The following is a 55,180-nucleotide window of genomic DNA, read 5'->3' as shown; positions in this document are numbered from 1 at the left end:
GTGAGCAGTATCTCACAGTTTTACTTGTATGATTTGTCATTGGTGACACAGTTCCTGCTTAACCTTTTCATCTTCTTATCTGAAACTTGGAATGATGTATTAAAGGATCTCTACAAACTTAATTTATTTATCAAAATGTTTAGAAACTTTATAAAATTGATGATTGGGACATCATCAACAAGTCTTTCTTTAATGTTAATTTTTTTTTTCTAATAAGAAGTTTGGGTGAACGATTTGAGTTTCTTTCTATTATTTAAGGTGGTACCTAACACTACAGGGAGATAACTCTGTAAAATCAGCAGAATGATTTAATGACGTCATGTTGTTAAGGAAGTATTAAGCTTCTGAATGATCTAAATAAGTTTTTGTCAAACTGCTATATAACCAGTGTAATTTTTCTGATTAAACAGTTGGTTCAATTTTTTGGAAATTTTTATATTTTTGTCAAAAGTTCAAAGTCAATACTTTGTCAAAATTTTAAGAAAATTAAACGAGCCAAATTATTTTTAGTTCAGGTGTTAGGTACCACCTTAAAGTGTTTGCCTTATAAAAGTCAACCAGCAGTTATGCAAGTTTATGCAAATTCAATTGATGCGTTTGATAGGAGGAAATTATCTATATAAATATATTTTCTTTTTAAATATAGGAATTTCTTTTGATCTGTGGCAGCAAACAGAATGTTCATTACAAGAACCACCAAGTGGTGAGTATAGAATTAAGAAAGGAAATGGTAAATGTGTCAAAGCAACAACAACCCGACCATAGAGCAGACAACAGCCGAAGGCCACCAACAGGTCTTCAATGTAGCAAGAAATTCCCACAACCGGAGGCGTCCTTCAGCTGGCCCCTAAACAAATATATACTAGTTCTGTGATAATGAACCCCATACTAATTTCCAATTTAATAGAATGGATGAGAATATAAAGTTTGACACAAGTTGTTCAACAGCAGAGGCGGATTTAGGGGAGGGGGGCCCGGGCCCCCCTATTTGGGAAAAAAATTGTTTGCTTATATAGGGAATCACTGAAGCGTGACTGGAGCGGGCCCCCTCTTAGGTCAGTTAGTGGGCCCCCACTTATGAAAATTTCTGGATCTGCCACTGTACATTTATTTGAATGATTGTCTAGAGTTAAAAAAAAAAATACAAAACTATAGCAATATTACATCCTACATTGTTTAATTGTATTTTATACTTTAATTAATTGAGTGACTAATTGTATGTGTTTTACACCACTTTTAGCACTAAAGGCTTTTATGAATTGAAAAAGCCTTGGGGAGGACCAATCCTCCCAAAATGTGTACCCTCGAAAAGAAATGATTCCTTAGAAATATAGAATAAATGTATGGTCTGATGAAAAAGGAATTTTAATATGATTGTAAATGACAAATTCAATCAGTAAGATAGCAGTTAAAACATTTGATTTGCACTCCCAAGAGATTTTATTCTTTTTTTCATTTACTAGGTTGCAGTGTAAATTTAACTGGTACTGTGTCAGATGATTGCTCTTTTACCCCTGACTGTCAGGGAATTACATGTTGTATTCCACTCAAATTTATCAATGGACAACGGATGACCAGTGTTACATTTCACTTCATTTCTTGCAACAAATTAGAATACAGCATAGAAAGAAAAGTTTGGCAGAAAAGTGTTGAAGCAGGTTTGTTGAATAACTTAAACTTAATTAAATGAGCAGATTTTAGACTATTAAGACAATACCATTTGATTCAGATTTGTTATCCTCATATTGTGTTGGTCATACCAATAGATTGATCCTGTTTGCCACAGATAAAACTACTACCCTTACTGACCAAATTCAATCAAAATTTGTTCTTCATAATACTCAGCTTATTGACATAAATGTTTACCATCACAACATGTAAAATCAAAGTTGTACTATGAATTAGGCAAGGATGTTGGATTTCACATTTTCTTTCAGATAAAGTAGTGACAGAAAATATAGGTGACACTTTCCAGTATAACTACAGCTTATCATCAGGATTTGATCCTTCGTTATATGCAGTTACAGTAGATCTACAAGTTTGTTATCTGGCTGATGAATTTTGTAGCACCTTCAGATTATTGGATGCTACTAGTATTGGATGTTCATTAACAACAAGAAAAAAGAGGAGAAGTAAAAGATCTACTACAGAGTATGTGATAAAATATAGTGATAACTTACTTTTAAATTCTATCAAAAATTTAGTTAAACAAAATAAATATAAGAAGATGTGGTATGAGAGCCGGTGAGACAACTCTCCATCCAAGTCACAATTTATAAAAGTAAACCATTATAGTTCAAAGTATGATCAACATCGAGCCTTGGGTCAAACTGAACAGCATGCTATAAACTTAGAGGGCCCCACAAGTAACTAGTGTAAAACTATTCAAATAGGAAAAAAAAGCGGTCTAATCTATATAAAAATGTTTGTTTACCTATTATTTCCATGCAGAAATTATTGCCATTTTGTCCTTTTAGCTTAAATGTGATTTTAATTTTTGTGATATTGAGAAAAATCCTGTTTAATTCACATAAAAAATTTCAAAAGGTGAGTTTGAATTTAATTTATGAGAATATAACCCTGTTGCATTTTTCGCAATAAGAAAAACATCACAATAATTTCTGAATTTACAGTACACCAAACTTTTGATTTCATATATAATTAGATAATTATGCATACAAATGCCTCCTGACTATTACAGTTATTTTATCAGGTAGTCAATTTTACAACTAGAAGTAATACTGTTAAAAAATATGATGTATGAAAGGATTTATATGAATTTCTTTATATTTGGAAGAATTTTTTTTTATATAGATTCAGTATTAAATGATATATAATGTAAATGTATAATAATTTCATTTTATGTCACTAACTTTTCAGGCCTCAGGTTTCAGATTTCAAACAGGGTATGAGAATTCTAATGCAAAGGCAGGCTTCTTCAACCGAAATAAAAGAATATCTTGAAGAAGTAAAAAAATTTGAGGTATAAATAATTATCAATCAAAATATAAGACTGTGCTGTACATAAAAAAGATTACTTCAAACAGAAGTAATAGGGCCAATACCTTGTCCTAAATTTTGGATCTTAATATCACATTTTAAAGCTAATTATTGAATTTTGAAACATGAAATTTAATTAAATATTCTCAATGCTAAAGACTGCACAGATGCAGTACTATGACATAATTATATTTTAAGTCCAATTTTCAGTTTTATGCCTTTTAAATGTGGTACCTAACACTACAGGGATATAACTCTGTGAAAGTCAGCTAAACATTTTTATCCTTGTATCGTTACAAGATTGAAATTCATGGTTTACATATACCTGCAATATCCATGTACAATTTGCATCCATAAAAAGTAATGAAGCCACAGGCATAGAAGCAGAAAATGCAACACAGACAGAAGCAACACAAACTCTTTTAACAATTGTCTAGTTATATTACATGTAACAGGGCATTATCTATGATTTAGCCAAGACATGAAAATATGATTCTTTTGTTTCAAGTAGCAATAAAAGTGAGATTTGAAATAATGTTTATATATATGTTATAACTTGTCAGTTTGGCTGACCAAATGTGTCAAAATAAGCTTAAAAGCAGCACTAATGTATTATTCACCTGCAAGTCAATAATTCAACCTCAATTGAATTCATATGCATATGACCTTCATTTTAAACCCCTTAGCTGGAGATCTCATATACTAGGAGTGCGAAGCTATTTTAAAAAAGGAAAAGAATGTCAACATTGAAAGTAATGCCCCTTTAAGTAAAGTAACTACTTATAACGTTAAAGTTTTTTGTTGTCTTTTAGCTGAACCTGCTGCAAGAAAACCTCAAAGGAGCTGAGTTACCCGACACTGACACAAAAACAGGCATGAAGTCTGCTATGAAGGCTCTTGGATTGAACAATCCTGCTACTATTCCTTTAGACATTGACTCACAAGCAAATGAATCAGTTATAGGAGGTAGATTAACTTTATTCAATGCACATAAAACAAATATGCTGGCTTAAGTTTACTTGTATTAGTTTGAAAAGAAGAAGGATTATATGTCAAATGACACAGAAATTAATCACTATAGGTCACCGCACAGCCTTTAACAATGAGCAAAGCCCATGCTTTATAGTCAGCTATAAAAGGCCCCAAAGTGACAAATGTTAAACAATCCATACGGGAAAACTAACAGCATGATTTATTTACAAAATAATGAACCAAAAACAAATATGTTACACAGCAACTAACGAAAACCACTGAATTACAGACTCCTGACTTTGAACAGGCATATCGGGTATATAGAATGTGGATCCTAGATTTTCAAATATTTATCCTTTCTAGTAAATAAAATTTTCTATTTGGCAAGAGAATCATCTGTTTCTTGGAGGATTGATGCTTCTCATTTTCTTTTCATTCCATAATAAAAACTAATACTTGACGATTTATTATTACCATCTTTCAGGTGATGTCATTCAAACCATGTTAGGGACTACATCAGACATTCCAGGCAGGACTAAACAAACCTTTGTTGTTGGACATGGTTTGACAAATGAAGGAGTGAGGCTTCTTGGACAGAAGCTGGCTAACATGACAATTGGAGATATGGAAAATTTGTTAGATATAAAAAATGTTGATCCAATTGAAGTATTGAAGCTGATTGATCAGTTGAGAGATTTATTTAAAGCATTGGTAAGATTTATAGAAAATATCTAAATGTTTTTAAAGAGTCATGGTCAAATTGTTTAAAAAAGACAATATTTGTAATCAATGTATTTTTTTTTAAATTGATAACAATCGCCTATCATGAATTATTGAATAAAAAATTACTGTTTAAAATATTTTAAGCCCCTAAATAAAATTTTGACAATATTTTGATGTTTGAAGATTCTAAAATGGAGATTAAACACTTTTTGTATTTCACTGATATTGAAAGTATTTCATGTTTCAAATTTGGTATTTTTAGAAGTATTATGAATTTTCTTTCAGTTATCAGAATTTTTGACAGAAATAGTTGGTGGAGAATCAGACTTTTTTAAATCAGAAGATCTTACAATGTGGGGAGAAGTTCCATTACCTAGGCGTTCTAAAAAAGTGGAGTTTCCTCCTGGAGGTGCTGGGCAGATACCAATCGCTGGAATCATTGTTTTGAGATTTAGTATGTTTATTTGTTATTTTATATAAAAATAAGGGTGAAAAATTTCTTTTAGACAAATATAAAAAAAAAAAGAAGATGTGGTATGATTGCCATTGAGACAACTCTCCACAAGAGACCAAAATGACACAGAAATTAAGAACTATAGGTCACAATAGGTCTTTCAACAATGAGCAAAGGTCATACCACACAGTCAGCTTTTAAAGGCCTTAAAATGACAATGTAAAACAAAAACTAACTGCCTTATTTATGTACAAAAAATGAACGAAAAATAAATATGTAACATATAAACAAATGACAACCACTGAATTACAGGCTTCTGACTTGGGAAAGGTATGGGGACTGTATTGCCGCTAATTTGTCTGTCCATTATTAGTCCAACATATATTTAGTCACATTTTTCTAAGGTTGAACAGAACAGACTGTCTTCATATTTTGTCAGCAATGATAAGTTGTAACATGTGTGCACTTAATTTGATCTATCAGAAGTCATTTAATCAATGTTTAAAGAAACTGATTTTTTGTTAAATTATGAGTGAACTTATTTTTTTTTTTTATCTCAAATGTTCAAACTATTGATTTGAGCTATTTTACAAGAGTTAAAGGAGTTCCACAATTAGAATAATGCTTGATTTTGGATTTGGTGTGCACTATCTGTATTTTCAAAAATACATATACCAAATAAATTGTTCATAAATGTATCATTTGTATTCGATTGTAGGAGTTGGTGTTGGCATATATTATGGTGTGAAATTCAGAGTAGGCGTCAATGTATTGGGAATGAATGGAGTTGCTGAGATTGCACCATATACTGGGATATTGGTTTATGGAGAAGTAGGAATTGGTATAGCCATGTTGTATGCCAAACTAAGACTTGAGGGACATATTATGGATCTGAAATTTCCAACCAGAGGAGAGATCTCATTCAGTAAATTTCCACTAGATGTAGGGTAATAATCCTTATATATTTATTATAACTTAAATAATAGTGTAAGTGCTACCAGTTAGAGATCATTGCTTTTCATGTAGATGAGTTTTGTGTTCTTCCATCTGTCCATCCTATATCAGCCTCAAGTTTTGATTGAAGGTAATTATATATAATATACCATAAAGTGATCTTTTCAATTTGAAACTTATGTTCATTATGCTAGGAAATTTTACAGAAAAATATATCTAAAATATCAGGTTTCTAATGTGATAAACCTAACAATCAAATATTAATCTTAACTATAGTAAGTATTGAATTATCCTTATCATTTTTGCTATTTTTTTTCAACAGGAAAGTATAGACACCCCTTATCTGCAAATCTTCTTTGACCCTTTACAGAATTTCAGTTTAACTTCTAAAATCTAGTCACTGCTTAATACCAATGTGCTTTAATTTCAGAATTACTATGGACCTTGACATGACACCTATACGACTAAAGCTGAAAGTATTGATAACACTTGAGATACCCTTACTGTTCACATCTATAAAGATAACATTGTTCAAGGCAACCATTTGGCAGTATTCTTCTCCAACTATAAGACAAAATATCATAAGTAACTGGAAGAAAGAAAAAGATCTTACTGGCCCAGTTATAACAGAGTTTATTGATAAACCAGGCAAGAAAAGGGTAGGTTCATTGATATGAAAATTTATTTAGTTATAATTGATTTATCATGAAAATAAGGGGTTACATGTTTTTTCTTTGTTTTCTGGTTTTTTTTTAATGTGTTTGTAGTGATTTTGTGTCAAATAGAAATTAGAGTTGAATCCAAGTTTGACTGAATTCACAATTAATGTTCTTCATCAACAAAATATTTCAGGAGAAGCGTTCCACAGCAAATTGTTTGGTAAGACAAATTCCAAATCAGGATTATACAGAGCCTCAGTTTGAAATATCTATCCATGCTGGCGATGACAGAAGTGGTGTCAGGTTATACCTCAATGTGGGAACTGTACCTGGTGGTAGAGATGTATTAAACGCTAGAGAACTGGCAGGACCGGCTACAATATTGTCAGAAGTAATATATGTTTATACTTTAGTAAAATATAGAAGTAAATATAGCAATAAATATAGAAATAAATATAGAAATAAATGAAAATGAAACTCTATAGTTAGTTGTTATATAGCTACATTTTCAATTTATCTGGCAGTTAAATAAACATAAAAGTTTTGTGCATAGTTTATATGCCTATGTGTCATGATTATTTCTAAATGATAGTTTATATGCATATGTTTAATGATTTTTTTTAAATCAAAGTTATTATGTATGCCTCTGGTTATGATGTGCTTTTGAAAAGAAAAACATTTAAAATTGGTATACTGAAAGATTTCAAGTGTAGATTTTTATAGCTCACTATATGGTCTGGGTTTTGCTCGTTGTTGTACAGAGATCTGTTTTGGCATACATAATTCACTTCATTTGGTCTCTGGTAGATGCACTCTTATATTTACATCAAATACTAGTTTAGATTTTAAAATTTTAGTTAATAGTAGTTTGTAATTATATTTTTATGCCCAATTTATGGGCATTATGTTTTCTCTGTCTGTGTGTCCTTCTGTCTCTCCTGCTTCAGTTTTAAGGTTTTTGATCAAGGTAGTCTTTGATGAAGTTGGAATTCCAATCAATTGGAAACTCAGTACACATGTTCCCTATGATATGGTCTTTTTAATGTTATGCCAAATTTTAGTCTTGACCCAAATTTTAGTCCACTGAACATAGAAAAAGGTAGTGCGAGTGGGGCATCTGTGTACTATGCACACATTCTTGTTATATCAAATAATAACCATCATAGTTCAAAGTAAAAGTTATAGACTATAAAATTTGTTGTAACAATAGAATTTGTTTTCATAGAAACTAACAGCAACTGGTGTGCCACTGTATTTTACTGTAACGGCTGAAAACGACTCAGGTCAAAAGTCTACAGCGTCATGTTACCTATCAACATATGATATAACCCCACCTGGTGGAAGATTTGATGAAGATTACAAGTCCACCAGCAACCCATCAGTTATAAAAGCTTCAGTGACTGTATATGAGGATTCAGAGCTTGTAGAAACTAAAGTGGCAATGGGTTATGGAAAAGGGATATGGGGTGATCAGCTTGTTCCATGGAATGATGTTGAACTTGGCCAAAGCACCATAAATCATGTTACAGCAGGTAATTTATATAATAAATATGAAAAGTCTGGCCAATGATCATTCTAATGAGCCTATTAGGGCTTTCTTTGATGATACCGTGATATACTTTTTCGGAATATTTGAAAATTATATTTTTTGTGAGCATCAATTTGGAAATGTACTACTTGCCGTTATTTTGCACATTATACTTTGGTGTTTACTTTCAGAGTCTGATCCTCTTAATCGTAAGGTTTTAGAGATGTTTACTAGCCCACGCACAGGAAAACTAGTTGGGCCAAAAGCAGGCATGGACTCTTCCCATCACTCACCTGGAGATTGTGCCAGAGCATGTGCTGATTTACCTTCAACCAAATGTATGAGTTTTAATTTTGACTCTGCAGATGGAACATGTGAACTTGTTGAAGCCATCGAGGGATACCATTTTAAAAGATCGCGATCAGGATATTTTTCCCATTATGAAAGATTAGGTGTTGGGAAGACTAAACAGTTCAACTTTGACCTGATACAGTTATCACATAATAAGATTTTCTTTGTGAATTTCCTTGTTAGGAATCATCTAGGATATTCATCGATAATCAACACTCAAGGTGTCCTCGTTGATTTGACGACGCCAATCACAGGTAGTATAATTTTTCGTCTAATCTGCTGAGATATAGCCAGTAATATGTGTTTTACTAAAAAATATGAAACGTTGATTCTCCAATGGAGTGCTATATAAGTTGTTATAGCAAACAGAACAAAGTTTCCTAGGGTATAATGTTTGAGACCTGTATGTCTGTTAGTCCTGTTCTTGTCATTTTAACTCCTCTGAAACTGCTCTACAGAATTTCATGAACTGTGTAGAAAATAAGGATGTAGATGTGCATATCAGCAGGAAATTAAATTATATTTTTTTTCAAGGAGTTATGCCCCTGTGAACTTTAATATAGAATTTTGGCCTAAATATATTACCACAGCAGATTTTGTAGGAGTTGTGAGTCTTTTGAATTTTGTTCATTTCCATATCTATATGCTGTTTTTTTAAAGAAAAAACATGGTAGATCTTTTTATGGCCCCGCATTGAAGTTGTCAGTGCTATATAGTTTTACCCTTGTCCGTAATTCAGAAATTAAGAAATTCGTAATTCCACAACAAATCATTATACAGAGTTATTTTCTAAACGCCTTCAGATATTGGGCTGATTTTTGGAATGTGAGTTAACCATGATGAGTTACAAATTAAGTTTAATTTTCATTACCCTCCACTAATTTTTGCTGAAATTACGGGCTTTGGACTTTGATAAATTGTTGAAAATCAAAGTTATACAGACTTTTCTAAACTCTTTCAAATATTGGGAATTTTGGCATGTGGGCTAACCAAGATGAGTTACAGATCAAGTTCAAGTTTTGTTCCACTCAGCTTATTTTTGCCAACACTAAGGGTTTACAACTTTGAAAATTGAAAACCACAGTTATACAGACTTTAGTTCTATCCCTTACCAAAACGTGCTAACATGTTGCACATGAGGTTAAATTTTTAACATGCAAATTAGGTGAGCATTTTGTGAGCAAAAAAGTTGCACATATGAAACTAACCTAAATTGCATGTTAAAAACCTCACATGCAAATGCTCACATGAGCTTTTGTTTCAAATGTGCATTTTTATCAGATTGCTCATATAAGCAGCTGCTAACATCTTGCACACATGAAAATTAGTTCCAGATGATGATGATTAAATTGAATCTATAGATTAAAACAAAATGGCTACTTCAAAATAGGATAACTTTTTAAATTAAAATGAAGATCTTAAATAATTGAAAATAAAATGAAATAGAAATGATAACTTAAAAATAATTAACCACAGTCACACTGGTTTTTATCAGATTCCAACAATTCCATGAAGTTCAAATTGCACAAAATTTGGCTTAAATTGTTTTATCTCCACCTCCCTCCAAAATCATGCTTTGAGTTTGAATTTACAGGAAGTACATGACTGGGCATGTCATTTTGAAAAAGCTCATATGAGCAATTATCTATGTAAGTTTTAAATGGTTAGAAGAATGGACAAAATTTTCAAAGTACAAAACTAACATAAAACTAGCATAGATGATAAAAGCTCACCTGAGGTTTGAATTGCACATATGAGCATCATGTTAGATTTTTTTGTGCACATATAAACTACCAAACTGCACATGTGAGCAATCTGATTTGCATACAATTCTTACGTGCATCTCATGTGCTTCACATGTGAAACTCATGTGCTTCACATGTGAAACTCATGTGCTTTTGTTAGCAATTTCTGTACGGGATATGCCAGATTTTGAGTTGAAAAACACAGTTATACAGAGTTATTTTCTAAACGCTTTCAGATATTGGGCTGATTTTTGGTATGTGAGTTACTCATGATGAGTTACAGATCAAGTTTAAGTTTTGTTCCGCTCTGCTAATTTTTGCTAACATTAAGGGTTTACAACTTTGAAAATTGTTGAATATCACATTTATACAGACTTTTTTTTTATACGCCTTGATTTTGAGCTGATTTTTTATATGTGAGACAACCATCATGTTTGTGTCCACATGTTTTGTTGAAATTGCAGACTTTCAACTTTTTGAAACTGGGCCATTCGTGTTGCTTTGACACATCTAGTTTTATTTGATGTAAAGGTTTTTAACACATATATAATTAAACTTTGTTATGCACAATAATCTAACATTACAGGAGAAATCATAAATGCCAGTAGAGACACCCTTAAGCATGTTGACTGTCTGTCTCTCATCCCTGAAGAACATAGACCTGATTGGATTATTCGTTGTAAAGGGATTAGTCCTGATGTAAAAAATCACAGGTATGTTAAAACCAACTTTTCTGTATGTAACCCTTGGTTTAATAGCTTTCTTGTAAGATTAACATGTATATTTTGTTGAATTTGCATTACTATTTGAATATACTTTTTACCTATAATGGTTTACTTTTACAAACTGACTTGGATTGAGAGTTGTGTCTTTGGCACTCATACCACATCTTCTGATATCTATAGACTGTTAGTGCTTCAAGTCATATTAATATTTTATTGAACTTGTTGTTGTAGATTGATAGTAGATGGCCCAGGCTCCAAAGCAGTTTTCAATGGTATGGAGCCAATGAAAGACCTCCTGTTCACAAGATATAACACATACATTACTGGTATTTATTTCTGTGAAATTTAAGTTAAATCTATTGTATTATGTACATTTAGTAGATATTTAAGCTTGTAACATATGATCATTATGATGATAAATTTTTCAAATATATGTCAGTATAGGGTTGAGACATAAGTTTTGTAGTTCACTGAAAGTGAAAATGTGATTATTAGTTTAAAGAAAAGTAAAATAACTGTGCAAAAGTATAAAAACTCAAAGGAAAATTCAAAATAGAAAGTAAAATCAAAAGCTGAAACATGTAATGAATTGAAAACAACATATTTATTCCTTACTGAGTATAAGCATTTCCTTTTGTAGAAAATGTGGATTAAACCTGTTTGTATAGCTCACTTAACTTCTGACTTGTATGATAGAGGGCATGTAACCTATGACCTTGTATATACTTTTCTTTTCTAGCTAACTGGGATGGATTCATAGATAGAGAAAGTGGACTATTGGGTTATGCAGTATTTGTTGGTAAGAGTGTCTGTGACGATTTGATACATAAACATCATGATCCACACAAGCATCTCTTTGAGGTATCCCAGTGGACCCATACTGCTACAATTTATCCTATTCCTGCTCCATATCAAACACTACCAGGTAACATACTTAAAATAGAAAATGTTACATAGGAAACTTCAGTATGCACTTATTTTAAAACTTTTAAAGTACTCATTTATTGACTATTACTTGGCATTTTGGTGACTTGATTGTCTGTCCGTTCTTTTATCCATTTGTCAAGCTTTGGGTTAAAGCTTTTGGTCAAGGTAGTTATTGGTGAAGTTGAAGACCAACCAACTTGAAACTTAGTTATGATCTTTCTAACTTTAATGCCAAATTAGCATTTTGACACCAATTTCATGGTCCACATATAAAATGATAGTGCTTGTGGGACATCCATGTACTATGGACACCTTCTTGTTTTAATTTTGTTATACTGTAATTACAATTTCAACAAATTAGACACCTTTTCATACTGTAACTCAATTTGTTATTATTGCAGATGGCAAATACTACATATCTGTAAGAGCATTGAATAATGTGAAATATGGAGGTCCATTGGCTACAACTGTTTGTCATTCCACACCACTTACGGTTGACAACTCACCACCTTTAATCTTGGAAATTTATGATATAAGATACAATGAAAGTACCTTCACCATCACAGCAAAGCACAATTCTAGGTAAATATATAAAAAAAATTATTAGGAATTTACTTATTATGCTGTGTTAATAAAAACAGTTCAGAGAAGCATTTGGGCTCATATAAATGTAAGCAATTGCCATCTCTTGGGGGTGTGTTGTAGTTATAAACTTTTTGATACTCCTATCCTAGCAGAGGGGGCAATTAAATTTACCCTTATCCATCTGTACGTACTCTCTGTCTTCTGTACATCCCAAAATTGATTTCAGTTCTCTAACTTTCTTTTTCCTCAACCAAATGTTATGAAACTTGTACACAATGCTCATTGCCACAAAACACAGATTCAGTTTGAATTTTAGTGGCGTCACTTTTTCGATCTAGTTTAATGTCCCTTTACAAATGGAAAAATGCTGAATTTTTCCTTTCCTTTCTCTAACTTTAGTTAGACACATTGACACATTCCCCATTTAATTTCTTGAATGTCTATACCAATTTTATTTCTAACTTTTAAACATTTAATAGAGAGAAATTGTAAAAAGTAAAAACTAACAGAAAGGCAAGATCTGCATTTAATAGCATTTGAGTAAACTCATAGTTTTAAGCTGTTTAGGGATTTTTTTTTTTATAGGGATGTCAACAAGTACTAGAAAACTGTCCTTGCTTTTTTTTTGGGGGGGGGGGGGGGCTTACTTTTTTCTGAATTCTTTATCATTTCTTTCATTTACCCAATCAGTATTACTGTGCAAATTGATTTTATCATTTAAAAAAATCCATTTTATATTAAAATACACCTATTTCAAAATGGTTTATTCTAGAAAAGTGCAGTTCATTTTGAGCTGGGTATAGCAGGACAGGAATGGTTTGTTCCATTCAAATATGATTGTTGTTAATATAGATCTGCCTTGGAATGGTTCAGTCCATAGCAGTTCAGTTTATATTAAGTAAGGTATAGCAGGTCAAGAATGGTATGTCCCATTTGAAAAAAAAATCTTAAATTTTATTTACATTTGTTTTCAAATAAAATCTATAGACAGATCATGATCAATGATTATTGGTTGACTAATCCTTTTTCTTCATTCAAAGATATTTTAAAACTGTAATCACTTTGATTTTCTTATCATTGTGATATTCTGTTCATAGAGTTTCAGGATGACATTTGTTTGTAGTGAGTATTTTTCAAAATCAATTAGGAAAACAATTTGAAATAAACTAATAAGATGTTCACATTTGAACTACATCTCAATTATTGCAGTTACTTTTGAACTTAGTTTACCCAATACACATTGAATAATACATTCCATTTGTTTGGTATATTAAGTTTATAAGAAAGAATATCAAGCAAGTTTGGGAGACTGACATGACTGATGAAAACTATTATACATTAAAATGTCTTTATTCTTTTATTTACAATTTGTCTTATCAGTAAGTTTCTATGGGATAAAATAGCAAATAAAATGAAGAACACAATATGGACTTATTTTAACCAAGGAATTTAACTTCCCTTGTTTGATTCTTGTTATGCCCCCCTATGGCCATCATGAACCCAGTCTGTGCCTTCCTCAGTTCGTCAGTTAATCTGTCCTGCTTCAGGTTAAAGTTTTTGGTCAAGGTACTTTTTGATGAAGTTGAAGTCCAATTAACTTGAAACTTAGTACACATGTTCCCTATGATATAATCAGTCTAATGTTAATAACAAAATAGAGGTTTGACCCAAATTGTCTTGGTCGAGTGAACATAGAAAATGATAATGCGAGTAGGGCATCCATGTACTATGGACACACATGTAACAGGAATAAATATTACAGTATATGTTCCTAACGGAATAAATGGTATAGAATATTTGTTCCAACAGGAATAGATATTATGACAATGTTTATAACAGAGTTTCCATTGGAACTTTTGTTAGGTGGAACAAATATATGTTGACATTACAAAGCAGAGCATTAACGGACTGAACTAAAGAAGTACTTCCTTAGCTCATGCAACCACTTACAGCTGACTTAATATCTACAACATGTTCTAAGGGAAGCAATCCTGTCACACATGTTTCATCTTACTTTTACAATTTTTCTTCTTATTTAAGTGATCCACATTCAGGATTGGCCTTCAATGATGTATGTTTAGGGAGAACAAGGTGAGTTTGTATTGAGATGGACACAAATTTCATTTGAACCTAATATGTCTCTTTATTTTTTAGTGATCCACATTCAGGATTGGCCTTCAATGATGTATGTTTAGGGAGAACAAGGAGAGATTGTATTGAGATGAGATGGACCAGAATTTCATTTGATCCTAGCATTACACTTGTTAAAATTCTAACTGATGGTGTTCCAATCTGGATTAAAATCAGAGCAATCAATAATGGTAAGTTCACAATTAATGATAAGATTTATCCTTCTAAATATATTTTCATGAAAAGGTATAATTTTCAAAGTTTAGATCAATGTACTAGTAAGTTTTGTTATGTCACAAATGATTCTACAATTGCAAAAGGAAACTGAAAATAATTTGTTATATAAAATAAAAGAACCCCAAAAAATAAGTTAAAAGTGTGGAAAAGAACTGCCACCTGAGACTATTGTAATTAAACACTAGATATAATGTATGCTATAATCATGTTGCTTGTGTTCCACATTATTGTGTCAAAAGCTTGAATATGTTGTTGATATTCTGATTATCATGTTTTAGAATTATAAATATGGACAAAAAATACAGAAAAATTGAATATTTTTACAGTTGACTTGCGTACTATTGTTGTTGCTGATTCAGCAATTATTGTGGACAAAACTGGTCCCTATACTGGAGCAGTGATGGATGGACCTATACATGGTGAAGATTTATTGTACACAAAGTATTCAGATAGAGTAAGTGAATGGAATTTGTACAGTTTTAATGGGGTGTTGGACCTACATATAAGGTACTTTAAAATTATTTTTGGTTTTCTGAATTTATAACAGGATGTCTCTAAAACCAGGAATATACTCTTCAAGAACATTCTGTTTCACTGTTATATATTCATTTAATTGTGGCATATATATATAAATTTTAAACCAAAGGTGCATATAAAAAAAAGACCACCTTATTGATGTATATACAGTTCAGTCTAGGTGGCCTAGGGGTCTACTAGAGGGCTGGACACAGTGCAGGCGGCGTTGTCTTGATATCCTGATAGCACAAGTTCCAATCCTGGCAAGGGAAGAAGAAAAATCATGCTTTTACAAATAAGAAGATTTAACATTATTGTGCTTAAATTTAGAGTTATTATGGGATATGAAATGTGTTTTCTATTGTGGATCACTTTGACTGTTGGTCCAATGGATTTACCTGTCATAGAGTTGTCACTTGTTAAGACTCTAACTTATATTGTTTATTCATGTTTCAGATATGTGCTAACTGGTTACATTTCTATGACCCAGAGTCTGGTATTGGATTGTATTTGGTCAGTGTTAGTTCTGTCAAACAAATAAATGTAACAGATGTTGCTAACTTGACAGAATACAGCAGAACAACACATGAAGCTTGTGTAGAGCTGACTCCTGGCAGTCATCTAGAACACGGACATACTTACTTCACAACAGTGTGGGCATTTAATGGTGCTATTAATCAGAAAAATGTGTCAGCTATTTCAAATGGAGGTAAAATGTAAAAAGATCTACATGTTTTGTTAATATGATTTCATGCCTAGAAAAAACACTGCCAAATCTTTAAATGATATAGAGGCGATATTTCAAGTTAGTTAATACATGTAGTGAGGTATGTATATTTACATAAAACAGTTCATCAATTGGGCAATGATAGTTGGTATCTTTATTCATTGTACAAAATGTTCGGTTTTCAGAGTAGAGCTTTTCAGCTCACCGGGCGCAAAGGGCCAAGTGAGCTTTTCTCATCACTTGGCGTCCGGCGTCCGGCGTCGTCTGTCGTCCGGCGTTAACTTTTACAAAAATCTTCTCCTCTGAAACTACTGGGCCAAATTAAACCAAACTTGGCCACAATCATTATTGATGTATCTAGTTCAAAGTTTGTGTTTTTTTAACCGGCCAACCATCCAAGATGGCCGCCATGGCTAAAAATAGAACATAGGGGAAAATGTAGTTTTTGGCTTATAATGCAAAAACCAAAGCATTTAGAGCAAATCTGACATGGGGTTTAATTGTTTACCAGGTCAAGATCTATCTGCCCTGAAATTTTCAGATGAATCAGACAACACATTGTTGGGTTGTTGCCCCTAAATTGGTAATTTTAAGGAAATTTTACTGTTTTTGGTTATTATCTTGAATATTATTATAGATGGAGATAAACTGTAAACAGCAATAATGTTCAGCAAAGTAAGATTGACAAATAAGTCAACATGACCAAAATGGTCAGTTGACCCCTTTATGAGTTATTGCCCTTTATAGTCAATTTTTAACCATTTTTTCGTAAATATCCATGATCTTTGACAAAAATCTTCTCCTCTGTAACTTCTTGGCCAAATTAATCCAAACTTGGCCACAATCATCATTGATGTATTTAGTTTAAAGTTTGTGTTTTTTGACTCAGCCAACCATCCAAGATGGCCGTCATGGCTAAAAATAGAACATAGTGGTAAAATGCAGTTTTTGGCTTATAACTCAAAAACCAGAGCATTTAGAGCAAATCTGACATGGGTGAAATTGTTTATCAGGTGAAGATTTATCTGCCCTGAAATTTTCAGATGAATCAGACAACACATTGTTGGGTTGCTGCCCCTAAATTGGTAATTTTAAGGAAATTTTACTGTTTTTGGTTATTATCTTGAATATTATTATAGATGGAGATAAACTGTAAACAGCAATAATGTTCAGCAAAGTAATATTTTGAAATAAGTCAACATTACCAAAATGGTCAGTTGACCCCTTTATGACTTATTGCCCTTTATAGTCAATTTTTAACCATTTTTCGTAAATATCCATGATCTTTTACAAAAATCTTCTCCTCTGAAACTACCGGGCCAAATTAATCCAAACTTGGCCACAATCATCAAAAAGACATTGATGTATCTAGTTTAAAAATTGTGTTTTTTGACCCAGCCAACCATCCAAGATGGCTGCCACGGCTAAAAATAGAACATGAAGGTTAAATGCAGTTTTTGGTTATTACTCCAAAACCAAAGCATTTAGAGCAAATCTGACAAGAGGTAAAATTGTTTATCTGGTCAAGATCTATCTAACCTGAAATTTTAAGATGAATGGGACAACTCATTGTGAGGGTGCTGCCCCGAAATTGGTAATTTTAAGGAAATTTTGCTGTTTTGGGTTATTATCTTGAATATTATTATAGATAGAGATAAACTGTAAACAGCAATAATGTACAGCAATTTAAGACTAAAAAAATAGTCAAAATGACCAAAATGGTCAATTCGACCCCCTAAGAAGTTATTGTCCATTATAATCAATTTTTAACAATTTTCATAAAATTTGTAAATTTTTACTAACATTTTCCACTGAAACTACATGAACAAGTTCATTATAGATAGAGATAATTGTAAGCAGCAAGAATGTTCAGTAAAGTAAGATGTACAAACACATCACAATCACCTAAACACAATTTTGTCACGAACTGTCTGCTTCCTTTGTTTAATTCACACATACCAAGGTGAGCGACACAGGCTCTTTAGAGCCTCTAGTTTTTTTACCTTGAAATTGATTTCATTATCACTGACCTATATATCTGTATCAAAACTTTGCTGTACTGGTAATTGAACACATTACTGTTTTTATCAACCTTAACATGATGGAATCTTGTGTCACAAATTTATTTAATTTTACAGTGACTGTGGACCTTACAGAGCCAGTTTCTGGTCATGTTATTGATGGAAACAAGACAAATTTTGAAGATATACAGTTTTCTGGTAATGCAGCTAAAGTAGAAGTTCAATGGAGAAATTATTATGATCCTGAATCAACCATCAGACAGTATGAAGTGCAAGTTCAAGCAGCACCGTAAGTTTTTTTCATTTTTTTGTTGGACATGGTCAAAGATTGAAAGAATTGTTGTATTTTATTTACTATGAACATTGTTTAATCATTTTATTTGTTTTTTCTGTATTTTTAATTATTTCCATTTTCACCTGTTGCTTAAATTGTATGAATTATCTTAAACTGCAACTTGGAAAAAAGTACACCCAATTCATATATTTGGCTTAAGGAGGCGGGTATAAGATTTTCAGAAAAAAAAACCATTTATTTTTCATTACAAATTTTATTTATGTCCTTTGGTATTTGTTACTTTATCATATGGTACAAAAATAATTCCACAAAATTAATTTGTGTTGGCCCCAGGTGACTTTTAGAATGTAGATATCATTGAAAAAGCTCCAAATTATCTATCTCCCTTTGGTGAGCAAATGCCATTTTTTTGGCATTAAAATTGAATATCTTTTTTAACTCATCATTGACCTCTATCTTTTATTGTTGTTTTCTAATAAGCTGTACATAAACTAAATAATTGTAAAATTTAAGTGATTTCTGTAATTAAGTTCTTTTTTTATTTCGATATTACTGCTATTTTTCCTATTAGTTCAACAGAAAAAAAGGACATTAACAAAAACATATGCTTCTTTTCAAGGCAGATTGTGAGCGTAAATGAACGGTGACCCCGTTCATTTATAGAAAAATATAGCGAAATCCTTTATTAAACAAAAAATTTGGTTTAAAACTGCGAGCCACCTTAAGCACTGTAAAAAGTTGCAGATACAAAATTATTGTGTTTAAAACATTACTTATTGAATTATGTTTTGTATTATTTTCAAAGTATAATAATATTCGCTGTAAATTGTATTTATATTTTCAGAAATTTAACAGACAACTTTAATATTATAAGAGATTTCGTGCCATTTTCTAACACAACAGACAGTGTAAAATGGTTGAATTTTCAATTTCAACATAAAGACAGAGTAAAAATTGACCTTCGTACTACGAATGGAGCTCATAACTCTGTAGTCACATCGACTGATGGCTATGTTGTAGACATTACACCACCAAAGTTACTGCATCTAGGAGATGGATTTGTACAACAGAAAGATCTAGAATTCCAGGTCAGATTGTGCTTTATTTCAGTATGAAGTAATAACATGTGAGAGCCATTTTTCTTTTTTTTTTCTTTTTCAATATTGATATGTGTAATAAATCTTGTATGTTCTTTATCTGCTATTTAACAAAATAATGTGTTGACTCATTTCTTATAGATTCTGCACTTTGACATTTGATAAATTAACTTAAAGTGATTAAGCAACACAAAATGTTACTGCATATAGGTCCTTTTTACTGCATTCTGATTTAATACCTCTACAATATTTTTATTTTATTCTTCAAACAATTTCTGTATGTAAATGGCAAGTGTATCCTACATGTCCTATGCACCTGCATCTGCTTTGTATACATAAAGTTAGTGTTGATATTGTGATATTGTTTGGATAGTGAAATTATTTCTTTGTAACAAGAATTTTTTCTTTATAATTATACAGTCAGATGCCAATGGTCTTTCGTGTAATTTCAAGTTTATTGATGAAGAATCTGGTTTAGATCATTTTCAGATACAAATTTACAGACAACATCAAAGTATTAGATCTCAAATTGTTCCAGGTAAGTTGTGATTTTTACTTTTGATTATTTCAATATAAATTATGCATTTACATTCCAACAAAAACGTTGAAAGCTCAAGAGAAACTATTAACTTGATAGGGGAAAAAATGAAACTACAATGAAGACAAACTAACTTTCAAAACACTATAAAGGAAAACTAAATCCTGAGCTTCAAAAACCTCATTAAAATGCCGAGGTCATCTCATGTGCTCCGGAAGGGTGAATAGATCCTGCTCCAGTTTTTGTACTAGTAATAAACACTAAAATGCAAATTAAATTAGTTTGCATGTTGTAACCTTTCAAATGATATTTGAACATGACCTTTATGCGAGGTATTTTCAACTCATAATAATTATTGCTCATTTATATAAATAATACATTGAATAAACACCAATAAATTAGCAATTCACCCCCAAACATAATTTAAAAAAAGACATGTGTTTTTTGGGTGTTTTTTTTAGCAACTCGAAACGATTGGATGCAGCTTGAGGATGAGACTGTAAATGAGTTCACTAATTCCAGTCTAGACTTGTTACAAGGTGCTGTATACAGTATCAGAATAGGAGCTGTTAATAAAGCAGGATTTGTGGCAGCTTTTGAAACAAATGGTGTAAAAATAGACAGAACTCCTCCAATTGTAAGGAAATCAGATTTTTTTTTTAATTTTAATTTGATAAGGGCTAATGTTATTAAGATATATGTATATATATATTTTTAAAGTTTACACTGTTGCCATGAGTGCATTTGATGGGATATGACATTATTGCTATAAAAAATTAGGCTTTCAACTTCTGATTTCTGTACCATTTCCAGCAGGGTTTTTTTTCTTTCTTTTTTTTAAGAAAAATATAAACTATTTATTTCATTGACTTCATTGTCTAAAATCAGGAAACCGCCAATAGTTTCTAAAAGTGGCCTTAAACACTAATCCAGGAATCAATCACCATTAAAAAACCATGTGGAAAGTATACATTTTTAGACTACTACTTTTGGTATGATATCTGGTAGGGAAAGATCCGTTTGCGCCAAAAATGCGTCCTTTTGCGCCACAACTCTTTTTCTCCAATGCTACGTTTGCGCCACCTGTTTTAAAAATTGCATGGTATCATTTGCGCCAAAAATAAAATATACAATTGCGCCAATTTAAAGAAAAATGACTTCTATTTTCTTGTCTTTTGACATATCCCGTATTAAATCTTCAGCAAAGCAATCACCTACTTCATCTGGGTTCAGAAAAGCTAATAAAAAAATATGGTGTAACCACTTGCTAACATCACTGCCAACTTTTATACTCTTTTGCTAGTCCAAGATTTTGTATTTTCCGACCCCATGTCTGGCCAAGGTGAAAACGACATGCCTCTAGTGATGATAATTCCTGGGAAAAACTCTTTTAACGACAACGTGCATTCTCTCCTCAAAATCTACATGCATAGATGTAAAATTCATTTAGAGATTAAATCTTTCACAACATTCCTTAAGCAAAGAAACACTTTTCTATAACAGTCTCCTGCTTTTTGAGGACAAAAGGCAATATTAAAGTGGAATATAATGTCCATTCCTGAATCCATGTATTGTATACAATTGCTGGAAATCACCTTCCACCAACAACAGTAAAAATTATTTAAAGAATAAAAATTTAGAAGACAAAAATGATACTAAATATATATAAGTATGATCAATATGTGTTCAGGTAAATTGGTGCAAATGAGTTCCGAAAACTGGTGCAATTGATACATTTGAGAGAAAAAATATTGGCGCAAATGATACCCCTGAAAAACAGTAATTGGCGCAAAAGGAGTGCTGCCATCTGGTAATGGTTCATCTATTTCTTGTTCTCTTGTAAACTTGTCAAAATTTTATTAACAGATTAACTGGCTTCATGTGAACACTTTGTCTGATGACCAGGAACAAGTTGTAGATAACTATGTGTGGCAAGCTGATACAAATGGTATAAAGGCTGCATGGCAAGCATCAGATCATCAGTCAGGAATTATCAGTTTCAAGATAGCTGTTGGAACAACACACGGTAAATTAACATTATTGTATATTTGCTGATCCAATGTGTAGTGTTTCTAGGCTATTATCAAAGGATTATAGGGGCCTTTGTAGCCAAGTGGTTTAAGTAGTTCTACTATTGCAACCACTAGCCAGTCAATACTAAGGTTGTGAATTCAAACCCTGCAGGTGCGGGTGCACTTGATTCCAATCTTAATTGACTAAGGTTTTCAATTTTCCTATCGATGGCTGGTGGTTTTCTCTGGGCACTCCAGCTTCCTTCACCAATAAAAACTGGCTGCAATGAAATAGTCCAAAGTTTGTGCTTAAAAGTGGCGTTAAAACACCAACAATCAATCAGGATTTTTTACCAAAGAAATATTGGCTCTTATTTAGACAACTCAAAACCTTGATTGCAGTAACAGCTTATTTTCAGAAAAGTAAAAGAGTTTGCATTAAGTTGTGTTATACTTCATAGTTTCTACTGCTATTCCTGTATACATTTTTATTTTTTATTTTCATATTCAACCTAGAATATTGGTTTATTATTAAATCTATGTTTATAATTTCTTGATATAAGGTGGGAGTGATGTAAAGTCATGGACAGACATAGGATTAAAGAGCGATATGTATATTGATGGATTGTCACTAGATGTCAGTGATATTAACACCAAGACCCCAGTATATTATGTCAGTTTAGTGGCAATTAATGGAGCAGGCCTGGAAAGTCCACCAGCAGTGTCTACGCCAATAGTGGTGGTTGAATCAGACAGACCAGGTATTGATAGATGACAAAATAATGTTTAATATTTATTTTTTATTTATCTGTACTGCAATTATACACAAAAAAAACATCATATTAAGGCAGTTTTAAAATTCTGTAAGCAAACAATTTTGATCTTACAAGATTTGATATTTTGTCATGTTCACTAAAATGATAATTACCATTACAAGTTTTGCTGATAAAAATTCAAAAAGAAACTAGCTTATTTTAAAACATGTTCATGAGCCTGTCTCAGTCAGAAACATTTGTCAGAATTGTCCTTTTTAGCTCACCTGGCCCGAAGGGCCAAGTGAGCTTTTCTCATCACTTGGCGTCCGGCGTCTGTCGTCGTCCATCGTCGTCCGTCATCGTCCTGCGTTAACTTTTACAAAAATCTTCTCCTCTGAAACTGCTAGGCCAAATTTAACCAAACTTGGCCACAATCATCATTGGAGTATCTAGTTTAAAAATTGTGTCCGGTGACCCCGCCAACTAACCAAGATGGCCGCCATGGCTATAAATAGAACATAGGGGTCAAATGCAGTTTTTGGCTTATAACTCAAAAACCAAAGCATTTAGGGCAAATCTGACATGGGGTCATATTGTAATCAGGTTAAGATCTATCTGCCCTGAAATTTTCAGATGAATCTGACATTCCGTTGTTAGGTTGCTGCCCCTGAATTGGTAATTTTAAGGAAATTTTGTTGTTTTTGGTTATTATCTTGAATATTATTTTAGATAGAGATAAACTGTAAAAAGCAATAATGTTCAGCAAAGTAAGATCTACAAAAAAGTCAACATGACCAAAATGATCAGTTGACCACTTTAGGAGTTATTGCCCTTTATAGTCAATTTTTAACCATTTTTCGTATATCTTAGTAATCTTTTAGAAAAATCTTCTCCCCTGAAACTGCTGGGCCAAATTATTTGAAACTTGGCCACAATCATCATTGGGGTATCTAGTTTAAAAATTGTGTCAGGTGACCTGGCCATCAAACCAAGATGGCGGCCACGGCTAAAAATAGAACATAGGGGTAAAATGCAGTTTTTGGCTTATAACTCAAAAACCAAATAATTTAGAGAAAATCTGACATGAAGTAAAATTGTTAATCAGGTCAAGATCTATCTGCCCTGAAATTTTCAGATGAATTGGACAACCTGTTTTTGGGTTGCGGCCCCTGAATTGGTAATTTTAAGGAAATTTTGCTGTTTTTGGTTATTATATTGAATATTATTATAGATATAGGTAAACTGTAAACAGCAATAATGTTCAGCAAAGTAAGATCTACAAATAAGTCAACATGAACGAAATGGTCAATTGACCCCTGTAGGAGTTATTGACCTTTGTAGTCAATTTTCAATCTGCTTCCTTTGTTTAATATTCACATAGACAAGGTGAGCGACACAGGCTCTTTAGAGCCTCTAGTTATATTCTAAATTTGTATTGTCATTTAGAGAGACTGGTATTTTAGGCACATCATTTATTGTTTTACCAGAAAAATTTCAATTGTTCTATACCTGTCATATTATTACCTAATTACCTTTCTAAAGAAAACATTCAAAGTTTTCCAAAACATGTCTGGGCCAAGTTGTTTAAGTAGTTCATCTAAAGTTATCACACACACACGCTTTTCAACTCTATAAGTTGTAATTTGTAATTAAGGAGGCTCGCGGGTATAAGATTTTCAGAAAAAAATTAAAAAAATTATTTTTCATTACAACTTTTATAAATTTCCTTTAGTATAGTTGTTACTTTATCATATGTTACAAGAATCACTCCAAAAAAATATTGGTGTTGGCCCCAGGTGACTTTTAAAATGTAGATATCATTGAAAAAGCTCAAAATTATCTCCCTTTGGTGCAAAAATGCCATTTTTTGTTATTAAAATTGACATATCTTTTTTAACTCATCGGTGACCTATATTTTTTATTCTTGTTTTCGAATAAGCTATAAATAAACTAAATAATTGTAAAATTTTAGCAATTTCTGTAATTTAGTTCTTTTTTTATTTCGATATTACCCCTATTTCTCCTATTAGTTCAACAGAAAAAAGTGACATTAACAAAAATGTATGTTTCTTTCGAAGGCAAATTGTGAGCGTAAATGAATGGTGACCCCATTTTTTATTTCATTTTTCGATTAAGAATAAGATAAAGTTTATTCATAGAAAAATATAGCGAAATCTTATATTAAATAAAAAAAAATGATTTAGACCCGCAAGCCCCTTTAGGACTGCTGGTGGTGAGTTGTGTTCTTAATTGAAAATGATTGTTGGTTTTTCTACTGAAGATCATTGGTTTTCTCTATGTAATCCTGCATCCTCTACCAGTAAATCTGGCCACCATGATATAGCACAGGATGCTTAATAATTTGTGTTAAACACCAACTACAACTAACAAACAAACAGAATATGTTAGCTCTGATTAATGTGGAGGGTACATCTTTACTTTGTTTTGTAGGTATACCGTAGACGTTTTTTGACGGTACATATAGAACAGACCATGATCCTGTGTCTGACATTGGTGTTGACATGTGTTACCAGTCTGACATTTCCTTTGTTTTATAGGTATAGTTATTGACGTTACAGATAGAACAGACCTTGATTCTGTATCTGACATTGGTGTTGACATGGATTACCAGTCTGACATTTCCTTTGTTTTCTAGGTATAGTTGTTGATGGTACAGACAGCACAGACCATGATCCTGTATCTGACATTGGTGTAGACGTAGATTACCAGTCTGATACTTCTACTGTCAGTGTACAGTACACAGACTTTGAGAGCCATCTCCATGGTGTCATGGACTATGAATGGGCTGTAGGAACAACTCCAGGTGGACAAGATGTCACTACATTTTCATCTGATGGAATTTTTCATGTAGAAGAGCAAACTATTGCTGGAGATGGTAGAATTTAATTTGCAATAAATAGAATGTAAAGAAATATGGGTAACAAAAAAACTAAAATTATCTCGTGATGAACTTGAACTTGAAGAGTTCCTTCTTTATGAATTTATAATAAATACTAGAACACACGTGCAATATCGCGGGTCTGTAAATGAATTAAAGTTGAATTATTATGCCCCATTTATAGGCATTATGTTTTCTGTTCTGTGCCCCCATTCATTTGTCCGCCTAACTGTCCGTATACTGTGGACACATTCTTGTTAAGGAATGTATAACTTTTGTCACCCATTTCAAAAGATGATTTTACACTTCTTAAATGTGTAAGGAGTTTTGCATCATCTACAATAAATGTAACACAGTAAATATTACCCATTCATTATCAATATTATAACTCAACCACTTGAACAGTATAAACTGTTTAATGCTTAAATTGGATATCTAATTCATTTAATTGTATATTTGAAGGTATTTCAAGTTCTGGATATGCACAAGTAAATGCTCAGCTAGAACCTGGAAAGACATATTATTCTACCATCAGAGGTATCACTAATGCTGGAAATATTATTGAGTCTGTATCAGATGGAATAACTGTAGATGTTCTGCCGCCAAACATTATTTTAGACAGGTAAATATTATTTACAAACATAAACTCTTTTAGTGTTATGTTCAACCACTTGGTGAAAAATTATTATATTCACAAAAATTAATTTTATGCCCTATTTATGGGCATTATGTTTTTCTAATTTGTGCGTCTGTTCTCTGTCTGTTTGATTGTCCGTCTGTCTTTTGAATTAGAGATTTTCCCCCATTTTCATGGTCCATTGAACATAGAAAATGATAGTCAGAATGGAGCATCCTTGTACTAATGGAAGCATTCTTGTTTATATTTGTATAAAAAACTTACAAAATAATTTTTGTGACTAGCTAAGAAAGTGTTCAATGGAAAACAAATTATATAGTCTTGTATGCAGAATTTGTCAAAGAAACAAAATAAACTATCTATGAAATTACATTAATTCTACTTTTAGTAAATATAATATCAGTACATTAAACTAAATATCAGTATTAAATCCAATGTGGACACCAATGATCCTTGTTTTTGAGTTTTTACATTTCTGTATCTTTGTACCAACACTTTGTAAAAATAAAATAGTAATAAAGGAAGAAATTAAAAAAAATCTTGTTTTTTCTTCAATCTAGACTGTCAGATAAAAGTTCAGTTGATGATGACATTGGACCAAGTTCTTCAATGTATAAAAGTACAGCTGACTCCCTGTCTGCTGTATGGCACTACAATGACACAGACAGTCAAGTAATAAGAGCCTGGTATTCTGTTGGTACATATCCATACGCTGAGGACATATCACCTAAAACTGAAGTGAATATATCCTCTACACAAAGTAGTTACTTAAACATTGGCTCTGTAAAACCTGATATTACAGGTAAGATTTTTTTTTTGCTTTAACGGACTGATGATTGTGCCAGAGACTTTATGCACATGTTTTTATTCATAATTAGTAACTACTGTGGATTTATTGTCCCTTTACATACTCTTTTTGCCGATTGTTTGAAATTTTTTACAACACTGTACATGTAAGATTTTCATTTATCTTTTTCTGGATTCTATGGAAGCAGATTATTTTATATTTGGTCTAAAGATTTATAAATGTTGAGTTTTAGTCTATATGCAATTTTAACATCTGCCATGCAGCCACTTCCTGTGTGCTGATATAATTTTATAATACTCATAAAGCAATGAAATATTTTGTTAAAATTCAGTAATATGCTTTTTCCTTGTAGGCAAACCTAATATAATAAGTATTTGGGCAGAAAACACAGCAGGTATGATTGGTAGAACAACCTTTGGTTCAGTTATCATTGATACCAGTAAACCAGGAACAGGATATGTATCTTGTCCAGAATATATTGGGGTAAGTTTATGGAAATTGTCCTTCATATTAATAATAAGAAAGACTCTTCAAATTTAGTATTTTCAATTTAATCAACATTTTAAAGAATTGGGTCATTCATAGACAAGAGACATCAACAGTAACAAAAATCCATTTTTTTTAAATTAAGTTCAAACGAATGTCTTTAAAAATATGCAAGTGTTCCTATCATATGTCAAGTTCTAAATGATGATACTCCAAGTCTAGAATTAGTCATGAAAGGATTTAACAGACAGTCAAAAATCTGCCATCATACAATAAACATCATCAGCTCCTAATTTCTAGTTACTGCTTATGTTAGAAATTATAAAGATAAGGAATCTATAATTAAATTTCTTTATTCCGTCAGGGCAAATCAAAAAGGGGTCAGTGTTTTAAGCAAATATCGATAAACTGTATCGATAAATAAACTTGAGGTTGTAAATTATCATGTGCAATTTTCTCCTGAAAATTTGTAGATGGAGAGCACAATATTGTGTTCATGGTCAGGATTTCTAGATGAAGAAAGTCCAATACAGAAATTCATCATCACTCTTGGATCAGAACAAGGATCTTCAGATATTTTTGAAGCAACTGTCAATGGATTTGTATCTTCATACATCATAAAAGGTATGTTGATTTAGATGTTTAAGTATTTTATTATATATAAGATGCTCCCAAAACAAATATAATATGTATAACTATTAAAAGAAACAAAGAAGAAACTGCAGGTATTATTGCTTCTGTGTAATAGCTAGCTTGCCTACCTGCAACATAATGCAATAAAAAAACCTGTTATACATTTCTTTTTGAATTATTTTCAGGAGTCAATAATCAATTAGACCATGGCAGATGGTACTATGCTACAGTTACAGCAGTAAATTCAGTTGCTATGGAAACATATGCCTTCTCTGGACCCATTTCTATAGATACAACACCACCCAAGCATGGTAAAGTGGTGGACCTGCATACAGTCTACAGAATCAATGTCAAGGACAACAGTCAAACTGTAGCAATGAATTCTAAAATATGTAGTACAGATGAAGGTAAGAAGTTTCTATGTTTTATTTTTTTTAATTTTTAAAGACGTCTATAAATAAAAGGTTTTAAATAGATGGAAATGCAAACTCTTTGATTAAGCACTTGTACCTTTGAAGATGATCATTAATGACTTTTATAATAAGTTTTAAAAAAAATTGTCATGCAAAACATTGTCAACTGATAACATGCATTTGATATGAATGGGTAATATTTGAAGTCAAGTATGGAAAATTTACATTTCGGAACAACTAAGATTATTTGGTCAATGTGCTTTTTTTCATTATAAAATATGAGGCTGTTAGGTAGGGATTACATGTAGTGGCAATTATAACATACATATTGGATGAGAATATGTTTAAGTGATATGAATATATATATGAGGCAAGCTGACCAAGATTTTGAACATGCTATTTCACAAGGTGACATACCACATAAGACATTTTTTTTCTATTAAAGATTTTACAACCTCCTTCAGTGCAATATTTTATTTCTTGTAGATTGTAATGCATTAGATGCTATATGTTCAGAGTCTCTAACCTCTGTATCAGCAACATGGCAGCTCTTTACTGATGAAGAATCAGGAATTGTGGGGTTTGTATATTATTTGATATACATATAAGAGCTGGGAAAATGTGGGATTGAATCTATAAGGAATTTTGTTATAAATCTAGGCTGAACTTTTTTTTCTATTTGTCATACTCAAAACACTGCAATAGTAACCCTCCAAGTTATCATTTGGGCTTTATCCTTTATTTATGTTTTAGGTACCAGATATCAGTAGGAACAACACCAGGTGGAGGGCAGATCAAAGCTTTCTTTGATGTTCCACAAGGTGCAAGATATTACACGGTATCAGGTCTGAGTCTGATGGGATATAGAAAGGTAAACACTAAAATAAGTGATCTGTAGATAGCTGGTCTACCTATGTAGGTCTTTTGGCATTATCAGTGTTCATTTACAAGAATGACAGAAGTTTGCCTCCAATTGAAACTAATGTAAAACACTATCAAAAGCTTAAGGGATTAGAAATAAACTATGATACAATGTTTTACTCTAGAAATGAGAAGTTTGTTGAATGAATTGGGTGAAATATTAGGTCACTAAATGGGATCTGCCTCAAATTGAATGCAGCAGTCACTATATTAAGTGCCAACAGCATAGCTATGTACTTCTTAAATGAACCAAATGAAAAAAACATTTCAACAAAAAAATCATTTAGAACATTATAACTCATGTAGATAATTACATCTCAATGGAAAAATTTAAATTAGATGAAATGACAAGTTGCAAGAAAATTTAAGTTTTTGCAGTATTTCTTTGTATTGTAGGTCTATGTCTCTATCAGAGGAACAAATGGAGCTGGATTATCCAGTGTAGCCACATCCAATGGAGTATATCTCTCATACCTAAGTCAGGGTCTACCACCCCTATCACATATTGGCATCAATGATGTGCTAGACAACTCAGATCATGATGTGTAAGAACTTTATTTAGTTCATTAAATTGTGATGAAGCAAAAATGGCAACTCTTGACATGCAAAGTTGACCTAAGGCCGTTTCTAGGCTCTTTTTATGCCTTAAATGTTTTAAATTATTGCTTTAAAACATAACAGTAGTTATTTTCTAAAACATTTGGCCAAACTTTTCGAAAGAGTGATTACTATAGATTTAATTGTTATATGAATTACAATTTTTCTTTATTGTTTTTACTTTGCCAACAAGTACACACAAAAATTGAAAAGAAGGAGATTATTTTTTAGGTGAAACAAAAAAAAGTTTCTGTTAATTACCAACAATATTTAAAGGGGCACTAGCTGTCAAATTCATGGTCACTGATTTGACTGAAATTCTCATATTTGATTTATAACAATGTAAAATATTTATCCAAACTATCAAAATTCTGTGGTAGATAATATGAAGGTTTGTTTCCTGTGTATTTAAGTCCAGACGCCATCTAATTAATTATCCATTTGACCTCAGATGACCATATAAATGATGTAAACATTAATAAAGATATGAAAAGATTAAACCAACACGTGTAATTGGATTTTTATAGGTCTGTTTGATTTGATTTTATAGATTAAAAATAAATGTTTCTCTTTGTTTTTAACCATATGAGAATGATTTTATGGGCATCAAATTAGTAATCAAATGATTTAACGTAGTTTCACTTTCATTGTTGACATTCTTTTTCTTTAAATAACCAGTACACGTACAATGCATGTGTTGTCAATTTATAGCTAGGGATTAAATTGAAGTTCACATGGATACAGATTTAAAGAGGTCAACTCATTCACTTGCAAGTGAATAACTATTTATCAATGTTTCTTAGATTAATTTGACAAAATTTAACCTTTTTGACTGCAAAAAAAGAATTGTTATTTCACTATTTCACTTTCATTATTGTTTGAACAGAAAAAAATCAAACTTTAGATATTTTATATATCTCGTAGCTAGTGCCCCTTTAAGAGGCGCATTATTTTCTTGGCATTTCAATTCAAACTTTCTTGATGATGTTTGTGAAAATACAATACATTTAATTATAATTTTTTTTGTGAAAAGAGATTTCCAAGAGAGTTATGACACATTGGAAGCATCATGGGATTTGTCAGGTGACCCTTGTCCGTCAGTTAGAAATGAATGGCAGATACAAAAGTTAGATGGAAAAGTTATCTCAGAATGGCTAGACATGGGTGGTAAATAATTATTATTTATTTGACTATATTTCAAAAATTGTATTCTAATTATGGATTTTAAAAGTAAAAGATTAAATTATTAAATACCTCAGGTATATTTCTAAAGCAGTTGTTATTTATTAAAATATTATCCAGCATGAAGATTTTGCCGAAAGTATTATGATTTGCAATTATCAAATTATTCAAACATATTTAAAATGAACCTTCAAAATAAATCAATAGTTGAGTATGTAAGTCTTCTGAAATTTGAACATATGAAACTTGGTAAGTTATCAAAATAAAAAAAGGGAGGTGTTTATAATTGCTGTATAAATTGTTTCACCTATAGGTGATAGGCATATCAATATAGGATCAATGAAATAAGGAGATAAATATAAATATATATAGGAAAAATAAAGCTGAGTGAAATTTTTAAATAAGACAGTTATTTTTATGATTGCTTTAATTCTTTCAGTTGCAGAAAATGCAATGTTAGATGGACTTAATCTTAGAGGTGGTGAATTATATTATTCCTTGTTACGAGTGACAAATGCATTGAACTATACCTACATCATAAGATCCAATGGAGTTACTATCGAAGAAGATCCACTAATTCCAGGCAGAGTGTTTGATGGATATATTCCAGGATTTGATTTGAATGTTCAACCATCTCGTCGTAAAATATCAGCTAACTGGGATGGTTTTGGTTTACCAGCTTCTGTTTATTTTCAGGCTGATGTTGAAGGTATGTTGATTTCAGTACCATACTCTTTTTTTGGAGAGAGAGCAGAATTAATATGAAGACATTATGAATTATTCCAAATACAGTCATTCGCCATAAGTATTTGTAAAAACAAAATGTCCGCCAGTCAATATAAATCTGCACCTGAAAAAACTTTGAACTATTGAACACGTAACAAAATAAAAAAATCCTACCTCAATACTTTGTTATGTTTCCTTTCTTCCTCATTACTCGTAAAATCCTCCTAGGAATGCTGTTATACAATGATTTCAGGTAAGAAACAGTTAATTTGTCCCATGTCTTTGGTATTATTTATGTTCTGAGTTCGTTGTTGCAGTTCCCTTTTTAAAGTAAATCTTGAACAAATCAGGCTCAATGGACGAGGGCATTATCATCTTGTAAAACGTAGTCATTATCTGGAAAATGACGAACAACCACTGGCCACAAGTTATTGTCAATAATGTCAGTGTATTTTAAGGTATTTATGTTCCCTTCAACAACAGTAATAGTTCCGACACCATGGTAAGTGATGCATCCCAAGATCATTAAACTATACTTGCTCTGAGATGGAGGGCAAATACAATCTGTCAGCCACACTTCTCTGACCTTTCTCCAGACACTGACACGAGAATCCTGCCCAATAACTATCTTGCACTCATCGCTAATTATTACTTTAACCAGTGTGCATAAACCGTGAGTTTTATGTAAATTCCTCCTGCAATATGCCACTCATTTTTTCTTGTTGACTTCACAGATACATTTTTTTGTCGAGCCTGCAACTTTTGTTGCAGAAAGCTCGACATAGGGATAGTGATCCCGCGGCAGCTAACTTCTTAAAAGCTTTATATTTTAGAAGGTGGAAGACCTGGATGCTGATCATTCTTTGTATATAGATGCCTCATATTACGAAGTTTCCGTCAGTCACATGTCCAATGTCCTAGACCTCATTTTCATGGTTCAGTGACCACTTGAAAATTTAGTTAAGATTTTTTGTAATGTTGAATTCTCTCTTATTATAAGTAATAGGATAACTATATTTGGTATGTGCGTTCGTTGCAAGGTCCTTATGTTTGTCAGACAGTTTTCACATGACCTCGACCTCATACAGCCATTGTTGTTTTACGAATACTTATGGCGGAGTACTGTATATCAAAAGTTGAAAGTTATGCCACCCCTTTATATCTTGCAATATTTTATCTGTCAGACTCAATTTATGTAAAAAGAAATCAGCCTTGTTGTAATTTATGTAAAAAGAAATCAGCCTTGTGGCAGCTACTTGTAACCAATTTTATAATAAATATTTAAATGAGAAGTCAAATTTTGTGAAGAGGCCTGAATTGTCAACTTTTCATTATAGGCAATCCAGGATATCAAGCAAATGACTCAAATACAGCAGACCAAACCATTGCTCAGGAAATAATGTATTATGAAGTAGCTGTTGGGACAGACAGAAGATTTCCTATAACCAGAGATAATATTGTACCATTTACAAATGTTGGTGGGAACAAATCTGTAACATTTTATGATCTTAACCTAGCATCTGGAAAGGCAATGTATTACTTCACCGTGAAAGCCTACAGCATATCATATTCTATTGCCACGGTTACATCAAATGGTTTTCATGTTGGATATGATGGTGGTGTTCAAGGTAGGGTTGTTTTTTTTCATTTGAAAGTGCACTTTCAGAATTACAATTTTGATCCAATGCTCACATTTTTATACCAAAATTTGCATACAACCTTTTTTTTTTACTTTCAAGCTATAGATAGTTAAATTAAATATATAATAAAACAATACCTTTGTGTGTTAATTTTAAAGTTAAATTGGATTGAAATTTTAGACATTTACTGAAAATTTTGGTTTCTTGGGCATAGTCAATTTAGTGAGTTGTGAGAATTTTTTTGTTTAATTTGTATTCTTACACTATTCTCCATTTCCCTAGGTGGAGCAATAATTATGGGTGACTTCATTAACAATGATACGTATGTAGATATACAGTTTGAAGGATTTACATCTAAGCTGGAGATAATGATGTACTATGTGGGACTATCTAACAACACAGGAGCAGTAGGAACAGACTGTAAACTATATGTAAGAAATGTTATTGTAAATTCAAGTTTGAAAAAGGATATTGCATGTCATTAATGTTATTAACAACCTTTACTGCTTTTTGGAACTATTTATGTCCTAGACATGATATTTTTTTCAATCCAAATGTGTATATTCACCTCAAATTTTAAAATACAGAGCCAATAGTTTAAATTTGTGATTTCTTCTATTGTATTTATTCCTTAAGAAATTAAACCTTTTAGAGATTTTTAAAAGTGTTTAGAGCAAAAGAATTTAGTATAAATTATGATTTTTATTTTTTTGTATATGCAGTTTGGTGTTAATTCCTCTATTAGATCTTTTCTAGTTCACGAACAGATGTATTTGGTGATCTTTAGTGCAAAAAACTATAATCTTAATAAAAAAAATCCTGATTTTTTATGTCCTACCTAGGGGCATAATTAGCTTTTGTAGTCTGAGCTTCCATCCTTTGTCCATGTGTCCTGTTTCATGTTTAAGTTTGGATCTAGGTAGTTTTTGATAAAGTAGAAGTCCAACCAACTTGAAACTTAGAACACATGTTTCCTATGATATGTTCTTTCTAGTTTTAACGCCAAATTAGAGTTTTGACCCCTATTTCAGAATTGACTAAACATAGAAAATGATAGTGCAAGAGGGGCATCCGTGTACTTTTTTATTATTATTATTATATTGATGTTTTGGGAGGCGATTTTCCTGATATGGAACTTGCATCCGTGTACTATGGACACATTCTGTTTATATTTATTTTGGTCATGTGTTTCAGATTGATGGTCAAAAAAGGGATACCAATGAGAAAAATACATTTAATGTTGCACCACTGCTTAACATAAATAAGAATACATTCTACAGTCTGACATCACTACACTTACAACCTGGAGGAACATACTATGCTTGGGTTATAGGTAGGTAGAAGATGTGGTATGAGACAACTCTCAATCCAAGTTACAATTTGCAAAAGTTAACTATTATAGGTCTAAGTACAGCTTCAACAGGGAGCCATTGCTCACACAGAACAGCAAGCTATAAAGGACCCCAAAAATGGCCAGTGTAAAACCATTTCAACAGAAAAACCAACAGTCTATTCTATATAAAAAAAAACGACAAATACTGAACATCAGGTTCCTAACTAAGGACCGGTGTAAATGAATGCAGCAGGGTTTAAACGTTTTAAAATGTGCCTCCCTTCACTCTAACCTGAAATAATAGTTAAACACCACAACATAGAAAGATCTATATAAAAGGAGTTGTGAGAATATTTCCCTAAGACAGCACTCTAACAATTCAAATTAGAAAAATATACTATTGCTACAGCTCTTTTTAAATTATTTCAAGTTGTTAATTCTGGATGTTCATCAACTTAATGATTAGATATAGGAAGATGTGGTGTGAGTGCCAATGAGACAACTCTCCATCCAAATAACATTTTTTTTTAAAGTAAACCATTATATACTGAGCCAAAAAAGTTTAGCAACACTTTATTTTTCAATTTTTTTGTTGTTGTTTCTGCAATTATTTATTTTTTACATCATTGATATAATCCTTAGTTTAACCTGTAATTTTTAACAGTCTTACTTTTTTTCTGGATGATTGATTTCGCGCCATTTTAGCTTTCCACGTGTAATTGATGTTTTGTCTTCTGTACCTGTACTTTTAAGACAAAATTTAAATTTCTTTTTTTACTAACGTTCAGAAACAAACCATTGGTAAGAAAAACACAAAAAAGTTTGAAAAAATTGCATGTGGCGTCAACCTGGCCTCCCAAAAAATGACCGCCAGAAGGCTATTGGAATGGTTGATGCCAGAATGAGTGTTTCTAACGTCGAGGCTTGATTAAATGTGCATAAGTCAACAGTTTAGCGACTAACAAACAGATATCGACAAATTGCAACTGCACGGGATAGGTCGATATGCCGTAGACCAAGAAAAACTATCGTCAAGGGAGGAGTGCTACTTTCGCTTTACAACAACACATGATAAGTTTTTTCCGGCCACAAGAGTAGTGCATTGACTAAGGGAAGCTGCTGGTGTGCCTGCCAAACTTTCATTTATGCATTTAGGGCATGGCCGAAAAATTGATTTTGAATAACACTATACTCATTTTCGCATTTTGACCCTCCAGCGCTCCATACAAAGAAAATCATAATGAATGTGAGTGATAAACATTCATGTTGCTTCTGACATGTAATAATTTCATTTTTGTATTATTAAAATCATATGTTGTTACAATTTTGTAATAAAATAAAATTTCAAATTTTTGTTGCTAAACTTTTTTGGCTCAGTATAGTTCAATGTACGGCCTCACACCGAAAACAACAAGTTATAAAGGGCCCCAAAATTACTAGTGTAAAACCATTCAAACAGGAAAACCAACGGTCTAATTTATGTAAAAAAAACGAGAAGCAAGAAACATGTATAAATTACATCAACAAACAACAACTATTGTTATCAGATTCCTGACTTAGGACAGGTGCAAAAATTGTTTATTTAAACTGAAAAAAACATGACTAGAACTTAAATATATGGCAGCTATTAGAAATCTACTGTATGAGAAATTATTTTAAATTAAGTGTCAATGAAACAATTATCCAATAAAACCAAATTACATTTATTTATACATTTAAAGGTCATGTTGCAACCTTTTGTATTCAGATATCTAGTTTAAAGCATTTTACAAAAAGGCAAAGTCAAAAATTATTGAAATCTTATTTCTAAATACAGTCTATGCCCATGATAAAATTCCTTGTTATCTATTCTACAGCTACAGATGAATCAGGAGACTGTGGAATGATTCATCACAAATTCACAGTGGATACAACACCTCCATTGTACGGAGCTATGACTGCTGGACCATTTTATAATATGGTATTATATAGTTTATTTTTTCTTCTAATAAATAAATTTGATATGACAGCAACAATAAGGAACAAAACAATTTTATAAATCAGCAGATGGTCCTAACAGTATAAATTATATGTAAAGTCATCAAACATGGTATTCTCAACATTATCAGGTCAATAACTGTTTTATTTATTAATTTGATGATTTAAAATGCATTTTTTAACTCCACTTAATTGCGTACCGCTTAATAGCATAATTCCGTTAATTGCATACTCTTCTCCAGCACAAAACCATTTTCCCTTCATCTAAATAAATGCTAAATTGTTTAGTTATAAGCATAGCCTTACAAATTAGACAATTTCAAATTGAGTTAAAATTACAATCATCAAATAAGAATTCCAGTTGAGAAAACTGTGATGAAATATTACTTTAAATACTAGAGAGGGTTCATCTGACTAATGGTGCACTTGTTTTGTCTCAAAAGTCTTTATGTTGCTGCTAATATTGTAAATATATAATATAAGAAATATTTTTAAATCTGTATTTTTTATTATTAGGATTTAGCATACACCTCAGACAATTCAACTATAAGAGTCCAGTGGACAAATTACAGTGATTCTGAATCTGGTATAGTAACTTATGAAGTTTCATTATGGAAGAACACCTCATGTTTTATCAGTGCTGAAGAGATATTAGAAGTTAATTCGATAGAACTGACAAACAACTACACAGAGTACAGCTTTGTCAATTTAAATCTTACAGTATGTATGAATAATCTTACTGGAAAAAAAAAACTGGCTGTCTGATCAAAGAACGGCACATCAATTTGATTCTGTTCAGGCATTTTTTTAATCTTATATTTTATGAATACATCAGCAAAGTAACATAACAAAGGTAAGAAATTGAGGTGAAATGGCTGTATCATGGGGGCCAGTTTTTTTGGATGGAAGTAGGCATGAAAACTGAAACTCCTAGACAATAATGATTGAAATAAAAGGCATATGCCACGTCAGTTTTGACAGGCTAATAATATCTGTAGGTGAACTTATAAGACCAGCTACGGGGCCCTAAAAATACTGAAGTTAACTGTCCCAAAAGACCAAATAGCAGAATTAGTTCTTTTACCAACCAGTTTGATGCATATTTTTATGTCCCACCTATGATAGTAGAGGGGCATTATGTTTTCTGGTCTGTGGGTCCGCTCGTTCATCTGTTCGTTTGTTCATCTGTCCCTCCCTCTTCAGGTTAAAGTTTTTGGTCAAAGTAGTTTATGATGAAGTTGAAATCCAATCAACTTGAAACTGAGTACACATGTTCCCTATGATATGATCTTTATGATTTCAATGCCAAATTAGAGTTTTTACCCCAATTTCACGGTCCACTGAATATAGAAAATGATAGTGCGAGTGGGGCATCCGTGTGCTCGGGACGTATTATGGTATACCGTTGTCCGTCCGTCGTCCACACTTCGGACAATAACTCAAAAACACCTTCACCAATTTCCATGAAACTTAAGTGAATTGTTTATATCTATTGACGTAAGCTCCCTTTCGGTTTTTTTTAATAACTGATTTTAAGTTTTGGATTTATGGGGCTTTATTCATAAATAAAGGGGGATTTTTAACACTTCGGACAATTACTCAAAAAGGCTTTCACCAATGTCCATGAAACTTTGGTGAATTGTTTATATCTATTGATGTAAGCTCCCTTTCAATTTTTATAAATTTCAGATTTTAAGTTTTGGATTTATGGGGCTTTATTCATAAAAAAAGGGGGATTTTTAACACTTCGGAAACAATAACCCAAAAAGGCTTTCACCAATGTCCATGAAACTTTGGTGAATTGTAAGCTCCCTTTCAATTTTTATAAATTTCAGATTTTAAGTTTTTGATTTATGGGGCTTTATTCATAAAAAAAGGGTGATTTTTAACACTTCGGACAATAACTCAAAAAGGCTTTCACCAATGTCCATGAAACTTTGGTGAATTGTTTATATCTATTAATGTAAGCTTCCTTTCAATTTTTATAAATTTCAGATTTTACATTTCCGTGTTATGAATTTTTATGCTTAAAAAAGGGGGGATTTTTCCAATTTTGGGACAATAACTAACACTTTCACAAAATTTTATGTATGGATGAAAAATTAAGAAAACAAACTTAGTTAAATTTGAGGTAGCCTTAATAGTGCCAATTTTTTTGTGCATTTTTATTTATTATTTGGGGGGGGGGAGGGGGGGTATTTGACAGGGCTCACACTATTTCTAGTTGATCATATAAATTACTTTAAACCATAAAAGACAAGTTAAAAGAGCAATGGGCGTATCATGGGCCCAAGCGCAGCCCTTTATTCCTATTCCAAACCCATATCCTATACTGCAGTCAGTTGACATTTATTCTTCCAGATGAACATTCCATATACAGTTCAAATGAAAGTCACAAATGAAGCAGGCCTTTCAATTATTGAGAAATCATCACCAGTTTTGTATGATCCTTCCAAACCTGGATCAGGTACTGTAGTTGATGGTCCAAATTTTGAAGCAGGACAAGTTTGGTTTAGTTCAACAAAGACAATATCAGGTATCTACTGTGCTCCTAAATCTAATTCTAAATTGGGATGGTTCTAAATCATGATGATTAGATAGATTTTGTGAACAAAATAATAAAGTATTATGAGCAATAAAAAGCAAACAAGCTTTTTCCAAGATATAGGTTGTGCAAATTTTCAAATTGTTAATGATATATACCAGGAAAACATTTTTTTTTCTCTCAAGAGAACTAACACTTAAACAATAGAATTTTAAAAATAAAGTATGAGATAACTGCTCTTTTAATGTGTTTTCAGAAAATAAAACATAAATTTGGGTCTTACAAAACAAAAAAAGGGTAAATTCACTATACATTGATTTTATGAGTTATTTCCCCTTAGTAACGTAGTTTGGTACTGGAAGGTCATCAATAACAAAATTGAATCAATTAGAAAATACATGTTAAATACATTTCAACAAGCAACATTCCTGTGAGGTTGATGTACAAGGTTTTGGTTTATCAGAAACTGACAACTTGAAGAATAAAATAATTATAAACTATTTTGAATTCAGTAATAGCTTCCTTTATTTAGAATTTTTAAATATAAACATCAACAACACATATTCCTTCATATTTAAGTTTGTACAAACTTTTACAATATATACAAATGTAAATATGCTCATTTTCTAACAAAATTTCTCCTTTTTATTTAAGGTTCATTTTTGCACTTTGTTAATCCAGTTGGTTCAGCATGTCCAACAAGGTTGATTTCAATGAGCAATGACCCTCACTGGCAAAAACTGCAAATCTTTGAACTTAAGGATCTAAGTGGCAAGAAATGGTCTCTTCAGTATCATCCAGCAAACATATATCAGGATAGTTATGATGATACAGTGTCAATAAAGCTTGCCAGAGACCAGAAAAAACACCAGATGTTGACTGGAGCATATTACAGACCTGCTAGTTTCAAAAATGGAGGCACATATCATGTAAGCCCTTATATATTTCAAGTACATGTATTGACGGTATTTTATTAAAGCCGTTAAATTGCCAATGAGATAACTCTTCACAAGAGACCAAATGACACAGAAATTAATAGTAAGACAACTCTTCACACAAGACCAAATAACACAAAAGTTAACAGCTATAATTAACTTTGCTTTTTTGTTATATCAATATTTTAGTGGCAAGAAATAAAGAACTAAACAAGTCTCAAATAATGAACTGTTTAATGTGCTCTTTTAAGGCCTTTTTGTAGAATTGTTTTATAAGTTCACCTGGCCTAAAGGACCAAGTGAGCTTTTCTCATCACTTTGCGTCTGGCGTCGTCTGTTAACTTTTACAAACATCTTTTCTCTGAAACTACTGGGCCAAATTAAATAAAACTTGGCCACAACCATTATTGGAGTATTTGGTTTAAAAGATGTGTTCAGTGACCCAGCCAACCAACCAAGATGGCAGCCATGGCCAAAAATAGAACATAGCGGTAAAATGCAGTTTTTGGCTTATAACTCAAAAACAAAAGCATTTAGAGAGCAAATCTGACATGGGTTAAATTGTTAAGCAGGTCAAGATCTATCTGCCCTGAAATTTTCAGATGAATTGAAAAACTCATTGTTGGGTTGCTGCCCCTGAATTGGTAATTTTAAGGAAATTTTGCTGTTTTTGTTATTATCTTGAATATTTTTATAGATAGAGATAAACTGTAAACAGCAATAATGTACAGCAAAGTAAGACCTAAAATTAAGTCAACATGACCAAAATGGTCAATTGACCCCCTTAGGAGTTATTGCCCTTGAGAGTAAATTTTAACAATTTTCATAAAATTTGTACAATTTTACTAACATTTTCCACTGAAACTACACGGCCAAGTTCATTATAGATAGAGATAATTATAAGTAGCAAGAATGTTCAGTAAAGTAAGATGTACAAATACATCACCATCACCAAAACACAATTTTGTCATGAATCCATCTGCTTCCTTTGTTTAATATTCCCATAGACCAAGGTGAGCGACACAGGCTCTTTAGAGCCTCTAGTTTTTAATTGGCAATCTTTCTAAAACAAATGTGTCGTTATCTTTCAGATTTCAGTGAAACCAGCAAAAGGACATGGAATTCCTGTGACAGAAATTTTGTTATGGGACGGACCAGATACTGTTATAACTACCTATGAATATGAAGAAGACATTGACTGGTATTCAAATGTGTGCCAATGTTGTTTAATAGAAGCAGTATCAGAGGTATAGGGAGGAATGGAAAAATATATTGATATCTTACATTCTTTATGATAATTTTGTTTAATTTCATCAAGATTTACAACTCTTTGAAATGCCCATGGATATTTTTAGAAAATAAACTATGTATTCAACCATAACTTTAATTTGAGTATAAAATTTACAAAGTCAATTGTAAAATCAGTATTCTAACTATTATAAACATTAAAGTTTATAATTGCAATTATTCAGTTTTCTGTACTGATTTTGCTTGTAAAACATCATCCATATCAAAAAAATAATATCAAAAATTTGGAGATTTCTTTATAGCTATTTGTACTTCATTGTCCTAACAACTTTAAACCTTAAAAAGGTGTAATAATCTGTCATAATCAAAACTAGAAATAAAATTCACAGAAAGTTATTTTATTTAACATCTTAAAAAAAACAGTTTAGACAAACACATGTGTTAATTTTCCAGGATTGTGACTACTGCAATTGCTCCAGATATTTATCTGATAAATATGGAAACAGCACACTCCCTACAGTACCCAGTAAAACAGAAGCTACAACAGATCAGACAACAACAACTTCACACCCATACGACATAGTCAATAATCCTGCTGACAGTAATGTTTCAAAACCTGTAGATACAAGTACTCCCATGGCTCAAAAGTCCTGTGGCATTCAGATACTTTATGGTAAATTATATTTTACTACAATATGGAACTGCATTGATAAATATATTTTCATGAAATGATGTGAAGGTATACTATAGGTTACTGTATGGCCTTCAATGATGATCAAAACTTATTAATTATAGTCCGCAGTAAATCCTGACATAACAAAATGTGAAACAACCAATCAACTTGACATGATTGCTGACAGAACAATAAACAAAAAATAAATATGCTCAACAGCAACCAACAACTACTGAAGTAATGTCCTGATTGCATATGAAATGTACAATCTTATAACCATGAATCTTACATCTATGAATTATTTACTATTAAAAAAAAAAGGACCACAAGAAAATAATTCTTCAAAATGGATTTTTAGAAGGAAACTATTGTCATTGTAGATGGAATAATGTAAACTGCTTTAACAAGATGAACCAATGAAAATATATAAAAATCATATGTGTACTGGTCAGTGTTGTTGAACCATTTTTTTTTTAAACAAATTTATTCCTATATCTAATTATATATTTTTTTTCTTTCTATTTTCTAGATCAAAATTCCAAAATTGTGACTTGGTGTCGGTTTTCCAATAATATTTCCCCAGTTATGAAGACAGCTGTTGATTACAACATCACTGGAGAATTTCTCAACTTCAAACTAATATTTAAACCAGAGATGGATAGTGCAGTTGATGTAAGATAGATTGTATTATTTTCAATATAGCAGTATTAGATTTTGTGGTGTTCCAAAAAATAATAAAAGCAAAATTAAAAAAAAATGAGTGTTTAAATAATAGCTGCAGGCTTTTCAATGTTATTTTTTTTTAACTATGCTGTTTTTTTATGATTTTTCATTTAAATACAAGATGTTGGTATAAGTCAGCACAACAACTCAAAAAATCTTTGAAATACACTGAAAACAGGAAATTTTGCAGATTAATAATAGTGTCTTGAGATCTATTACAAACTTTTTAATTGGGTTGATAATTAAAAGAGCCATGGGATAAACATGACTGAGGCCCTCTTTTTTAGCTCTGTGGAATACCTGATCTGAGTGGAACAACAAAACTGGTCCTGCATGTTTACAATCGTAACAATTATGTACCAGAGATTACAGATGTATTCAATATATTCTCTACAAGGGCAGTTTTTAAAAATCTGATACTACCACCACCAACTGGTGCACTTTGTCTCTATGGGGATCCATTCAGAGGTGGAAATAACCCAATAATAAAGTATGAAATTGGTATTGGGACTGACAAGTTGTTAACTGATATTGAACCCTTTAGGGAAGTTATAGAACCATGTATACCTTGCTTTGTGGAATGTTCAAAATACAATTGTGACCAGAATTGCAATCTGGATAAAGTTATGGACTACAGTTTTACATTGACAAACTTGAACCTAATGCCACATGTCATGGATTTAAATGAAACTGGACATTCATATAATAAAACAATAATATACTACCTTACAGGTAAGAATTACAAGATATGAAGTCTGTGTAAGATTACATATGGATTTCCATACTCAGTAGCAATTTTGTCTTAGAATTAAAAAAGATATTACTGTAAATGCAGAAATTATTGCGAGGTTTTTATTATTGGGAATAAGTTGTAAATGCAATAATTACAACTCGCATTTTGTAAGGTTTTCTCTGAATTAAGCAGGATTTTTCTCAAAATCGTAAAAATTAAATTTGCATTTAAGTTTAAAATGACAAAATCGCAATAATAAATGCACGCAATAATTTCTGAATTTACAGTACTTGGATAAAAGGGGTGTGTCAACCATATATCCCCATTCAAATGTTTTGAATGTGTAAAAAAGAGTGGGGGTCTTACATAGTCTCCCTGGTCCCCAAGATCTGCCATTGAGAAGAAAAATATGTTATGCTCAAATAAGCTTGCCATTGTTGAAAATTGGATGTTAACAGTTGTCACATTTGTAAATAAGGATAAAAATTGTAAAACTGTTCAAGTCTTCTGTAAGGCTAATTAAAAATGGCTTTTTTGGTTTTTTGGTTTTTTACAGGAAGGGCTGTGACTGGATCTGGAGATAGTGCTGTATCCTCATCATCAGGATTTTATATTGACATCACAGGTCCTGTGTTTGACCTTGACATTATGCTGACTTCCCCAATTTATATTGACGTAACCCGAGGAGAGTTTCAGCCAGTCAGGTTCCAGGCATCAAACAGCACCATTAAAGCTTTTTGGAGATGTACTGATGATGAAAGTCAAGTAAAGGTAACTTACAATGAATTGTAAGAGTCATTAAAGTTTAGCTTAAGATATATACTACATAATAATTGAATTCAATTAAACACAATAGATGTATATACACTTGCAAATTTATCCTCCATAAGTAAAACATAAACTTTGACATCCTAATTCAAAACATTTGACAACACAATGACAAAGTGAATGTTGCTTGATTTCAAAAGGTGATTTGGAGTAGATCTAAGATCAATCAGAGGCAAAAAACAGCTATATACCAAAAGTGTAAAATATGTTTATCTTGAACACCATGCATGACATCTTTTTCAGGAAAACTTTTGGGCAATTGGTAAAACCCCTGGTGGAAAAGAACTTCAAGAGTTTCAATCAGTTGGTCTCAATGTCACTGGCGTTAATTCATCATTTGAAGGCATCCTCCAACATAACCATACATATTATGTGTCTATTATCTGTATCAATGGAGGTGGGAAACCTACTCAATGGAATGATACTTATGGTATGGCAACAGATTACTGCATATTTACTATTATTTCATCATGTATATTTATGTCGTATCAAATATTTTCCAAACTTCCACAAACATTTTTGCAAATGTAGAATTTATGTCTCGCTTGAAGGTGTCAAAAAGCGAGACAGGTATGCCCTCTAGGTGTCAGCAGGGACGGCTGTGGTGTCAACAATGTATTAGTTTGTGATAAGGTTTTGCTTATGGTGAACCACTAGTGGTAAATCATAGATATTTGGTATGCAGTTGTATTAGTATTTGCACATCTCATTACCATAGAGATTATTTGGCCCGCCCCTTCAGTTATGGTCTATTGACATTGAAACTTTGTTTAGTTATCATGTATTAGTTTGTGATAAGGTCAGTTTATAGGGAACCACTATTGGTAAGTTAATGATAATTGGTATGCAGTTGTATAAGCATTGGCATATCTCATTTCCATGTAGATTATTTGGCCTCCCCCCGTTAGTCGTGGTCTATTGACTTTGAAACTTTTGCTTATTTTTCATGTATTAGTTAGTGATTATGTCGATTTATGGGGAACCTATATAGCTAGTGGTTGGTCGATGATATTTGGTATGCAGTTGTATAAGCATTGGCACATCTCATTACCATGGAGATTGTTTTACCCAACCCCCACAGTTATGAATTATTGACTTTGAAATTTTGCTTAGGTTACATGTATTGGTTTGTGTTTAGGTTTGTTTAAAGGGAACTACTTATGATAAGTCAATGGTTTTTTGTATGCAGTTACATTAGCATTGGCACATCTCATTTCCATGGAAATTGTTTAGCCATGAACCTCCAGTCATGGTTCATTGACTTTGAATATTTGCAAAACTTGCATGTTTAAAAAGTGTTTTCAATTTCAACATTTGCATTATCAAAATTACGAAAAAGCAAGATATGTATCTGTGATAACAGTTTATGTTTCTGTTTAGTTACAAAACAGCCTAGCTGGTCTCAAAACTGCAGAAACTCCCTATTTTAAAGGTTAGTTAGTTTATATAATTTTGAAATAACAAATTATTACAGTGTATACATAATTTGATTTTGATACAGAATACTATTTTTGAAATAAATCTTGGATACTATTTTAGCATTGAAATGAAGCAATTGTTACCTAAAATACTAGGCTATGATTATTGCTATCAAACGTTTTTAAGGTGTGTACTTACATTATGTTTTTAGGTGTTGTTCCTTTGTTAGAACTACCAGAAGTTGATAACTTAAACAATACTGTCCTAGGAGAAATTAAACCATTTGATGGACCAGTGATACCTTCAGATGCCATGGAGAGTACAGATCCAGATAGTATAGGATTTACCTTTACTGTTAGTGAAGATAAAAGTATTAACAAATATGGTAGGTTTACTTGATTTATTTTTGTAATTCAAACTACATTTGTTGTTGAATATGAATTTACTAAAAGATATTTCTCAACTCTATTTAAATAAAAAAAACAGAAATAGCCAACAATAAACCTCTTTTATTTTTGTCACTAGATGAAACTTAGTTGTGGCCAAACTGTGTTGTATAGAATTTTATACCTCGCCCAAAATAGATATTTTTCATCTTGTGTGTAAGAGGTTAAAGTTTTAACTCAATGTAGATTACCATTAATTTGTGCAAAAATCTTCAGTATGATGTGAACTTTTTATAATGCAAGCCAGGCATGATGTCAAGTGGACACTTTTCAGAAATAAATTTTTAGATACTTTAATAAAAGTAAATGGTAATAATATCAATTCATTATATTTTTTCTTCAGATTTGTGTATTGGAACAGATATGAATAAAGATGATATTTTCCCCTGTGCATGGGTTGGGTATAACATATCAGGATCTGCTTCTATCAAAGATGGTTATTTATTAATTGATGATATCAGAGTGAGACCTCTGTCAGAACTAAAGAACACATTTTGGAATGTATCCGAGGAGCAAACACAGAATAAAACAAGTGTATTCCATATGGAACCTGGCAGGACGTTGTTTCTTACTATGAGAGTTTGTAATGAAGCAGAACTCTGTACAAACAAGTCATTAGGAAGTGTACTGATAACCAATACAGAATCTATAATAAAAAGATCAGATCATGGAGAAGCAATTCATATTGTAGAATATGTTTCGACAGACTCTAGAAGGAGAAAAAGAAATGCAGAGACAATTGTTTTAACAACTCCGGAAGGTAAAATTTCTATAGAATTCCAGTAAACTAGTGTGTATCTGTACAATACTGCACCAGAAGTTTTCTTGTAGTTCAATTCGGAAATATGTGAAGCACAAATTTGAAATACTATGTGTTACAGACCTAGTGAATTGGAAAAGGGGGAGAGAGAATGAATGGTTTCTTTAGAATTTTGAAATAAATCTGAAGCAAAATGAAATTCTATATTATAGGAAAACATGGAGTTTTTAAAAAGTGCCTCTAATCCACCAATCCTTGTACTTTTTAAAATTCTCAGTGTTTTAGTTACGTAAACACCAAGCAGAAAACACCAAAAGTTACTAAGAAGATAAATTCAATTAAAATGTAATCATAAGCTAGCAAAAAAAGCAGGATACCATGTAACATATGTATACTATCCATAGATTGCTTAACAATATCTGCACTCATGTATTAGTATTGTAAAATGGTCAATTGCTAGATCTTTTGAAATATTTTTTTTCACAATTTTTAAAAACTGCAGCTGACAGCTTCATTTCACATTCTGATTTTGCTTAAATTACTTAAAGAATTTTGTAGTCTGTAATTGAGATTGCAATTAACTGTTCAGAATTGACTAAGCTATCATACATAATGGGAAAAATATCAGTCAATAGAATTGATAGGAATGCATCAGTGGTGCATTATAGTTAAAGCTTGCAGAGCAGAAGCAGCCTAGCCTACATAAGCACTTTGTTTAGAGTTCATATGGTTCAGCATCAATCTTTCACTATCTCATTTATACTTTGTCACAATTTGCTATATGCTACTTTCATATTTATATAGGATTAATACCAGGACAGACCATTGTACTTCAGCCAATATCTGAAGAAGATCTAACAACAGAATACAGATCTGATTCCTCATCTGATTTTCAGCCATATATAGTTAACCCAGCAACTACCTGGGATATGGTGGAAAGATTATTGTACAAGAGGTACTGTGATTTTAAATTGATTTATTGAAATATCTATTGAATGACAGCTATGGAACTGTAATGGTGCTTTGTTAGTGAACAAGATCTCACAACCCAACTTGTTGAAGGTTTCTTTTGGTATTTGTAACAAATATATTTGTGCTAGAATTTCAACAAAAATTAATATAATTTAAAGGTTTTGATATGCAATCAATAGTTTTATTTTTTTAACTGATATTTTGCAGAATACATTCATTGGTAATAACATTTTCTGTGATACCAGTTGGTCATCTGCCTTTGCCAGGACCAATGATTATCACATATCCAGATACTGTTGGTGAGAATGAAGAGACCAGAACTGCCCTAGCTCACTGGAATACTGGTATGTACATACATTTTTTTAATGTAAAACAATTGGTAAAATACATAAGTACCTTTTAAAAGTTCCAAACAACATAGCAATAAAGAGGAATGACAGTGTGCCAAATTCACAGAGAAGCAAAACCATTTACTTTACAGTGCAACTAGCAAAACCAATAAGTAGGCTGAATAGGCAAAAGCAATTTAATTTTTTGTGTAATTTTTAAAAAGTTATATGATTAACTGACTGAATCTAAAGTTTGTAGCATAAAAAAAATCTAAAATATCTTACTTCAGAATGGTTGCTTTTGACATTTAACTTTTCCTCAATATTCTATAAATCCCCTTAGATATTTGTCTAGGTATTGCATTAAATATCCCCAGTGCCACCAGACAAAAGTTTGTCCCCTGTGTAACGCATTGTGGGGAACATCGAAATACAGGACATCCGCCTATCCGGTCTTGTTAGGGCTCTAACAAATACAATTTTTGCCAGATTTTTATAAAACTTATTTTTGACAAGTTCTATATTGGTGGTGAATCCATTTGTAAAAAAAGCTATGTCCCTTGGGAATATTTAAATTCATGTATAAAATGGCATTGTTAGGGCTCTTATGGATACAATTCTTGCCAGATTTTTTAGATATTATACTTAAGATTAATATCAGCCATATCTTGACCAAGTTTTATAATTGTGGCCAATTGACCTTTTTTTTAAAGAATTTTGCCCATTTGATATATTAAATTTATGGCAAATATCCTTTTTAGTCCTCTCTCTTGGGTACAATTCTTGCCAGCCCTTTCTAAAACTTATACTATAGGTTAATATCAGCAAGATCTCAGACAAGTTTTGAAAAAGGTGGCTGATTGACTTTTTTCAAAAAGAGATATGTCCCTTGGAAATATTAAATTTATGGAAAATGGCCTAGTTAGTGCTCTCATGGGTACAATTCTTGCCAGCCTTTTATAAAACTTATATTATAGGTTAATATCAGCAAGATCTCTGACAAGTTCTGAAATGGTGGCTGATTGACTTTTCTCAAAAAGAGATATGTCCCTTGGAAATATTAAATTTATGGAAAATGGCCTAGTTAGTGCTCTTTTGGGTACAATTCTTGCCAGCCTTTTATAAAACTTATACTATAGGTTAATATCAGCAAGATCTCAGACAAATTCTGAAAAAGATGACTGATTGACTTTTTTCAAAAAGAGATATGTCCCTTGGAAATATTAAATTTATGGAAAATGGCCTAGTTAGTGCTCTTATGGGTACAATTCTTGCCAGCCTTTTATAAAACTTATACTATAGGTTAATATCAGCAAGATCTCAGACAAGTTCTGAAATGGTGGCTGATTGACTTTTCTCAAAAAGAGATATGTTCCTTTGAAATATTAAATTTATGGAAAATGGCCTAGTTAGTGCTCTCATGGGTACAATTCTTGCAAGCCTTTTATAAAACTTATACTATAGGTTAATATCAGCAAGATCTCTGACAAGTTCTGAAATGGTGGCTGATTGACTTTTCTCAAAAAGAGATATGTCCCTTGGAAATATTATGGAAAATGGCCTAGGTAGTGCTCTCTTGGGTACAATTCTTGCCAGCCTTTATAAAACTTATACTATAGGTTAATATCAGAAAGATCTCAGACAAGTTCTGAAAAAGATGGCTGATTGACTTTTCTCAAAAAGAGATATGTCCCTTGGAAATATTATGGAAAATGGCCTAGGTAGTGCTCTCTTGGGTACAATTCTTGCCAGCCTTTATAAAACTTATACTATAGGTTAATATCAGCAAGATCTCAGACAAGTTCTGAAATGGTGGCTGATTGACTTTTCTCAAAAAGAGATATGTCCCTTGGAAATATTAAATTTATGGAAAATGGCCTAGTTAGTGCTCTTTTGGGTACAATTCTTGCCAGCCTTTTATAAAACTTATACTATAGGTTAATATCAGCAAGATCTCAGACAAATTCTGAAAAAGATGACTGATTGACTTTTTTCAAAATGAGATATGTCCCTTGGAAATATTAAATTTATGGAAAATGGCCTAGTTAGTGCTCTCATGGGTACAATTCTTGCTAGCCTTTTATAAAACTTATATTATAGGTTAATATCAGCAAGATCTCAGACAAGTTCTGAAATGGTGGCTGATTGACTTTTCTCAAAAAGAGATATGTCCCTTGGAAATATTAAATTTATGGAAAATGGCCTAGTTAGTGCTCTAATGGGTACAATTCTTGCCAGCCTTTTATAAAACTTATACTATAGGTTAATATCAGCAAGATCTCAGACAAGTTCTGAAAAAGATGGCTGATTGACTTTTTTCAAAAAGAGATATGTCCCTTGGAAATATTAAATTTATGGAAAATGGCCTAGTTAGTGCTCTCATGGGTACAATTCTTGCCAGCCTTTTATAAAACTTATACTATAGGTTAATATCAGCAAGATCTCAGACAAGTTCTGAAAAAGATGGCTGATTGACTTTTTTCAAAAAGAGATACTGTAAATTCAGAAATTAATGCGAGGTTTTTATTATTGCGAAAAATGCGAATGAGTTGTAAACGCATTAATTTAAACTCGCATTTTGAAACATTTTATATGAATTTAACAGGATTTGTCTCAAAATTGTAAAAATTAAAATTGCATTTAAGTCTGAAATGACAAAATCGTAATAATTAATGCACACAATAATTTCTGAATTTACAGTATGTCCCTTGGAAATATTAAATTTATGGAAAATGGCCTAGTTAGTGCTCTCATGGGTACAAATTTTTCCAGATTTTTCTAAAACTTATACTATAGGTTAATGCCTAGTAAAATTTGTGTTATTTTTATCATTACAGGACTACAGCAATGGCAGTTGAGTAGTATAACATGTGGTCAAACATTGGAAATTGATAATGGAGATGAAACAAAGAGTGTGGAGGTATTGTTCAGGTTTTTTATAAATATAAAGCTCAAATTTATAAGGCATTAGGAAAGTTTTAACATTGCTGTTTTGTGTAGGGTTTATCTCATCTAGGGACTTGTCTAGACTATTACTGTAAACCAACTTATTTTTCGCGGATACTTTATTTCGCGTTTTACTCATTCTTGACCACTGTGCGGCTATTTAATTTCGCGATTTTCTGATTTATTTGATGAAGTTTAATAAGAAAAGATCCAAGATTCACATATTCGCGACGATTTATATTTGCGTTATTTTTTCGACTCGTGAAAGTCGTGAAAATAGATGGCTCGCGAAAATAAGTTGGTTTACAGTATGTTATCATCATATTGTAAATAGTCCTGACAAGTCCCTAGATGAATGACAGATCTAGATCTAGATAGTTCAGCAATATTTAAACTTTTCTTATTTCTTGATTGTCTTTTATAACTTAAAGTTACATAGAACTAATTTCCCATATTGCAATATTTGGTCTTGAACTTTATAATGTAAGTGTTGGCTATTTTCTTATCTGCTATGCAGCCAGTCCTATCTGAAGACATTTTGATTTCAATTAGTTGAAGTACTCTTAATAAATATTGAGACATACTTTGTATGACATGGCAAATACCTTCTGGTTTTGATGCTTTTACGTCTGCTCAGTTTCAGTGGCATTCAAAAATGCAAGGCGAGTTTGATCTTCTAAAATTATGGTTTTTTTTTTATATCATATTTAAAAGTGTGTACTGAATTACCATTATTGATACATTCTCTTTTTATTTTTTTAAGGTTTGTAAAACATGGGGAGATGAAGAAGATGCAATCAACCAAACTGACAAATCTGTCTCATATTTCTCTGAAGAAACACAATTCGCTGTGTTTATTATTTCAAATAAAGTATATAATTCTCCACCAATACTGACCAGTAACAGGTTTATATCAATCAAAGAAGACGAAGGTAATTAAAATTTAGGTTATGGAAATATCAAAATTTTTCATGCACAAAACATGGTAAGAAATATATGTTTTCAGTTTAGATATCTTGTATTGTCACAACATAAAGCAATCTAATTAAAAACCGATCTCTCATTGCTCCGGTTTTCTGATATGTCGTGTGGGAGATGTTACGTATATGAAACCCTCTTTGAGGTCACAATTGTGAGTGACCTCGTAGGTGTGTCTTTTTCGACCAATGAAAATGAGTCTTCAACAATCTTGAAAGTTTATCATGAGGTGAAGGGATGTAACTCATTTTATTTACGAAGAAATTGTCAGTCCAAATAATTCATAAACTTTTATTATTGGCTTATTAATAGGTTGTCAACTCATTTGCATATCATTATAAATTCATAACTCAAAGCGGGTTTCATTAAATCTCCCACATGACATATCAGAAAACAAGAGCAATGAGAGATCGGTTTTTAATTAGATCTATCATAAAGACAAAAGATCAAGTTCAAACACTAGACATTATAAAGGGAGATGGTAATGCGAAACAGGTTACAGAATATCAAAAACAGATATGTCCTCACCTCTCCCTTCACAGACAAAGCTTGTTCTTTCAAACAATACTCTGTGTCTGTCATAAGATATAGAAATAAGATGATGTGATAGGATAGGCAAGGAGAAAACTATCTAATAGAGACTGAGAGTTTGTTGTTTCAAAGATTGTCCATTTTTTGCATCTATATTAAATAAAAAAAAATCAGACTTGAGACATTATTTGACCCTTGAAATACCATTGTTAGTTCATGTACAATTATATTATGTTTTATTCTTATTATAATTAATGTTGTGGATAAATGAAAAATGAATAGGAAGTAGTATATATTTGTTTAGGGGCCAGCTGAAGGACGCCCCCAGGTGTGGGAATTTCTTGCTACATTGAAGATCTGTTGGTGACATGTTGTTGTTTTTTCTATGGTCGGGTTGTTGTCTCTTTGGCACATTCCCCGTTTCCATTCTCAATTTTAGGTATATGTTTTATGTTATTTCTCAGGTACATTACAATACCAGTTAGAGGCATCAGATGAAGAAGGTGATGTAATCAAATTCAGTTTGGCAAGTCAGTCATACAAATTTGGTAAACCACTGCTTTTTGAGGATGGAATGTAAGTAGTATTAGCAAATTTTCAATACCCAATAGCAGTTAGTTTGTTTGTTTGTCCCATTTTCCTTTTTCATATTCCTGACATATATCTATAATTTACTGCACAAAGCAAATTATCTAGTAATTTCTGATTATATTTTATTAAGGGGAGATAATTAAATCACATGTAGTATGAGTTTAGTGAGTATAGTTTTTTAAAGTCAACCACCTCGTGACTGACAAATAAATAAGCTGACTAGTTAAATATTCATACAGAAATGAAAATTTTATTTTGTAGACTGTTGTATGCCCCATGTCCAGACTGTTCAGGTGTTGAGACATTATCAATCATCCTTCGAGAAGTACAGACCAATGATGATATACCTCCAGCCAGTAGTGAAGCAACACTTGTCATCACCATCATAGATTTCAATGACCCCCCAGAAATATTCTTAACACAGCATGGACAATCTATTTTATCATCAGATCCAACAGAACCAACTTTGGTATGAATATAACCTCATTTAGACCTAATATTAGCACACTCATGTGCCCCCCCCCCCCCCCCAAGAAAAAAAATAAGAATTAAATAAAATTATATAACAGATTTCTTTAACCTGGAATTTATTTTTTTCTTTCCCTTTTTTATTCAATGATTACCAAGATTGATCATTTATATAAATATACAATGTTAATTTCCATTGTTTAACGCAAGTGCACATTTTAGATGAATAAATATGGTTCCTTATTTGTGCATTGTGATTAAATTTTAAATTGGTATGTTTTGTTCTGGTTGTACTATTTCAAATATTTAATTTCATAACTGTATCATATGTTTTATCAGCTTACCATAAGACTATCACATGGTTAGGTTAGAAATTAATGGTAAACCCTAGTTTTTAGTGTTTTAATGTCTAATCTTACTGTTTTAATTTATTGACCTAAATGCACGACTCGATTCCTAATATATCAAAATATATATATTAAAACATTGCGATAATTGTTGCAAAGAATCCTGCTCAAACTTTTGTGAAAGATGGTTTTAACTTTGCAGTGTTGCGAGAGTTTATGTTGTATGACGTTGAAGGCAATTGTAGTGACCTGCAATACAAGTACCGTTCCATACCCGTAGCCGTGAAAACAAATAAGCACTGTTAAAGTCAATGTTCTGTTCGAATTGTGACTGTTAAAGTTGAGTTTGTGAGTCAAACGAACCCCCTCTGGGAAATTCCTGGCTACGGGCCTGCGTTCAATTGAGTTTAGGGAGCTACCATTTGAATTTTAGGGGGGGGGGGGGGGGGGGGGGGGGGGGCTAGGATGAAATTTGAAAAAAATGGGCAGGACAGAAGTTTTGAGT

At 32.0% G+C, this 55,180-nt stretch overlaps 1 protein-coding gene across 1 annotated transcript; it reads left to right on the top strand.

The window, feature by feature from the left end:
* The first annotated feature begins 1,570 nt into the window (after positions 1 to 1,570).
* Positions 1,571 to 54,335, top strand: LOC134692399 (uncharacterized). The gene is made up of 56 exons (XM_063552848.1): positions 1,571 to 1,658; positions 1,938 to 2,151; positions 2,881 to 2,968; positions 3,813 to 3,966; positions 4,457 to 4,683; positions 4,981 to 5,149; positions 5,868 to 6,096; positions 6,534 to 6,762; positions 6,956 to 7,153; positions 7,988 to 8,294; positions 8,482 to 8,895; positions 10,973 to 11,099; positions 11,343 to 11,437; positions 11,851 to 12,036; positions 12,440 to 12,620; positions 14,778 to 14,944; positions 15,317 to 15,444; positions 15,963 to 16,215; positions 18,372 to 18,543; positions 19,394 to 19,637; positions 20,067 to 20,184; positions 20,646 to 20,821; positions 22,051 to 22,210; positions 22,760 to 22,957; positions 25,608 to 25,847; positions 26,313 to 26,472; positions 27,048 to 27,289; positions 27,648 to 27,778; positions 28,255 to 28,405; positions 28,600 to 28,821; positions 29,314 to 29,407; positions 29,581 to 29,698; positions 30,145 to 30,293; positions 31,379 to 31,512; positions 31,967 to 32,236; positions 33,591 to 33,881; positions 34,176 to 34,324; positions 35,088 to 35,226; positions 37,083 to 37,234; positions 37,720 to 37,923; positions 39,565 to 39,739; positions 40,403 to 40,677; positions 41,775 to 41,930; positions 42,385 to 42,604; positions 43,134 to 43,276; positions 43,615 to 44,059; positions 44,617 to 44,831; positions 45,132 to 45,318; positions 46,519 to 46,692; positions 47,097 to 47,513; positions 48,318 to 48,468; positions 48,693 to 48,829; positions 51,652 to 51,734; positions 52,524 to 52,692; positions 53,734 to 53,845; positions 54,122 to 54,335. The coding sequence occupies exons 1-56, from the start codon at positions 1,571 to 1,573 to the stop codon at positions 54,333 to 54,335; spliced, it is 10,641 nt and encodes a 3,546-aa protein (XP_063408918.1).
* Positions 54,336 to 55,180: the final 845 nt, after the last annotated feature.

This window comes from Mytilus trossulus, chromosome 12 (genome assembly GCF_036588685.1).
Source record: "Mytilus trossulus isolate FHL-02 chromosome 12, PNRI_Mtr1.1.1.hap1, whole genome shotgun sequence".
Lineage (NCBI taxonomy): Eukaryota > Metazoa > Mollusca > Bivalvia > Mytilida > Mytilidae > Mytilus > Mytilus trossulus.
The sequence above is the reverse complement of the archived record's forward strand: the minus strand, read 5'-3'. Positions and strand labels throughout refer to the sequence as shown.

Bases quoted from the DNA above. Each gene is read 5' to 3' on its own strand.
- LOC134692399 (XM_063552848.1), top strand. From the start codon at position 1,571: ATGACCAGTGTTACATTTCACTTCATTTCTTGCAACAAATTAGAATAC. The intron at 27,290-27,647 runs GTAAGATTTTTT...TTTTCCTTGTAG, and splicing joins TGTAAAACCTGATATTACAG to GCAAACCTAATATAATAAGT. The intron at 32,237-33,590 runs GTATGTTGATTT...TTTTCATTATAG, and splicing joins TTTTCAGGCTGATGTTGAAG to GCAATCCAGGATATCAAGCA.